The sequence below is a fragment of the Salvelinus sp. IW2-2015 genome, linkage group LG15, assembly GCF_002910315.2.
Source record: "Salvelinus sp. IW2-2015 linkage group LG15, ASM291031v2, whole genome shotgun sequence".
NCBI classification, from domain to species: Eukaryota; Metazoa; Chordata; class Actinopteri; order Salmoniformes; family Salmonidae; genus Salvelinus; species Salvelinus sp. IW2-2015.
The window spans coordinates 58,247,832-58,317,563 of record NC_036855.1 but is presented as its reverse complement, the minus strand read 5'-3'; the positions used below and the strand labels follow the sequence as shown (position 1 = coordinate 58,317,563).

At 43.9% G+C, this 69,732-nt stretch overlaps 4 protein-coding genes across 7 annotated transcripts; 1 reads left to right on the top strand and 3 right to left on the bottom strand.

Annotated features, from left to right (window-relative positions):
• Window positions 1-1,317: 1,317 nt before the first annotated feature.
• Window positions 1,318-19,128, bottom strand: LOC111974526 (protein mono-ADP-ribosyltransferase PARP6-like). Its single transcript, XM_024002275.2, is given in 27 exon segments — window positions 1,318-3,435; window positions 3,650-3,734; window positions 3,856-3,919; window positions 4,013-4,107; window positions 4,758-4,827; window positions 6,876-6,948; window positions 8,372-8,451; window positions 8,453-8,485; window positions 8,604-8,652; window positions 8,773-8,825; window positions 8,827-8,841; window positions 9,013-9,065; window positions 9,068-9,077; window positions 9,262-9,387; window positions 9,492-9,584; window positions 9,814-9,909; window positions 10,300-10,316; window positions 10,319-10,430; window positions 11,204-11,354; window positions 12,488-12,637; window positions 13,701-13,767; window positions 15,433-15,523; window positions 15,622-15,682; window positions 15,875-15,969; window positions 16,572-16,649; window positions 17,076-17,213; window positions 18,848-19,128. Coding segments are annotated over 26 exon segments (1,923 nt in total). The 5' UTR covers window positions 17,079-17,213; window positions 18,848-19,128; the 3' UTR covers window positions 1,318-3,332.
• A 5,543-nt stretch (window positions 19,129-24,671) lies between these two features.
• LOC111974719 (pyruvate kinase PKM) lies at window positions 24,672-44,685 on the top strand. 3 transcript variants are annotated; one of them, XM_024002680.2, is made up of 11 exons: window positions 24,672-24,761; window positions 30,081-30,259; window positions 30,862-30,953; window positions 37,361-37,492; window positions 38,001-38,187; window positions 38,378-38,648; window positions 38,785-38,935; window positions 39,090-39,242; window positions 40,371-40,537; window positions 41,961-42,142; window positions 44,059-44,685. In XM_024002680.2, exons 2-11 carry the CDS (start codon window positions 30,103-30,105, stop codon window positions 44,163-44,165), a joined length of 1,599 nt encoding a protein of 532 aa, XP_023858448.1. In that variant the 5' UTR covers window positions 24,672-24,761; window positions 30,081-30,102; the 3' UTR covers window positions 44,166-44,685. The 3 variants fall into 3 exon arrangements, with proteins under 3 accessions (XP_023858448.1, XP_023858447.1, XP_023858446.1); XM_024002679.2 differs by lacking the exons at window positions 24,672-24,761; window positions 40,371-40,537 and adding exons at window positions 26,950-27,287; window positions 40,879-41,045; XM_024002678.2 differs by lacking the exon at window positions 24,672-24,761 and adding an exon at window positions 26,950-27,287.
• A 756-nt stretch (window positions 44,686-45,441) lies between these two features.
• Window positions 45,442-53,126, bottom strand: dhdh.2 (dihydrodiol dehydrogenase, tandem duplicate 2). The gene is made up of 7 exons (XM_024002683.2): window positions 52,958-53,126; window positions 52,325-52,436; window positions 51,946-52,109; window positions 51,513-51,765; window positions 46,892-47,016; window positions 46,586-46,736; window positions 45,442-45,589 (listed from the first exon to the last, which is right to left on the bottom strand). The coding sequence occupies exons 1-7, from the start codon at window positions 53,045-53,047 to the stop codon at window positions 45,480-45,482; spliced, it is 1,005 nt and encodes a 334-aa protein (XP_023858451.1). The 5' UTR covers window positions 53,048-53,126; the 3' UTR covers window positions 45,442-45,479.
• Window positions 53,127-53,749: 623 nt separating this feature from the next.
• LOC111974720 (trans-1,2-dihydrobenzene-1,2-diol dehydrogenase) lies at window positions 53,750-56,718 on the bottom strand. Of its 2 annotated transcripts, none has more exons than XM_024002682.3 (7): window positions 56,498-56,718; window positions 56,227-56,338; window positions 56,003-56,115; window positions 55,084-55,336; window positions 54,686-54,810; window positions 54,321-54,471; window positions 53,750-54,062 (listed from the first exon to the last, which is right to left on the bottom strand). In XM_024002682.3, exons 1-7 carry the CDS (start codon window positions 56,585-56,587, stop codon window positions 53,953-53,955), a joined length of 954 nt encoding a protein of 317 aa, XP_023858450.1. In that variant the 5' UTR covers window positions 56,588-56,718; the 3' UTR covers window positions 53,750-53,952. The 2 variants fall into 2 exon arrangements, with proteins under 2 accessions (XP_023858450.1, XP_023858449.1); XM_024002681.3 differs by having other exon boundaries at window positions 55,952-56,115; window positions 56,498-56,672.
• Window positions 56,719-69,732: the final 13,014 nt, after the last annotated feature.

The window sequence follows — 69,732 nt, the reverse complement described above, 5'->3', positions numbered from 1 at the left end:
AGCTCAATAAAAATGTGGTGATTAAACACCTCCCCTTAATTGCTCCTTTTGTCCGGGAATCAAACGGTCACACTGATTACACAGGTATGGGAGAGAGAGGCAGAGAGCTGACCATGCCGACGACGCCTCCGAGAAGGCCAGACACCTCTGCTATCCCTCTGCCTGCCCTCACGGCTCACGTCACCGCCTTTTTATCCCACTAAACTAAACAACCAGCGTCTGTGTGATATGATGTGTGTGTGTGTGTGTGCATGTGTGTGTGCATGTGTGTGTGTGTATGTCTGTGTGAGTATGTGTGTCTCTGGCAGGTAGGGAGAGAGAGGTAGAGGGACAGAGGAAGAGAGAGGGTTCTGAGGTGAGCGACACCAGAGCTCCCCACAGTGGACGGTTGTTGTATTACAGCAGGCCAGCACAGTCCACACTCTGGGCTCTGAGCTAACAGCCAACTGGCCGTACTGCTGACGGTACAAGCCAAACCCAGGGCCTGTGTCCAACGTGACGCAGCATGTGTAAGATGACAGCAGCATGGGAACCATACACATCATCTGCCAGTCACAGAAATAAAGACATTTCACTCAAACACAAGGCCCAGAACACAGCGCCTGTCAAATGGGTCAATATGAAAGGGAGGGGCTCAATTACTGTGCACGCAAATACACACATTAAGTGCCTTTCAAGGGTCTGTAAGTACTTCACTGTAGTACTTCAATGCTCTCTCTCTCTCCACATTCACCACTTGTGAAACGCAGTAGCCATTTTGGTGCCAAAAACCCCCATCATATTAGAGTTGTGCAGTGGAGTGGCAGCGCTGGCCTCAGTCAGTTTCAGAGGAGTTTTCTACGGTCAGATTAGAGAGTCAGAGTGGGAATTTGGCTGGAGAACAGGTCTTAACAACCCCTCTCTACGAGGGAAAAGTGCTCCCTGCTGACACCATATGAGCACCTACCTACCAACACCACGCACAGCAAATAGGTCTCCTGTTAATGCATTCGTCAGACCAAACCCCACAATTATTGGCATCACCACGATGCACCTGTCCACCGGAGTGGCTTCAGCCTATAAATGTTATTTTTCATTGATGAAGTTAGATGTTTAATAAAACTGCCATTGATCCTCACAGTAGTGAGACACACTGCTACAACAGTTGGCATGGTGGACAGTAATCACGTCTGGGTAGTCACACGGAGCGAGGATGCCCCCTGCAGTCTACGAGACACCAGTGCATATTTCCATGTAACATCTTACGGTAACAACACCCTTTCCGTTCCACAACGTAATCAACGACTCTCTAAACATTACGAAAAGAAAAGGAGACTATTATTAAAATTGTGCAAAATCTTTATTCATTCCTTTCATCATATCTTTCCATCGTCGTCACCATCATGAACACACCACTGACAGAGAGGGACAAGAACAGATAGGGATCTGAATACAGTCACTCTTTATGGGGGGACAATATGTATCAGCTGTCAACGGGCCCTGCATACCGCAGCCAGAAGGAGCACTGGTTAGGCTGGGTAAGATGTTTTCCTCAGTCTTTCCAGCTCTACAAACAATACTTGACTTGTGCAGATAGTCATTTCTCTCCCAACAGTACATTTATCCTTCTCTGGTAACAATACACTCTTGTTGTTGTCGTTCAACACCAATGCCGTTCTGCATTTGTACCCGGCACCTATTGCCAAGTCATGTACGTCCTAGTGAAGACATGTTACCATAAGGGACATTTAGTAGTTTACTTTACTTTTACTCCAAATATAAATATTTCTGTGGCTCCCTATCTTTCTACACACTAGACAGGTAGACCTTGAGACAGTCTGAGAGAGAGAGATAGAGAGAGAGAGAGAGAGAGAGAGAGAGAGAGAGAGAGAGACAGAGAGACAGAGAGACAGAGAGACAGAGAGAGTACATACATTTTATCTGGGCTAGGCAAATGTTGAATAAGTGCAATGTCCAGTATAATGTACTATAGTACAGAAAATCTGAATAACCCACACATACATACAACTAATTGATAAACAGAGTAAATTATACACAGGGTTGCCGTTCCCCAAGGTGAACCATAAATATGTAAGTAAATCACAACAACATCCAGTGTCCTGTGGGTAGGGCCATAGCCCTATACTAACTCCATGTATTATATCTCTGAGTAGGGAGGGATAGTGGGCTGTAGAGACTGGATTCACCTGGGGTCACTGCCCTAGTCTCTCAGGGTGGGATGGACTGTACTTTATGGAGCAAGTCACAAAGATAAGTCTATGGCCATGGCAGAACAGCTCCTCTTGTCAGTGCGATTTCTCGAAGAAGAAGAGTGTTGCTATGGGTTTTGTATCATGCTCTCTCACATTCAGCAGTCTAGAGGGCACCGGTATTCTCTGTGTCATCATTTTGACTCTCCGGTCTAATTTCCCTAAATGAAACGTCAGGAGAAGACAAGAAAAGCCTTTAGTCTACAGAGGGAGCAGGCTGTGTCTGTGTCTGTCTGTGACTAGTCTCTCCTGACAGACTGGTAACAATATTAGCTAGTGACGGATTCTCCTGTGTAACATACGATCATGTTACTCAACCAGAGGGCTTCAGGTCCCTCTGTCTGTGCTATCTGAAGACAAACTGACCCACTACATGACGAGGCATGGTAGAACAGTGCTTTGACCCGGGAGATAGTTGCATCTTGGCCCGTTAATTTATGTCATTAGTCAAAGAATAGGAAATAAACGGATCACTGAGATAATGCCTACAACAAACACAATAAAATAACAAACTTCTATATGCATGTAGATCCATCATTCAACACCCACAGGGGGACGTAATAAACAAAACATGATTCTTTGTTCTTCTTCTAGGTATCCACAATGAGAACTGATGAATATAGATACATAGTCCAAAGGATTCTCACATTTGCAGCTGATAAAAGAGAGTGGATGAGACTTGACAGTGGGCTCAGGAGGAAATGAAACCAGGGGCTGAAAGGGAAGTGARTGTGTTCGTGCGCTTCAGCTCAGAGTGGGTGTGTGTGTGGCAAACCAGTCCAGCTAAGGTTTCCTTCATTCATCCCTGTGTTCTCCAGCTCTATCTAGCCCACGGGTGTGGCTCACTGGAGCACAGAGTAGGAACTGTTACACATGCTAGCCAGACACAGGGAGAATGGAAAGCAGAGGAATAAAAAGTGAGGGAAAAGGACTGTAGATATGAGGCGTAAAGATCATCAACCTCCCTCATCTGGTCTGAGTTTGTGTTTCCCGAATGTCTGTCTGTATTTATGTCTATAGTTCTGTCTGTCGGTCTATCTGCAGTACAGACCTGTTCCTCCAAGGGCCACCGGGGAGCCTCCATTAGCTGGAGTAGATCTGGGTGCCGATCACACGCATTATCTCCTTCTGCACCTTGGGCTCCTGGGTGTTGATGTTGGCATCTCCCACCTGGCCGTCCTCGTACCTGCAACACAGAGGTGGCCGTTCACATTCGATGAAACGATGTGACTGGTAGTTCGCTGTCTTGCTGTGCGTCACGTTTCTATTGTTCCTCATTTTGTTACATGGTTGTGGAACGTCTTACAGAAACGCAATAACAACTTTACAGGCAACAGACGGAACCAACGTGTCACACGGATTTCTAGGGGAACGATAAGAGTCAGGACGAGGTTACTCACACGAAGAAGAAGCGCGTGCAGACGTGGTCGGACACAGGACACACCCAGATGTTGCCGTGCTTCTGCAGGTCCTTGGACGTGATCACTGAGTCAGGCAGACAGCGAGACATGGGGTCATCGTTAACAAAACACACCACAACATGACCAAGAACAATGGCTCAAATTGACCAAGCTAGTCTATACATTTCAYGTGGTACAGTATTTACCTTCACAAAGGGCAATGCAGTTTAGATTCCGGCTCTGGAGAAACCTTGACTGGATAGGACGGCTCTGTGGAAGCAGTCAGTACAGAGCATGATGTAATGCTYSGACACGTATCAACAGGGCAAATGGTTGTAAGTCCTACGTGTATGAGTCTCTCACCATCAGACACTGCACCTGTGGAACGGTATTCATACGGTTGTAGCGCTGCACCAGCTCATCTTTGGTGGGCATGCGGTGCTGTCCTTTACCCATCCCTGAACACACACACGGATGTAAACAAACGCAAAGTTGGTCAGAGCTGTACTGGAGCTGAGATACTACCATATGCTGAACAGGTCAACAGCTGAACATACTTTTGAGTTCTGTTGATGGAACAACACAGAGGAGGTGAGGATGGCATAGGGTCAGGGTATTGCTCAATCTTATTTAAAGATGGCTGCTTGCTTACCCAGTTAGACTTGGACGCACATGCACACAAAACTAGATGACATCAGATGAGTGTGTGATATGCAATGCACAGAGCCAGACACATACAGACCAGACCAGCAGCCCCACAGTGGACACACAGGACAATGTAGTGCAGGGACAGCACTGGTAGGTGAACCCAACCCAAAGATGAAGATGGACTGTACCAGAGACAGAGACAAGTCAGCTGAACAAAGTGAGCAGACACAACTAACAGTCTGAAGGACGAGGGGTGAGAGAGAGAGACAGAGAGAGACATAGAGAGAGACAGACAGAAAAACAGAGTGAAACAGAGCGAGACAGAGAGAAAGACAGAGACAGAGAGAGAGAGACAGAGAGACAAAGACAGAGAGACAAAGACAGAGAGAGAGAGACAGAGAGACAAAGACAGAAAGAGAGAGAGCAGGCCATAGCCTGCAGGACAGAGGGTCATTCCTACCTGAGTATCCAAAGGAAATGCTGGAGATGGGGCTGAGATAGATACCCTTTCCATAGGCTGCACCATGCAGCTTGTGTTGAAAAGAGCAGGGGGAAGAATCACTGAGAGCCCACCAGCAGCGCACACACTCAAGAGACACACACACACACACACGCACGCGCACACACACACACACACACACACACACACACACACACACACACACACACACACACACACACTGAGGGTGTTTCTTAATATGCATAATACTGTGCTCCACAGTCTCATGCTCTGAGGACGTTCTCTTGGGTACGTTCTTGTAAGGACGAGTGTGGAAGACTCGTAAAACATTACATTCGCAAAGCACTCACACTCCCCCTACTGTATTACCACACGCTGCACCTCCCCATTCACTGAATCTTCTTCCAGTCAGGACAATGGCAATAGAGACAAAAACATATATACACATTTTACCYCATAATTATCAGCTAGCTATATGTGAATCACAATAATCTAGCTAGCCAGCAAGTTTAACAGGCAAAAATTACCTAAAACTAATGTTATGCAAGTTAGATTTCAGTTCTTCGTGGGTAGCTAGCTATCAATTCTTCGTGGCTATCTAGCTAGCTACAGTAGTATCTAGCCAGTTAGCTTTATTGATTTCCTATGGGCTTGCGATCTNACACACACACACACACTCAGAGACACACTGCCAGAGGAACATACACTCAAGAGACACACACTCTCATACACACACACATACAAGAGAGACACACACACACAGAGAGGTAGCAGTGCAGAGAGAAGGTAGAAGGTAGCCCACAGTGGGCTCTATGTTGAACCACGAGGTGAAGTGCAATAGAAAAAGAAACCTGCCTAAAGTGCAATACATTGACTATTGTAGGACCACATAGTCTCCTGTTCCACTACCCACTGAGACCTCATAAGGTGTTGAGGTGAGGTAACACACGTCCATGTTGAAGTCTTGTGTTGAACATTCATGTAAATCATCCATAATAACGTGGAACCACATCAGAACGGATGGCGACAGAACAAGGGGAGGATGAGGATGAAGACGGATGATGAAGACGGGGGAATGTTTGATGGACATCCATGGCAGAGCAGAGGGGGTTTCAGCTCCAGTGGAGAGGTGACACCCACGGAAATACTTTGTGAGAGTGGAGGAAGAAGAATCACTTCTGAGTTTAGGAGACAGAGATGACATGTATCTGAAGGACAGCGTGGCGAGAGAGAGAGAGAGAGACAGAGACACAATCAGATTTGCTGTGCGAGCTGAAGGCGTGACAGAATGAACAAACACGCGCTCAAGGTGAGGAGGAGGGAGAGAGCGAGGGACGCAGAACAAGGAGATGAACGACGAGTCTTCAAAGCTCTAACAACAAAGGTTCTAATGCTGTAATATGCTCATAATAAACCGCTCACTGACAACAAACACCCTGCTGACTTCTGCCATCCATACAGCATAATATAATAACAGGAAGAAGCGAGACGGCGTGTCTCAGAGGTGCATACAGCATGAACCTAAGAGTCTATAGACATAGAAATAGATTGTCATGCATGTGGTTTAATGTCTTGTACAGGGTCTTGAACTGCCAGGAAGATCAGCCATATACATATTAAACATCATTAGGTTCAGCATAGAGGTAAATAAGAGAGACAGTATAGGTGATGACCGTTACTGACCTTCCTTGGATCCCTCACCCACTCACCCACTCTGTGGATCCTCAWAGCGAAACAGACATGGGGCGGGGCAGCAGTCGTAACCTCTGACCTAGTCTACTCAGTGCTCTTAGTGGTTAACCCAGGCAGCCACGCCTTCAGCCAGGCCGACTGGTAACCCCCAGCCCCCCAGCAGACAACACAGCCCCTCCGCCTCTCTATCAGGGCAGGAAGAGGCGTGGCGTCCACTGCTGTCAGAGCAGGAAACAGGAAGTGCTCGACATATGCCAGGGGAAAATTACCGGTGGGCCTGGCAATACAATGAGAGAGAAACCTGGCATCCGTTACTGTCAAAATGGATCAGCTGGACAGCCAACCTGCACTGTGTGTGATGAGGACAGACAGGCTCTGTCCAAGGGAGGATGCGTCTTAGCTCAGCCAACTGCTGGATCTACATACCTGCAGTTTGGTATAAGAGGCATTGACTAGTCCATTTCTCAGAACGGAGTGCCAGTTCTCTATATGGGAACCACTAGAGCAGGTGCAGGGAGAGAGAGAGAGAAGGAGAGTTGTGAATACTGAACACTTCTTCCTCAAACAGGCCCAGTGCTTTCTAAAGGCTCCAACAACGCTGTGCAGAGAGCGTTCAAAACATAATTATTCACTTTTGCATGCCCACCATTTAGGACATATTGTTATACTGTACCTCGAGTAAAGCATTCATGCGTGAGCTATCTACATCTTCTATGGCAATGCAATAAGTCTGTTTACACTGTGTCGGCCTCACCTTCCGGAGACACCTGAAACCCCACCTCTTTAAGGAATACCTAGGATAGGATAAAGTAACTTCTCACCCCCCCCCCCCCTTAAAAGATTTAGTGCACTATTGTAAAGTGGCTGTTCCACTGGATGTCAAAGGTGAATGCACCAATTTGTAAGTCGCTCTGGATAAGAGCGTCTGCAAAATGACTTAAATGTGTTTTTGGCTGATTGTAATGCAGATAGTAATTCTATTTTCTCACATTTTCTAAAACTTGCATGTTTGTTTTGCTAAAGCAGCAGAATGACTGAGGACATACAGCACAGGAACAGCTCAGAAATCTCATGATATTACATCACCCCTCCTTCTCCTTTCAACAGCAGAGATGTTACGTAATAGAAGTCTCAGTGGGAATACATAAACTATACCTTTCTCTCATCTCTTATTGTCCTCAAATAAACCCCAGGGGTGAAACAGGGTAGCCATGCTGTTATTCTTAGCGCAGAGACAATGTTCAAGAGGAGTGGTTGTGAATTTAAATTCAGCTAGCTGCCTGAGGGACTGAGACCGTTCTGATTGCTTTCAGATAGTCCCATGCATGCTTCTGCTTCGTGCCTTTTGTACAGCAGGGGCATGGCTGTCTGTTGCTCACACTGATATTGCTACATCAGGGACCCAGTACTGCTGGGAAAACAGGGTGTGTGTCTGTTTCACTGTGCACGTCAGCTGTGTGATGCTGTAACTACCAGATATGTGGGACTCTATTATGTGTTGCCTCTGTCTATAAAACTGGGCGTCAGGTAGCCTAGAAGTTTCAATCCCGGATCTGACAGGAAAAATAAAAATCGGTGTGGAAGTGAGCTGGCAACCGGAGGAAACTGGTATCTAATCCCAAATGCCGTTGCCTGATATTGTGCCCTTGAGCAAGGCACTTAAACCCCCACAAACAACTGCTCCACTGGCGCCCAGTGTGGCAGCCCCCTGCTCCAACCTGGATGTGTCTTTGGAAGGATGGAATTAATTTCGGTTGGACTTTGTGCACAATTGACGAATCAAGTCATCTCAAACTTAATATAACATAGTCACCTATTCTGTATGTGGGAGTCTATGGTTAAGGGGAGGTTGGTGCTGCCATATACTGTATATGGGACCACTACAGGGGATGGCACCCTTAGGGGAGAGAGAGGGGACTCACTGGAAGGCAAAAGTGCTGCCGTAGAGCTTCTTGGCCGTGCGAAAGCGTGCCTCCTTGGCAGGCGGGCTGCTGAGCAACAAAGAACTGGTGGGATGTGTGCATGAACTTCAGTTGCTATAGGAGAGAGAGAGAGACGGAGGGAAGGAAGAAGAGAATAGAGAATCATGTAGCGGAGAACACACGGCAACAGTTACGAGGAAGAGCAGACACCAGAGATCTGTGTTATTCATACCCTACTCAGAGGCAGCTTGACGATATGGGATCGGTTAATGGATATGATCCTAGAGAGGAGAGAGAGAGGACGGGATAGGATTGGGGAGGAGAAAAACAGGTTCGTGAAAGAGGCAGAACAGGGTTGGAGGTTTAGATTGCAGGAGGTGTAAGCAGAGACCTTCTACTACCACTGCAGTAAGAGGTGAGCCAGAGGGTCCAGTTTGTCCATCTGTTTCTTAATCTTCCAGATATGAGCCCTGGAAAAGACAGCTTTCATATTTCACACCCCACTATCATTTCGTCACTAAACTACCAAATCTAAATATGACAGGAGACAATTCAATGCAACAACACAATATATAGTCTCTTTTCACAGCCCAAGTCCAGCACTGCCCTTCCTTCATCCCAGCCTCCCCCAGCCTCAGTACCTGGGTCATCTCGCGGATGGACATGACACTGTCCAGTGCTTTTTGCAATCTCCATAGTTCTTCTTCTGTGACCAGGGAGCAAGATGGAGCCACAGAGACAGGCGTCAGAAGGACAGGGAGAGAGAAAAACATTGGATTAATATCTACAACCCATTCAATGAGCCCAAAGTAATGTTTCAGAATGTTATCACATATTATGATAACCAGACATCCTGTAACGTGGTGTGTAACCACAGCAACAGTAGTAACCTTTGGGTTGAAGGCCAGAGTCTTGGGGTCGTTGGGGTCGACCACAGATAGGGTAGGGTTCAAAGATGATGCTTTTACGAGAGACTCCAGAGCAGCCCGACACATAGCCACCAGCAGATCCACCACCTAGGGATCAACATGGAAGTCGATCAGTTATCACCAGATAGACAGAGACAGACAGACAAGACGGGGGATAGAGAAAGTGTGTGTGTTGTTAGTCAGGCAGTCACCTCTGCTCCAGTGGCCACCTCCTCTGCTGCTCCTGACATCACACCCAGAGTGTAGAAGGAGAACACACACAGCTCTCTAGTGCACACAGCCGGCTGCGCACCCACACACACACACACAACACACACACACACACACAACCACACACACACACACCACACACACACACACACGCAGCACCACACCACACACAGGGCAAGCGGCACACACACGCACATGAACAAACATCAATCTGAGTGAAACAAAGAAACTTGCTCATAGCTGAATTGAAACATTTACATTTTAACGTTCACTTCACACTGTAGTTTTTTTTTATGTGGTCACCTTCAACATGGATCCGTTCTGAAAGACGTGCTGCTCGTCACAGACCACACAGTACTCATTGAGAGTGGGGATCCTCTGCTCCGAGTATTTCATTATCTGTCAGGAGACAAAACATGGTGTTCCTGCCAATCACCCCCTCCTCTCTTCCAGCCCCATATACCACTCTCCTATCATGACATCATCAGCTGACTGGGCCTCTTATCAACGCTTTAGTCTGTCACTTTACCCAGGGTGAAACAAACCCATTATACACACGCACATGAATCTAAATCATTTGATAGATAAAACATTTCCTCATTTCAACTTTCATGAATCAATTAAACAGAGCGGAACCTTCTTTAAGCACATACTATGTCCTCTAACTCTGTAAGGGTAATTTGACCCTTGATAGTCCTATCAGTGTTTGCGCTTTGGAGTTGTTTGGAAGGACGTTCAGAGTGAACTAAAAGCCTATTAGGGCCCTAGCTGTCCTTGAGGTCTTATCACCTGTACTAAGAAGCCAACTCCAAGGTAGGGATGTTCTTGCAGTGGCCGCCCGCCTGGGATGAGAAAAACAATTCAATCAGCTGCCTCGTGGTAATCTGCGCTGGGGCCCTGGCCGCCGGGACAGCCACAGTCTGATGGGTACAGTGAAGACAAAGCATTATGGGACACGGCGCCAGCCATCTCAGGTATGGGTAGGGAGAGGCTCAGGAAGGTAGGTACATACTGTAGTGTGGTTGGTTGGGGGAGGGGAACAGTCAAAGTTCTCAGGTAGTTCAAAGCGAAGAAAACAATATAGATAGTATTGCGTAAGAGAATGGGGAAATAGTTGCTTGTTACGAGTATTGCTCTGAATTCATGCACTTTCTGATATGGATGATGTATTGTGTTTGACTGTTCTAGCTAGCTGTAAGGTCACAGTGATTTTTTTAATGCAATAGAATACCCATCAAAACACACACACGTGAAATTTCATTAGGTGCAATAACTGGGCTCTGAGCAATATTTAGACATGTGCTTTTGGGTTTCACAACTCAAATACCATCAGGTCCAACAGCAATACGTGGAATGACGTTCATATGTATTGTCTTGACCTCTGTTTTGAAACGTGTCTGCATGTCTTGACTGCTGTTTTGAACATGCCTGATGTATGTATGTTGACCTTTTGTATACAATGTTTTCATGTTTATATGTTCACCTGCCAAGGGCCTGCAGATGTAAGTTAGCTGTTAGCTAAATCTGGTGCAATGCATCTCTTCTCACTTCTGAGATGTTTTTGTTGTCCAAATAAACTTAACAAATAAAAAATAAAAAATATTGTGTTGTCTGTGCTGATGTGTATAGGGGTAAGAGGGCCAGTCAGGAGAGGGGTGTGTGATGGTGGTGGTGAGGCGAGGTGGCCTCCGACCTGGCTGTTGGGGGGGTAGCTGAACAGCTCCCCCTTGGGGTTCTTCATGGTGCAGGAGATGGAACGATTCATGAGCCGGGTCACCCTCAGCTCTGGAACACTCAGCTTCCCCTTCAGAACCGTGTCCTGGATCAGAGGGTAGCTGGGGGACCTGGGAACACAGACACACACACACAACCCAGAGACCATTAATGGATAGACCTGGAAGTATACAGTACATACACATACAGACAGACATTCAGACACCTACGCAAGAAAATTATAGGAACACAAAAGTTCAGAGCAACCAATTAGTGAGTATGTTTACATGCACACTAATAATTCAATGTTAAGCTGATTATGGCAATACTCCGGGTTTGGCACTAGTCATGTAAACACCTTACTCTGATTATCTTAATCTGCGTAAGATCAAGCAAAGTAAGCATAACCCGGTTAAACAACCTTTATTGGAGTTCCTGTGTTGTTATTGATCTGGGCGTGTGCTATCACGATCAATCAGAGCCTCCCTCGAGTGAAGTGAGTTCGGGAAAAAGTCTTTAAAATTGTTTACACATACAAATGTTATACGTCCAAACTCAAATAGGCTTCCCAAAAATAACATGTTCGCTGTGATAGAATGTTTATTTTGATTGGCAATTTTCTACATTTTTCCATCAGGGAGCCTGATGATGCACTGTACATGTATAGCGGATTGTGAGCGAAATCGTTCTTCTTGCAAACCATGTAAACGTTTTAATCTAAATATTATATTAATCTAAATATTATATTAATCAAGAGTATTCACAATAACTGTATTATTGAATGGATGTAAAATGTACCCATTGACTACTGAGATGACAGTGATGATGAAATCTGACCAGGATAATGAATGTGAAGATATAATAGTAGCCGGGATAGTACTAGAAGCTGTAATAGTAGCCGGGATAATACTAGAAGCTGTAATAGCAGCCGGGATAGTACTAGAAGCTGTAATAGTAGCCGGGATAATACTAGAAGCTGTAATAGGAGCCGGGATAATACTAGAAGCTGTAATAGGAGCCGGGATAGTACTAGAAGCTGTAATAGGAGCCGTGATAGTACTAGAAGCTGTAATAGTAGCCGGGATAGTACTAGAAGCTGTAATAGTAGCCGTGATAGTACTAGAAGCTGTAATAGGAGCCGTGATAGTACTAGAAGCTGTAATAGGAGCCGGGATAGTACTAGAAGCTGTAATAGGAGCCGTGATAGTACTAGAAGCTGTAATAGGAGCCGGGATAGTACTAGAAGCTGTAATAGGAGCCATACTTGGGGATGGGAGAGAAGATGCTGAGTCCTGCGCGGAACTTCTTGATGGTTCCCCCRGCCTTGAACCAGCTGTGTCTCTTCTCCTGYTGGGCCTTCAGGAACTCATTACTGAGATGCTTCCACTGCTGGGACGTGAACGTACTCAGGATCCTATAGGGCACACAGCACAACCAGTCACAATCAATTAGCAATTAGCAGATGTCATTGACTCTACTGTACATTTAAGTCCATAATATACATTAAATGACCAAAAGTAGGTGGACACCTACTCGTCGAACATCTCATTCCAAAATCATGTGCAATAATATGGAGTTGGTGTGCAGGCCAGTCAAGTTCTTCCACACAGATCTAAACAAATCATTTCTGTATTGACCTCGCTTTGTGCCCTTGGGCATTGCCATGCTGAAACAGGAAAGGGCCTTCCCCAAACTGTCGCCACAAAGTTGGAAGCACAGAATCGTCTAGAACGTCATTGGATGTTAAGATTTCCCTGCAATGGAACTAAGGGGCCAAGCCCGAACCATGAAAAACAGCCCCAGACCATTATTCCTCCTCCACCAAACTTTACAGTTGGCACTGTGCATTCGGGCAGGTAGCGCTCTCCTGGCCTCCGCCAAACACAGATTTGTCCGTCGGACTGCCAGATGGTGAAGCGTAATTCATTACTCCAGAGAAGGCGTTTCCACTGCTCCAGAGTCCAATGGCGGTGAGCTTTACACCACTCCAGCTGACGCTTGGCATTGGGCATGGTGATCTTAGGCTTGTGCACTCGACCCAACGGTCCTGTTCTGTGAGCTTGTGTGGCCTACCACTTCGCGGCTGAGCGGTTGTTGCTCCTAGACATTTCCACTGCACAATAACAGCACTTACAGTTGACCAGGGCAGCTCTAGCAGGGCAAAAATTTGACGAACTGACTTGTTGGAAAGGTGGCATCCTATGACAGTGCCACATTGAATGTTCAAGAGCACTTCAGTAAGGCCATTCTACTGCCAATGTTTGTCTATGGAGATTGCATGGCTGTGTGCTTGATTTTATACACCTGTCAGCAATGAGTGTGGTTGAAGGGGTGTCCACATACTTTTGAATATAAGTTGTATAGGTGTCATTGAAAATGGTGGAAATCTTGTGAAATTTGTGTAGGACCCATGGATAGCCTCTCTGAACCAGAATGAGTAATCGTGCTGAGTGGCATATGACTTGGGTAGGACTCACTTCTTGAGCTGCAGGCCCAGGCTGAAGCCCTCTTTATTGGAGGGCTGGAACACCTCCACTGACGGTTCTGAGAATAGATTACTCATTATTTCGCAACCCATAGGAGTGAAGAGCTCAGCTCTGATTAAACACACACAGGCACACATACAGTTGAAGTTGTAAGTTCACATACACCTTAGTCAAATACATTAAACTCAGTTTTTCACATTTCCTGACATTTAATCCTAGTAAAAATGCCCTGTATTAGGTGAGTTAGGATCACCACTTTATTTTAAGAATGTGAAATATCAGAATAATAGTAGAGAGAATMATTTATTTCAGCTTTAATATCTTTCATCACATTCCCAGTGGGTCAGAAGTTTACATACACTCAATCAGTATTTGGTAGCATTGCCTTTAAATTGTTTAACTTGGGTCAAACGCATCAGGTAGCCTTCCACAAGCTTCCCACAATAAGTTGGGTGAATTTTGGCCCATTCCTCCTGACAGAGCGTAACTGAGTCAGGTTTGCCGGCCTCCTTGCTCGCACAAGCTTTTTCAGTTCTGCCCAAAAATGTGGGAGTATGCTTGGGGTCATTGTCCATTTGGAAGACCCTTTTGCGACCAAGCTTTAACTTCCTGACTGATGTCTGGAGATGTTGCTTCAATATATCCACATAATTTTCCTCCCTCATGATGCCATCTATATTGTGAAGTGCACCAGTCCCTCCTGCAGCAAAGCACCCCCACAACAKGATGCTGCCACCCCCGTGCTTCACGGTTGGGATGGTGTTCCTCGGCTTGCAAGCCTCCCCCTTTTTCCTCCAAACATAACGATGGTCATTATGGCCAAACAGTTCTATTTTTGTTTCATCAGACCAGAGGACATTTCTCCAAAAAGTACGATCTTTGTCCCCACTCGCAGTTGCAAACTGTAGTCTGGCTGTTTTTATGGCGGTTTTGGAGCAGTGCCTTCCTCCTGCTGAGCGGCCTTTCAGGTTATGTAGGATTCATTTTACTGTGGATATAGATACTTTTGTACCTGTTTCCTCCAGCATCTTCACAAGGTCCTTTGCTGTTGTTCTGGGATTGATTTGCACTTTTTCAAAAGTATATTCATCTCTAGGAGACAGAACGCGTCTCCTTCCTGAGCGGTATGGCGGCTGAGTGGTCCCATGGTGTTTATACTTGCGTACTATTGTTTGTACAGATGAACTTGGTACCTTCAGGCATTTGGAAATTGCTCCCAAGGATGAACCAGACTTGTGGAGGTCTACAATGTTTTTCTGAGGTCTTGGCTGATTTCTTTTGATTTTCCCATGATGTCAAGCAAAGAGGCACTGCGTTTGAAGGTATGCCTTGAAATACATCCACAGGTACACCTCCAATTGACTCAAATGATGTCAATTAGCCTATCAGAAGCTTCTAAAGCCATGACATCATTTTCTGGAATTTTCCAAGCTGTTTAAAGGCACAGTCAACTTAGTGTATGTAAACTTCTGACACACTGGAATTGTGATACAGTGAATTATAAGTGAACTAATCTGTCTGTAAACAATTGGTGGAAAGAATGTCTTGTGTCATGCACAAAGTAGATGTCCTAACCGACTTGCCAATGCTATAATTTGTGGAGTGGTTGAAAAACAAGTTTTAATGACTCCAACCTAAGTGTATGTAAACTTCCGACTTCAACTGTACACAGGCAGGCGAACGCATGGACACACACACGCACAGCCACTGGGGCTCTGCTCACCCGGTCCATCTAGGTACTGGGAGAGAGAGAACCGTAGTCTCAGAATGATGGGCTCTGTTCGGATGACCTTCCAGGCTGTTGCCACCTCCTCCTGGAACAAACACACACACATATGATATACACATACACTTTCTACTATGCTGAATTGTAATACTGGAATGCCCAAAGATAATAAAAACGAAAACTCACATCCAAGAAACTGATATTAATCTGAAGGTCAATGTCCACATCATCAATGGTTCCATACTCTCTGAAAGAGGAAGAATAGCAAACATTCAGATGTAATAATCACATAAACTGAAAAGCTTTTCCACACCAAGAAACTTGACATCTCAGTGGGTCTGATGTTCTCTGTAGCAAAGTATTTACTGATAATGACAATAACAGTTTGTGGTCTTGGTTTAGAGACTTGGCTGTGGAGACTGTGTGTGTACTGTAGTACCTGACAGAGACAGCACTGTCGGTATAGATGTCCTTCACTGCCTCGATGTCTGCATCCAGTTGGGGGTGTCGGTACAGGTCAGCAGCACAGCTCCCCTGCAGGCCGGGAGGGGCACAAGTCAGACCACTGAACTATCCATGGAGATGCTGCTGTAGCATCCATGTACAGTAATATGAGCTAGCACTGATACTCATGTATACAATGACTGTAGTATTAGAAAATGTACAGGGGCAGTCTCCTGTTCTGCTGTCTCACAGGACTGTATCGGCATGTCTCTATCTCTAGTTCCGTCTTCTATCTGTCTCGTTCTCACACACATATATTAGTGCCTACAAACAGGCTCTCATGTCTCAGTAGATGGTCTGAATCCACTGGAGAATAGGCTTTTAAAACCGGACTGAATTTACAGTACTTTCACCTCAATCCTTTAGAGATAACTTTATGTAGAAAGCTGATTGAAAGATTAAGACATTGTGTATGTCACATAGAATTTGATGTAACAAGATTGCAGTTACTGTAGACCCCTAGGGGAGTTCTGTAGACCCCATGTGTTGATTCTGTTTGTATTAGACCAAAGAGCCTAGCGGGCAAAACTGGTTGAAATGACGTCATTAAGACATCCTTTCTACCAGTTTTGTCCGGTTTGCCCTCTGGGAGGGATAGGAGGCCTGGGAGGATGTCATGACGGCCTGGGTACCTGGATCCCATAGAGGAACTGCTCCGACTCATTCTCCCCATCTGATTCCTCATCAGTCCAGGACTGGCCTTTGATGTCCTGCAGGCATACAGACAGATGTGAAACGCCATTCTAGTTATTATCGCTCCATCTCCCATCCTTTCTCTCTCTCTGTCCATTTAGCTGCCAGTTCTTCAAAGACTTCAAAATAAAGCTTTTTATGTCACGTCAAAGGGATGGACGGAGATCCATTTGGATAAACAAAGTACAACTAGACATGAAATAAGCCAAAGATATTCAATACATTATTTGTAAAACATGTATGACGATTCACTATTATGTTTTCGTTTGGCTTAGTAGTTATCGACAGCAAGGCATCACGCCTTATATATCTATTAGATATCTACACACATCAGCCATTCTGACTGTATCTATTATGATAACTGCAGTCTGATGATAAACAGAGACTACAGTATTACGACTATGACACTCCCATTGGATATGGTGTTATAAGAGTCGTCTCACCATTGGGTCTGTTGTTCATAGGGGTTTCTCAGACAGGGTTAGGCTTCTCCCATCCATAACAGCTGAGCTCCATGTAGGTGGAGGGACTGAGGTTGAAGTCTGGCCTGGTCACTCGGACTTCCTCTCAAACTGTGGTAACTAATCATTTGGCATGACAGGAAGGAGAAACAAGAACAATAAGCTTACAGTATGTCTCTTATTTCAGCATTTTCACAAAGCATCTACCTTAAATAAACACAGTTCACTAAACAATGATGCAATGACGTTTTCCGCATTGCCACTTCCTAATGGTGGCCTCCTTTTCCCTTTTTCTTTCAATCATCTGCACTCCACCTTGCCATGTATCCTAGCAACAGCCACTTCTGCCATCTGTCACCGTCCCATTAATCACAGTGAAGACGGAGAGTGTGTGGGAGAGAGAGGCTTTATGTGTTGTGCTTTGTGCACAATTTTATGTTTAGGTAATCTGAATATCCAACAGAATCTTCATCTAATCTTTTCAATCTGTGTACAAAAGGTAAGGAAAGGGTAGTCCATTTGGTAAAAATCACTTCATTATATTACCTGCACTGTCAAGTTTAGGAATAGTCTTTGTTAGGAATAATCATTGAAAGTGTGCAAAATATTTATCTGGCTGAATCAGGAGTTAAAGCCAGGGATGGACATATTTCTCTCTGGGCAATTTTTACATTTTCTCAACATCCTAAAATTGTGATATTTCATCATCATCAGCCATTAAGCTCTCAGACCTCACAATGACCTCAGAGGATGAGATCACTGTGCTAGATGGTACCAGGTGTGTACTTTTATAAAATGAATCTATGATATATCCCTAACAGCTCCCAACAAAAGCATAATAGCGTTACAGATGATAGCGTACTTCCCTCCACATATTTCAGCTGCCATATCTTTACATTCAGGTGTAAACACATCATTGTGTCCCCTAAGCTAAACACAACATGCACTGAAGGCAATACCTTTTCAACATTGGACAAAATCACAACATAGACGACAAAAGATCTAGAGTGACACATCCAACACAAAAATAAGATTATATCAGTTAAACTGCATAATGGTAATGGACTCCTGTCAGCTGTACGATGCTCATAGTTGAATACAGGTTGTTATCACAGAACACACTAATAAACACACACTCACAACACATACACAGCCTGTGGCTGTTAGAGTCAACAACAAATCCAACGATGCCTCCTCTACCAGATACGTGTGAGTCCATACAAATGAAGAAACACTGTCTCTCTTTTCCTCTGCCTCTCTCTCCTTTCTTCTTCTGTGCTTACTCAGTTCAGCGACCTCATCTCTCCCCAAACCTGAGCCATTTTGTTTCACCAGAACCTGCCTCTAGCGAGACCACATTCCATTTCAACTATAGTGTATTTATCATGCGTTCTTTTGCTATTAATGGTTTTCCACATCTCCTGGATGTTCAGCAATCCTCTTTTGGAAAGCCCCCCCCCCCCCCCCCCCCCCCCCCCCCACCCACACACACAACCCCCCCCAACCGCCCCACCCACCCCCCCCCACCACCCCCCCCCCCCCCCCCCCCCCCCCCCAAATCCACTCACCAACCGTATTCCCCCACCTGCATTGCCATGTCCCCGAACCCCCCACCCCCCTCGCCTCTCTCTGTCGTCTCACATACCGATAGAGCAAACTGACCCTCTCCCCTCATCCCTTCAATGAGAATTAAACACACGCAGAGGCATGCAACTTTACCCATCCCCCACCTCTCCTCCGTCCGGCACGCTTACCTATACAGGAGCTGGAGATGGAGGATGGAGATGGAGGATGCTGTCCTTGGTCCTGATCCTTTCCCTCTTAAAGGGAACACCTGATTTTATATCCCTGCTATGTCCCCCCTGAATGAAAAATTTAAATAAAATTACTTAAAAACAACAGTGAGAATTGTAAATGCCAAAATGTCTGCCTCCCTCTCGCTCCCTGTCCGTATCAGCCTCTCTGCTTCCCGGTGGCTGCTCTATGTCTGTGTTTATCTATTGCAGATCTCTGCTCATACTGCCGTCTTAKTTTTTGCCTGACAACACTGAGGGGCCTGAGCATGCTCAGTTGGAGCTAGCAGCTGGTCATGTGACTTGCAGCTGACTGTGTTTCTGCTAAGGGGGAGAAGGGCGAGAGAAAAATGGAGGAACATGGCAGTCCTGTTAGTGCTGTGATGACTGTGTGTTTCTGAGTCTGTGTCTCTACCAGAGCAATCACTTTTTGAGAAAGAAGTGCATGTCTGTTGTCTGATACYATTTTAGGACCRTTCTGTCTGTTACGCTCACAAATCGCCTTTTCTAAAAGATGAAACAAAAAAAACATATACAGTGAAAACTTAGGAACGAAACCACAAAACATGAAACATATTACATTCTAATTAACTCATGAAATGTAGAAGCATTGGTACAGTATTTAATGTATTGCAGTGTGTATAGCAATTATATAGCAGCATATTGTTTAGGATATTGTACAGTGGCTGAGTCAGTGTCTGAGCCAATGGCAATTAGCCTCTGTGCAACAGTCTTAATCAGTGTTTATCCTGGTTAGCTCCCTGCATCGTGGTAAGTACTGACCAATATCACAGACAGATTAGGCTCTGAACGAACTGTCCGTTTGGCTCTGCTGTGTGTCCACTCTTAGTAAGGAGTGCTGTCTCACTCTTTGCTGATGTGTTATGGCAGGAATTCCAAAGTGCAGTGACCCTTATAAAGATTTTCTGCCTGAAGACAAAGATAGAACATACAGTGCATTCAGAAAGTATTCAGACCCCTTGACTTTTTCCCAATTTATTTTTATTTTTTTATATCTCACCAATCTACACACAATACCCCATAATGACAATGCAAAAACAGGTTTTTAGACATTTTTGCAAATTTAAGTATTCAACATACACTACTGTTCAAAAGTTTTAGAACACCTACTCCTTCAAGGGTTTTTCTTTCATTTTTACTATTTTCTACATTGCAGAATAATAGTGAAGACATCAAAACTATGAAATAACACATATRGAATCATRTAGTAACAAAAAASTGTTAAACAAATCAAAATATATTTTAAATTTTAAATTCTTCAAATAGCCACCATTTGCCTTGATGACAGCTTTGCATACTTGGCATTCTCTCAACCAGCTTCATGAGGTAGTCACCTGGAATGCATTTAAATTAACAGGTGTGCCTTCTTAAAAGTTCATTTGTGGAATTTCTTTCCGTCTTAATGCGTTTGAGCCAATCAGTTGTGTTGTGACAAGGTAGGGGGGTACACAGAAGATAGCACTATTTGGTAAAAGACCAAGTCCATATTACGGCAAGAACAGCTCAAATAAGCAAAGAAAAACAACTATCCATCATTACTTTAAGACATGAAGGTCAGTCAATGTGGAAAATTTCAAGAACTTTGAAAGTTTCTTCAAGTGCAAGTCGCAAAAACCTTCAAGCGCTATGATGAAACTGGCTCTCATGAGAACCGCCACAGGAATAGAAGACCCAGAGTTACCCCTGCTACAGAGGATAAGTTCATTAGAGTTACCAGCCTCAGAAATTGCAGCCCAAATAAATGCTTCACAGAGTTCAAGTAACAGCCACATCTCAGCATCAACTGTTCAGAGGAGACTGTGTGAATCAGGCCTTCATGGTCGAATTTCTGCAAAGAAACCACTACTAAAGGACACCAATAATAAGAAGAGACTTGCTTGTGCCAAGAAACATGAGCAATGGACATTAGACTGGTGGAAATGTGTCCTTTGGTCTGGAGTCCAAATTGGAGAATTTTGGTTCTAACCGCTGTGTCTTTGTGAGACGCAGTGTGGGTGAATGGATGATCTCCACATGCGTATTTCCCACCTTAAAGCATGGAGGAGAAGGTGTTATGATGTGGGGGTGCTTTGCTGGTGACACTGTTTGTGATGTATTTACAATTTTAGGCACACTTAACCATAATACCTACTACAGCATTCTGCAGCGATACGCCATCCCATCTGGTTTGGGCTTAGTGGGACTATCAAACTTTTGACCGGTAGTGTAAGTATTCAGACCCTTTMATTTTTATAGATTTATTTTTATTAAACCTTTATTTAACTAGGCAAGTCACTCAGTTACTCAAGTACTTTGTCGAAGCACCTTTGGCAGCGATTACAGCATCGAGTCTTCTTGGGTATGACGCTATAAGCTTGGCACACCTGTATTTGGGGAGTTTTTCCCATTCTTCTCTGCAGATCCTCTCAAGCTCTGTCAGGTTGGATGGGGAGCATCGCTGCACAGCTATTTTCAGGTCTCTCCAGAGATTTTCAATTGGGTTCAAGTCCGGGCTCTGGCTGGGCCACTAAAGGACATTCAGAGACTTGTTCCGAAGCCACTCCTCCGTTGTCTTGGCTGTGTGCTTAGTGTCGTTGTCCTGTTGGAAGGTGAACTTCTGAAAAACATCCCCACAGCATGATGTTGCCACCACCATGCTTCACCATAGGGATGGTGTCTGGTTTCCTCCAGACATGACGCTTGGCATTCAGGCCAAAGAGTTCAATCTTGGTTTCACCAGACCAGAGAATCTTGTTTCCCATGGTCTGAGATTCCTTTAGGTGCCTTTTGACAAACTCCAAGTGGCCTGTCATGTGCCTTTTACTGAGGAGTGGCTTCCATCTGGCCACTCTACCATAAAGGCCTGATTGGTGGTGTGCTGCAGAGATGGTTGTCCTTCTGGAAGGTTTCTCCCATTTCCACAGAGGAACTCTGGAGCTCTGTCAGAGTGACCATCGGGTTCTTGGTCACCTCCCTGACCAAGGCCCTTCTCCTCCAATTGCTCAGTTTGGCCGGGTGGCCAGCTCTAGTAAGGGTCTTGGTGGTTCCAAACTTCTTTAATTTAAGAATGATGGAGGCCATTGTGTTCTTTGGGAACTTCAATGCTGCAGACATTTTTGGGTACCCTTCCCCAGATCTGTACCTCAACAATCCTGTCTCGGAGCTCTATGGACAATTCCTTCAACCTCATGGCTTGGTTTGCTCTGACATGCACTGTCAACTGTGGGACTTTATATACACAGGTGTGTGCCTTTCAGAATCATGTCCAATCAATTGAATTTACCACAGGTGGACTCAAATCAAGTTGTAGAAACATCTCAAGGATGATCAATGGAAACAAGATGCACATGAGCTCAATTTTGAACCTCATAGCAAAGAGTCTGAATACTTATGTAAATAAAGTATTTTTGTTTTGTTTTTTTAATACATTTGCAAACATTTCTAAAAACCTGTTTTTGCTTTGTCATCATGCGGTATTGTGTGTAGATTGATGAGGAACATTGTAATTTAATCCAAGGCTGTAACGTAACAAAATATGGAATATGGGATGAGTCAGACCGCAGAGTGAAGGAAAAGCAGCCAACAAGTGCTCAGCATATGTTGGAACTCCTTCAAGACTGTTGAAAAAGCATTCCAGGCGAAGCTGGTTGAAAGAATGCCAAGAGTGTGCAAAGCTGTCATCAAGGCAAAGGGAGGTTATTTGAAGAATCTCAAATGTAAAATATATTTTGATTTGTTTAACACTTTTTTTCAATACAATTTGCAAACATTTCTAAAAACTTGTTTTCGCTTTGTCATCATGGGGTATTGTGTGATGGTTTTTGAGGTGAAGTTGTATTTAATCCAAGGCTGTAAAGTAACAAAATATGGAAAAAGGGAAGGGGTCTAAATACTTTCTGAATGCACTATACTTCAAGAGCCTATGGTGGGGGAGTATGCACAGTGCATGACCCTTTCAATAGACATAATTATACAGGACAAATGTACACACCTTCTCAAAGGATGGCTCTAGCTGTATGCGTACAGGGGAGACTTGCCATAGACATAGAATAGATAGTTCTGCAGTGAATATTGCTTTTCTAGGTCTTTATCAAAAATGGAATCACTTCAATAAAATATTATAAAAACCTGATGAAGATTTTACATGATATGAAAATAAACTATCATCTTAGTCAGAAAACATATAATCTAACAAATCAAAATTTGAATATATCATCACAGCCGCTTATCTAATATCTATATATCTATAGGATTTGACTGAKGATTTCACCAGGGTGAGGGTTATCTTACTGTACCTCATGGCTGTGGTGTGTGAGATGATAATGCCCTGTGACTGGTGGGGGCTTGGCCAGCGGGGCCAGGTGATTGGGTTGGAGGGAATGTCCCTCACCTGGGCAGGTGTCCATTGGTCTGAGGGAGCAGAGCCTATGAGTGCAGAGTGCAGGACACAGCCAGAGTCTGGCCAGGGCCAGGGAGAAGCCAACAGTGGCAGCAGCTGCAGCCATGTTACCTTTGAGTTCAGGTGAGGACTACCGTAGGAGCGGACAGAGAGGGAGGGGTTACATTCCATGACTGAATGGTGTACATGATGACATGTAGACAATCCCTACACAGTTAGAACACTTCGCCAGTGACAACAGGTAGGAATTTTCCTCTAATTTGGCTTGATGAGGGTTAGGCAGAATTTGTAGTCTCACTCCCATCTGTGATGAGAGCTTGAGTTGAGTAGGAATACAACAAGTCAGATTGAGTGAAAGGGTTTTTGTTTATATAACTCCTTTACCCAAAATATATTGCATGATATAAAAGTAAGAGAAAAGGTTAGAGGGAAACTATCAAAGGTTTGTGCTGGGGGAAGGAATATTCAATTGTAGTTTAGCCACAGCAAGCTAAACCTCAGCTAATCTCTTCTTCATAATGAACACTAGAGGGAGCTGCTGATTATAAATCATCTCATCCTCAACTGTTACAGTATACCAAAGGTACTGTCTCCTATCTGTGGTTATACTTGTGCTGATGACAGACCCTCTGAATTCTCTAAATTAAAAAGTGAACTCTTAAAGTGGCATGTTGTGGAACTGCCTTGCATGATTAGTAGTATCGTGATGGTAACTACAATTATGTAAAATATCGTCATCATCATCAGATACTATGTGTCTGGGTGAGATGAGTGGAGATTGGAAAGGATTGAACTACTGATTTGTTTGAGAGCGTGAGACACGATCATTTTCTGACACATTTGTTACTTACACAATAATATAACCTTTCAGTCATGGGCATCCCATGAGACACTGCGGCTTCGAGGATGTACGTGCAATTTTAGGTGTGTCTTTCGTGGGATTTTCACATCTCCAACCACCATGATGGGTATACATTTATGCAACTATTGACTATACAGTGAGATTGACCATAGTGTCACTGAAATGCAGGTAATTGAATATAAGACCCTATGGTACCCATTCCGATGAGATGTTCAAGAAATTATACCGCATCCCTGAGTCACATGTCGGCCCCATGCTTCAGAGATGCTTCTCGTTCCTGATTGGACATCAGCGGTATCGCATCACCGCACTTTCATTATGTTCCTTTATGTAAACTTCCCCATGGTTTATAGTTCCAAGCCCTAGTTAACCGGGGTTTTTTTTCTCCAAAGAATACATCAGAAATCATACATAAATACATTCTAAATATTTATGAATTATTGAAACCATATCTTTCGATTGAATTCATTATATACTTGTAATAGCGACTTATTTCTCGCGGATGGATACGTGATGCATCGAACAAAAATAGTTCCGCTTCAGTTTAGGAGATCACCTTGAGCTTCTGGGTGTAAGAGAAATACGTCAGTCTAGCAGTTGTTCATCGACAGAAGGTGAGTATCATCACAAGAGTTGTAGCTAGCTAATGACATGATGTACGTTAGTTTTGCTGTACTGCTGTCACAAAATTACAATTTTATTCAATTGACGTTATCATATTCTGTTGCCAGCTGGTTTCTTTAGTGGCATAGTCCAGGCAAGGGATGGATCCTAAAAGATGACTGTCTAGCTACCTAGTAAGAGGTAACAGTAGTGGTCACTTTGAACCATCTTACACCGTTTAAACTAACAAACCATGTGGTGTTGTAGTCATACAAAGAATGGTGTCGTTTGTTGTAGTCATACAAAGAATGGTGTCGTTTGTCAGTGACTAACTCAGCGTGATGCAGTTTTCTCCAGTTAACCATTCATACGGGTGAACTTACTAGTTAACTACTATTTTTATGAGTGGAGTTATTTGTCATGAACKAACATGGTATCAGTCTAAAACATGTATTTTAAAGCGGGGAGAAAAGTAAAATACGAGCGCGTTTGTCTTGTCTCGCGTGGTGGGTGTGGTTGCCCGATGAACTTGAAATTCCATTGGCCAGTTTCTCTTCGCGATATCTTAAATTCGTGAAAATGTGACGCAGAATGGAGACGTGCCCTGTGGCGCATCAGTGGATGCGTTGTACTGCAAACTGATGACTGACCATTCTCATGTTACCAATTTAATGAATCGGTTGTTTTTAATAATAATGATCAGATATGTGCGGTCCTCCTGGCCCCCTGAACAAAACTGTTATTCACACTGACATTCAGTGGTCTAGGGTCCTTTTGTTGGGAATAAGTCTACAACAAGCACCTTTACTATAGTAGTGTGGCCTCACTGACCTGTCAAACTCTAGGGCCCTATAAAATCCGTGAAGCAGACAGCAAAAAACACAATTTTATATGGCCCTAACTATGTCTGAATGGACTGGCTTTGTTGACACGGGGGGAGTCGGTGCAACCTTCTAGAATCCCTCTTCTGCAGTGCCTGTTTATTGACTAGTCATACATCAATACTGTAGCTCTATCAGCTAGCCTGCATCAAACCCTGACCTCCATGGTCAGTTCTTCCATCTCCTACCTCCCAAATCAAATGGTCATGTAGGCCCTCATTTTTATTTTTATTTTTTTGATGAAGCCTGTCTAGACTAACTTGAACAATTTGAAAATTTCATATCAGAAATGTGTGTGGTTAGTCAGTCTCAGAACTAATTTAGGCTTCAAACTAAGGTTTAGTGCTCCTCCTACGTCTAGTTAGGACTATTCCTGAGATGCTCAGCCATTGTTATGTAACAGATTCTTCTGGCTCAGAGCCCTGTGTTAGTGTAGGAGGAAATACAAGCCACCCTGACCCTATACTTTACACAGCATCAGCCAGGTCACTTGAGGGAGCCGACTTCTATTTTGGGATGCTAGGGCATAGGAGCACTTCTCAGTAGGTTAGGAATCATGTCTTGTCAGTGGGGACAGGAGTGGCTATACTATGGTATGTCCCAACGTAGTGCTTCTCGTAGGGGTGTGAGGCCTAGATTATAATGTATATGTCAGTGCCCTATCTGGCAATCTGCATACCCGGAGTACTGGGCTGGGAGCACGTATGCATGCTAAATGTCTAAAATACTCCAACTTTGGTGTCACCTTTTAGTCATTTCCTGCTGTAACTTTCCAGAGTTTCAAATATCATGCAATAGCCCCTAACGGTGCACAGGGAGAATGACTAGGCACCTCTTCCTCTGAAGTTTGTTCTCAATGAGGTGAAATAAAAACTCAGAATGCCCAGGTTGAAAACCCAACCTATGAACTGTCCTTAACCTGCTGCAGTGTTGAGGGGTGTAGGCCTACACTGACTGCATTTGTTTTGCTGCAGTAGTCCTGCTGCAGCTGGTGTCACTTTCATGCAGTCTGCCATGCATCGCGGTAGCCTTGCCTCCTGCTCTTGGCTATGTCTGGTGATGTGAGACTAGCATAGTGGCTACAGGTGCTGAGTAACGCTAGGCTGCAGTGCAGCAGAACATGGATACTATCTGCTGTGTAATGCAATGCAGCACAGAATGCAAATGTGTCACCCACCCAGTGATGTATGACTACTGCCACCCAATGGCAGCATGCAATGCACTAATCCCAGGCTAGCATTTTGTCTTCTACACAGGCTTACCATGTGTTATTATTAGAATACACAGCCACCATTTTTAGAGCCCTAGGGGTAATATGACCTAGTGCTGCCAGCATAACATGGTTGCGGTAAACGGCAGGTTTGAAGGTCTCATGTATAGTCGCAGTATCAGGGCACGCAGCCTGCTCCATGGATGCAGCAGCCTGGACTGTGTGTACTGCAGCACGTTATCCTCACTGAAGAGAAGAGGATTTATTCCTGAGCCATGCGTAGGCAGGCGAGTCACTCTACCGGGAGTTCCTGCTTGTCCGGTTAGCTCTGCTGCYGTTCCTGCTGCGCTCTGTGGGGACCGGGGGTCACACAGACTGGGGATCCTCTGGAGGGCTGTAGCAGCTACGTTTTTGTACGTCCCCAGGAGGAACAGAAAGGTCTACTGGTACGTAAAGCCACATAGCTGGATGATGAGACTGAATCAATGTAGCGCAGGGGAAGAGTGCTGGGCTTCTCTGAGGTCACCAGTGTAGGATTATTGGCTACGTCGGGGTCGTCATGGCTGCGCCTAGGATGCCATGTGATGTCACTCCTGTAAGGCAAACTCTGGCTATGCTGCCAATGCGCAGTGGAGACATTGCACAGTGTGTGCATGRCATGGATGTGTGAAAGTGAGGAAAGGGGGAGGGAAGGGGGAGGGGGCAGTACGTAGGCAGAGGAAGTACATGGAGAGCGGGGAAGTATATTCTGTTCCAGTGAGAGGTGGGATTGGAAGGGATTGGGGAGGATTGATAGCAACAGGGCAGCTCTAAAGTTAGATATGCATCTGGGTCACTTAGGTTTATTACTGGTGTGTGTCACTGGCCCCAGGTCAGCCCTAACATTCTTTACATCTTTGTCACAGGCTGTATGGTTATGTATTATGTATGGTGTCTCTCAGTGAAAGGGTGGATCAGACTGGCATGGCCTTGGACTGTAGAGCATCTTTTGGTGAGCCATCAGCCTAGCTGTGTTATGTTAGTCACAGGGTAGGAAGGGTTTCCTGCGGAAGCATAGCAGGCTGGGTCATGTCAGGACTCCCCTCAGGCTGTAGGATAATTCAGAACATGTCCCTGTTCATTTGAAGGAAGGAGTAAAGCCATAGTGACCATATGAACAGAAATTGCATTATACAATTTACACTGTATTTTATGTAGCCTATGGCACTGATTTATGTGCATTGATCTTGAGACGTCAACCTCTTGAGATTGTCAGTTGTTGTTGGTTACCTTACCAGCCTTTGTGTGGACGTAAGAGCCCATCCCATGTCTCACCCCCTCAAATAAAATGACCCTGTTGGGTGTTCTGCAGTTTGCTGTATACAGTGTGTTCCAGGGATAAGAATCTAGGCCTCATTTGAGACAAGGCATTGTATGATTTTTGTTCCTCTCTCTGCAGTCTACACTGTGCTCTACTCTGTCTGGGGGCTACACCTTGCCCCTGCTGTCTCATGCTGTGTACGCAGTTGAGAGTCTGGAGAGAGCAGGATGTGACCGTGCTCACGTACAACACTGGGCTGCTGCCTTTGAGGCTCTGATGTCACTGAGCTGCTGCCTATTGGGTTTTACTGCTGCTGTTTGGCAGGGCCCTGTCCYGATTCATTTACACACTGAAAGAGATGAGCTGAGTGTAGGCCTGGTTCTAGAGGGTTGCCTGCCCTAAATAATAGTGAATGCGGGGGGACGGGGTTGATTACAGTTACATATCGGGATATTATTTTTGACAATATCACATTATTTTTGCAGACTGTACCTGCACCAAAACTCCAGTATTTTTCCTTCAGAGCTTTTATCTCCATGACTGATCACTTGTTTTCTCATGGTTTTGGCAACATTGGCTAACATTAGCCAAACAAATTTAGCCTCGGCTAATTCAAACTAGCCTGGTAATTTTGAGGGGAGTTATGTGATACGATTGTGCTGTGGGCTTTGCAGTAAGCGGGGCTACTGAGGAAGATGACATGCTCTCTCTGTCCCTATGCATTCTGCAGATTCTCATCTGTTTTAAGTAGTGTCTTAGAGTTCTGCCAGAATAGTGGAACTGTTCACCGCAACAAGGTAGACTAACAGATGTAGCCTATTAGAAAGCTTAGTATTTCCTAGAAGCTCCACCTTGAAGAAGCAATCAGTGAGTTTGTTCTCTGTTCATGTGAGTGTCACTGTATAATTTAGACTGGGTTAAATTAAACTCCACTGGTTAGTATTTATGCTAGTCCAGTTTGGTAACCCTGACTTGTCTAGGGCAGCCCTCCAGTGATCCCCCTCAGCCTACATACCACAGATGGAAGGTATGACATCTATTGCCACATTCCTTGGTTATGTAACCATGGCAACAGCCCCTGAAGCAGAGTTGACTCGGACGCCACACTCTCAAAGAGATGCTCCACCTTACACAGATCTACCACATTGACTTTTTTTCTGCCCTAAAGCCACTGAGAATTTGGCCTGACATACAGTACCTGTACAAAGAGCCTGTTGTGTAATACTGTCAAGAATGACACTAGAAAAGGGAAGAGTCTTGAGCAAGATAACTTTATGGTGCTACGAAGTAACCTATTGGGTTTGATGCAGTCCTTCTCGAAATGTCCCCTTGTTTTCAACAGCTCTGTATTGAGCCATGTTGAAAGTGATCTGTCCTGGGCTAGGAGGAAATAATGAAAGCACTGTGCCAGTCAGGGCTGCGGTTGCCATGGGGGACCTCAGACGAGGGGAGGGGGAGAACACAATGTGCAAACAGCTCAATGTGCTCCTCAATGAAAGAATATTACTGGCTAGGAATAACCTCGACATGTTTCTGTAGCCCAGGCTATGTTATAGATCAATCGTATCTAGGCCCATGTCTTTGTCTATGGTACAGCATGAGAACCAGCAGGCAAGGGCTTCAATCACACTTCCTGTTTTTTCAGATGTAGTCTTCTTTTGAATAGGTTCCTCATTCCACAAACAAACAGTTATTTGCACAGATGTCAATTGATTCAAAGCCACACACTGTGCCTCCAATAAGCTGTTGTGTGCTAATTCCTAGACTGGTGGCTCTAAAGTTGGTTTCATGAACCAGTGTGGTCATGTGTGTTTAATGTGGCAGTCCAGTCCATGACCTGATAATGCCTGAGATTGGAGACACTGAATTGAGTGAACCATTAGCACCTTACTGTCTTAGTACGCCCTTCATATCACCTCATCTCTCTCTCCTCCTCCAGGACTTCTTCAAATTTTGCCATCATGCCCGGTTCAAAGTCTCAAGACATGGGCTCTGCCTTCGTCCAGACGCAGCAGCTCGGCGCTGCCATGGCCGACACCTTCCTGGAGCACATGTGCCTGCTGGACATAGACTCTGAGCCCACCACCGCCCGCAACACTGGCATCATCTGCACTATTGGTCAGTGGCCACGCACTCCGCCCAACTAGGCTTGGGCGGTATCTAGATTGTCATACCGACCTTGTGCCATCCTGGGATATTCGGTAATACTGGCACTGAACACAAGGGCTGCTATTTTCAAACTTCACTGAGCCTCTGTAATCCGATGGTTAGCAATGCTAACAGGAACATGTAAAATCCCATAGAAAATGCTAACGAACGTATTGTCAAAATGTCTCTGACCTAAACTATTTTCAGCTTCAGCTAGATGGCTAACTAGCTACAAAATTAGTAAACCAAATGCACAACTTGAGAGCATTTAGGACATTTTTAGACAATTAACTTAATAGTTATAAGATATCTAGATGGCAAACATTTAGTTGTGAATTCCATACTGTAACTAGATCACCTGGCACGTGCTGCACAACAGTGAGTGACTCAAGGTATCTCGCCTAACACACTCACACACAATGGATGCTAGCATTCAAATGTCTGTAGGCCTATAACATTTTTACATCAGTATTTTAAAGGCCCTCTACTATAGGATGATGCTGTGAAATACCCACTGTATGCCATCACACGTGTGTGTGTGTGTGCTGATGTTTAAACCTCTGTCGTAACAGGGCCAGCCTCCCGCTCTGTGGACATGCTGAAGGAGATGATCAAGTCTGGGATGAACATCGCTCGCATGAACTTCTCCCATGGATCTCACGAGGTGGGTTCCCTAGCATGTCTAGACACCTAGACTTTTGCAGTGGAGGATGATCACACACTTCTACACAGACTGGATCCAGACCTAAACCGTATATCTGTGGGGGCGGGGTCGATAGTTACATATTAGGATATTTTCACGGTGTATCGTTTTGGCAATCTCTATTTTTGCGCTAGTTGGCTGAACCTGCACCAACACGTCTATTTTCCATTCATAGCTTTGAAATTGGGAGCAAATTTCTTTTCAGCACTTATTTCCATGACTGATCAAAACATGTTTCTCGTTGCTCCCTCTTGTCCCTCTGCAGCAGAYATATGGTGAGCAATATGTTTGAAACATTGAATTGCAATAAAATTTGCAGTATCGAATCGCGATACATATCGTATCGGCACCAAAGTATTGTGATATCGTGTCGCGATGTCCCTGGCAATTCCAAGTTCTACTGAATAGCACAAACCCACACAGGCTGTTTTGATGATCTTTAGGTCAAGGACATTTTTTTTTCAACAAACATCAATACAAAAGTACATGGGGGAACACAAGTGTGTGTGTGTCATATACACATACAAAGGACAATTGGGCTAGGGGGTACAATATCACGTTACACAAGGACCTTAAGGGACATAAACACTTATTCTAACAGCTTTTTTGTTGGTAGTGTATTTAATTGTCTTACAAAAATAAATGTAACTATATTTTAAGAAAATGTGTTTGTAAATTTACATTTTGAATATGAAATTTGGCCCCAAAATTTGTGAAATTAATTACTTAATTGTTTCAACTTATTTCTATCGTAGTTAAAGAATCCAAGCCGTACATCTCTCCATAATAGTGTAAAATCCTCATAAATRGGTTCAATTATAAATCTACTGATTCCATCAATACAATGCCAAAAAAATGCAACACCGTTTCTGGGTGGTCATTACAAAAGGTACAATGGTGAATTTGTGTTTTTCTTAAACTTCTTTGTATGGTGGTTGGCAGGATAATAATTATGAAGAATTCAGAAAGGAACTTCCTTAATTTAGTTAATAAGTAGGTATGTGTGTGGCAACATCCAAGACCATTATCAATAAAACCATTTCCAATAAGGCATGACATAAGGTATAGATACAACATCCTGCTGAAACGAGGCTCATATAGCTCTGTTGTTGAAGGGACCAAAAGAGAAGAAAAATCTTTGCTACTGATGAGTCAACAGGGTTAATAGTAAGTATGTTCTGAGGGTCAGGTCTTGACACGTTCCTGAATAATAAAGCAACACCTGAGGGAATGGCATCTAAAAGAATTGCAAAATCATGAGGTGTTACAGGGATCTTGTAAAGTGATAAGAATTACCCTTTGCATTTACAAGTTGGCTCACCAATAGGATATTATTTCAGAAACCAATATTCTAAAAACAGTATAAGTAATTTTATACTATGTCCTAATTTATTCCATATATAATGTGTGGAGAAATTGACGAGAACCTGCCGATGAAAAGCAGAGTTTCACTGGAACTTTTTCAATATTATAATTACAAACCAACATGAAGTGAAGGCCACCAAAAGTAGAGAAGAYATGATGAGGAATGAAGTTCTTCTTAGGAATTGATTTATCCAATTGATCTTAAGTATTATTTAAATTAGTAAAGTCCAGTAAAWTCAGCCCACCATACTCGTAAGTGTTCATTATATTTTCCTAATGTAATGGGTACGGGTTCTCCACAGAAATGAGAAAAGCATCTGGTGTCTGCTTATTTTACTGTAAAGGTATCTCTAGACTAACATATGCCGCTCTAAGAGTGAGCAAAGCTGTCATCAAGGCAAAGAGTGGCTACTTTGAAGAATCTCAAATATAAAATATATATTTTGATTTGTTCAACGCTTTTCTTTTGGTTACTACATGATTACTTGTGTGTTATTTCATAGTTTTGATGTCCTCACTATTATTCTATAATGTAGAAAATTAGTACAAATAAAGAACCCTTGAATGAGGTGTCAAATTTTGACTGGTAGTGTGTGTACATTCTTAAGACCATTCTCACTTAGAAATAAGTATTAATAACTACATAGAACAATAACAGTAATGTAAGTCATAACAGATCTGTATGCCTCAGTTACTGTATGCAGGTTTCTTATTTTTATACAACTTTCAGTCTTCGTGAGTTTGTAAACAAAATAGGCCGCCATCTGGTCATACAAGGGAAAAAAACGAATAAATGATTGAGGTACCTGAGTCGTGCTGAGAAATTGTCACCCGAGGCTTGTTAGGTATTCGGTGCAACGACAATGAGAATACCATGGGTGACACCATCAATTTGTTCCTGCTGGTGAGGTTCTAGGGAGGAATATGGATTTCCAAACTGTTGATGAAGCCTCGTCCTCYGTAGTAGGCAGCATTTCATGCATTCTTGATCGTTGGCCACAACTTGTTCCTATGTCCTCCGGGTTGAGATGCTTGTCAACACGCAGACCGTGGCTCTGAAGGAACACGTTCTTTCTAACCACTTTCCAGACCGCATCACTGTAGAATCTGGCAGTGAAGAGAATTGATACCCCTTAGTCTTGAATCGTTTTGCTTTTTCTTCTTGGTGACGCACAACATCGGCGGTATCACAGATTTTTTTTGTTCTTTTTTTTTTGTTCTTTACAGGCGTAACTTCTTGGCAGATGTGCGTCGCACATCCTCATTCTCCACCTCGGGCATGCCGTAGAGTCTCAGGATCCATCTTGTGTATTGCTCCAGATTAGTGAGATGTCTATGGTAGATTGTTATTCTGTTCCACCTTTTTCCACACGCTTTTCAACTTTAGCGACTCATTTTCACATCCTTGATTTCACCACATGCAAACTCTTTTTCCAGCCTTTGATTACCGTGGTGTTTGCCCCTACCATTTTCTMAATGGCATCAGACCTGGAGTTGATGAGTAAGGAGACAGAAGCCAAGATGTCAGTCCCTTGTTATTTAAAAAAAACAACTAATTATTAGGAGGGTGGAGGTTTGCATGGCGTAACCGGTAAAGAGGGGAACTCGTCATCTTCAACAGACTTCGAATGCGTGAGATCATCCATAGGGCAAGTGCAGTTGTCTATAAGAAAGTTCCTCTCGTTGTTTAGCAATAGAACGGCTAGCTTCTTCCTTCCTTCTTTTTGTCACGGCTTCGCATGGACATGCCATAATAAATGATCCACTTATCATTCCAGTCACTGGAAAGCTCTTATATCTTGAGCAAATAAAAACAATAATAGGAATGTCTGGAAACGTTTTATTTTTTCTCCACAATCTTTCTGAAGTTTGGTGCGCAACTCGCTAAAGCGTCTGTTCAAGCCGCCATTTTGACCGCCTCCCTGCTCCAATGTCGCCATAGTGCCACTCGTCATTGTCTGTCAGGCATGCTTCTTTGCAAAGCATCAGCTACCTTCAGAAGATGTCATTTGAATATGAGATGTACTCTGTGCCAACCAGGGTGTGCAGTTCAAGGGTAGCGTCAGTGTGGAGTTGTCTGCTCAGGATCAAAGGTAGGCCCTAAACTGTGAAATGGAGCAGGCAGACAGCAGTGGAAACCTTACCTGAGGTTGCTTGTGCCACTAAAAATATTTAATCTGTGCCTTCATCTTGTAGTTTTATCACCCCGCCCAGGGTGCAGGCCTGGAGCAACAGGTTGAGTCCCTCCCACTCCGTCACAGTCAACTGCTTCAATTCCCTGTTCAGTAGAGGTCACTCAGCAGGCAAAAGATGCTTCCTCTTCCTCTGTCTTAACCTGCTACTCTCAGGCAGGGGGCCTGAGCCACTCACCTTGTCATCCTGTCTGTCTCCTGGCCCTCTACTGTATCATGGCTTATCAAAGGCTTATCAAAATGTTAGGAAGTGCACTTCCACATCTTCATGAAATGACATATCCACTCGCTGAAACTATACCCAGTTCTCAGATGACCTTGCTTTGTCTGACTAGCTGCTCTAAGGCATATGCTGAGAATGTAGTTATCTTGGCTGTTTGTGGTGATGCAGAATAACTGGGAAGGAGGGAATGAAAATTAAGCCCTATGTGATTACCTGCCAATTAAGTGCTTAGCTAAAGCTCAGGTTACTTTTTACCCAGATGGGGAGAAGCAGCATGAGCCATCTGGGGCAGCTGTCTCCAAGGGCAACGCTAGCACTGCCACTCAAGACCATTAGTATAGTTGTAATGTACATGTGGACAGGCAGGTTGTAGTAGTGTATTTAGCTATTTGTAAACATCCAGGTCATGCTGTCTGAATAAAGTAAGTTTTGTGTTAACCACAAGTTTACAACTGATAAAGGGTATTGCACTGAGTGTGTAGTCTAATCTGAAATGGGGACTAGCCATAAATCAGGGGTTGACATTAAGCTTTCATGGCCACTTGTTCATCTGGCAAATTCATGAAGCTGTAATCCCACTTCCTAGCTAGCGCACTGGGCAGCTAAATCAAATGAATATTCTGTCTAAACTGAAACATTTTCCTTGGTGATTTYCTAAATGAAGGACTGCAAGTGCCACTTGATCTGCGACTCACGCTACTGAAATAGGTGCATCTCTCACTGTTTACTCTAGTTTAACAGGGTGTTTTTCCCTTAGTATTGGGAGTTGAGACATGCAGTTAACAGCATTATAAAGAGCTTAAATTCATCAGATTTGGTGGTAATTGGTTTTCCTTGTTTGATTTGAGCTTAAACTTGGTGGGCAGGCTTTTATATAACAAAATAGACTAATGATTCTCAAAACAATACACTCTGACCAATTCCTTTCATATTTCAGTCTGAAACCTGCCTAGGTTTAGGGGGGTTGTAACCAATTGCTTAATGGCACACTAGCAGTTTGCAAAATAGCACCGGAAAATAGACACACCAGTTATTTTATTTTTTTAAATGCAGCTCGTGGTTGGGACACTGGCCTACTTCAATCCACCAGACCATTTATTTGTGATAAAGCGTTCATGATTTAGCAAGGAATGTAGTTTGTGTATCCCATCATATGTTTTAWATGCAGTATTTCTGCAGGCATAATGGGAGCTTGTATATGTGTGTGATCTAGAGGGAGCGGTCAGAGTTGGGTGAGACATGCAGAGGAAAGGAATGTAGCTTGTCTACAGTTTTGTGTATCCCATCAGTTATGTTTTATAGGCAGTATTTCTGCAGGCCTAATGGGAGCGCGTGTCTAGAGCTAGCGGTCGGCATTGTAGGGGAAATAACTAATGCCCTGGCCTTSGTTTAATTTTTTGTTGCGAGTCGCTAAGGCACATTAACAAATGGAACAGTAGAATAAATTTTACCTGTCCAATCGGGTAGCCACAGATTTTCCCCCTGCTCTACTGTTCAGTTTACCTGCCCAGGGCAATCGGTTAACAGTTAAAGTCAACCTCTGCCAAATGCATTTGGCTTCTTGACTCGCACTGTTTACATAAAATAATTACTCTGTACTGTATGTTGTAGCCTAAAATATGACCAGTTTTAAGTGACCTCTTCCTAGAAATCCGGGGAGAATGTTTTCTATTGCGCTTCAGAACAKCTTAGCCTTCTTTGAAAACCATTTGAACTTTTTCAGTGGTACCTATACAGATGGGATGTTTGCGCTACTGGTAACAGTTGTCAAGACTCTAGACCACATCCTGGATTGCGTCATGTTTATGACCCTGTTTGTAGTAGTTATAAGCAGTGGTGGGGGAAAAAGTACTAAATTGTCATACTTGAGTAAAAGTAAAGATAACTTGATTAAAAAATGACTCAAGTCACCCAGTAAAATACTACTTGAGTAAAAGGATTTGGTTTTAAAAATAAGTATCAAAAGTAAATGGAATTGCTGAAATGTAATTATCTATTTCTAATTCCTTATATTAAGCAAACCAGGCAGCACTTATTATTTTTGACGGATAGCCAGGGGCGCACTCCAACACTCAGAAATAATTTACAAATGAAGCATTTGTTTAGCGAGTCTGCCAGATCAGATCTGGGAGGAATGACCAGGGATGTTCTCTTGATAAGTGTGTGTGTGAATAGGACAATTTTACTGTCAAACTGTAACGTTCTTTTGGGTGTCAGGGAAAATGTATGGAGTAAAAAGTACATTTTTGGAATGTAGTAAAGTAAAAGTTGCCAAATTACTTAAGTAGTATTTTTACTTACTTTTACACCACTGGTTATAATGCATAATCTTATCTTCTTATTGCCCTGCCCTGATATGTTGTCAGCTGATTGTGTTCAGTTGCGTGACTCATTACACCTACACTAGGTTTCTACCCTCCGACATGAGTTTTCCCATGCCTGGGCCATCTCTCACATTGTCACTGAAATAAAATGTCAATATCTGGCTGACGTGTTGTTGCTTTAGTGTTAAATGTGCAGGCCTGTTCAAAAATGATTTCCTTCTTATAGAATGTTTATCTTTGTTCTTATTATTCTCTGTTCCACAGTACCACTGTGAGACTATTAAGAATGTGCGTGAGGCCTGTGAGAGCTTTGAGCCTGGCAGCATCCACTACCGCCCCGTGGCCATTGCTCTGGACACCAAGGGACCTGAGATCAGGACTGGACTTATCAAGGGAGTGAGTAGAACCAACCAACAACACTTAACTACCATGTTCCCATCACACCAACTGATTGGAGGCCCTATCAAATGTTTACTACTCATTTTGTTGTACTAAATATTGAGTACAGATGTGGGATCTTAATTTGAGCCAGTTTGCTACAGCAGGAAAATAATCCTGCAGCAACGGGAAATGTGGATTATAGTTAATCCTTTTTTCTTAAGGCAAAATCAAGCCTGAAATTTTAAAGTGGAATTACAAATTTCATACACCTTTTAAACCTCAATTATACAACAAGTTTTACATTTCCTGCATTGCAGGAAAGTTCTCCTGCAACTGGGTGATCAAATTAAGAACCTACATCTGTATGAAATATTGAACGGCTTGTGGTAAAGATATATTGGACTACTACAAGCTTGAGAGATTTCAAACTCTTCAATGAGCCACTTACTTCATTGAGTGGTTGAACCCCCCCATAGTCATGGTGACCAATTGAGACTCATCCATGGTCCTTTGTGTGTGTCAGAGTGGTACATCTGAGGTGGAGCTGAAGAAGGGCAACATGATCAAGTTGACCCTGGATGATGCCTACCAGGAGAACTGTGATGAGGACAATCTGTGGCTGGACTACAAGAACATCACCAGGGTGGTGGAGCTGGGCAGCAAGATCTACATCGACGATGGACTCGTGTCCCTCCAGGTCAAGGAAATCGGTGAGTCCATGTCTGGCTCCCACTTAAGAGCTGAATAGACTAGAGAATATTCCTTTGAGGATCTATGAGCCCTAGAATCTCCTCACTTACTGAACCTTTGGGTGGTTAGAGGATGGACAGAAAGTCCTTTACTATTCTTTATTGCCTGGAGATAACGGTTAAGTGTCTCCTCTCCAATGTGTGTCCCCAGGTGGTGACTACCTGATGTGTGAGATTGAGAATGGAGGGACCCTGGGCAGTAAGAAGGGTGTGAACCTGCCTGGTGCTGCTGTGGACCTGCCTGCTGTCTCTGAGAAGGACATCTCTGACCTGACCTTCGGCGTGGAGCAAGGAGTGGACATGGTGTTTGCCTCTTTCATCCGTAAAGCAGCCGACGTGCACGCTGTCAGGAAGGTGCTGGGAGAGAAGGGCAAGAATATCAAGATCATCAGCAAGCTGGAGAACCACGAGGGAGTGCGCAGGTCTGTGTGATRGCATTAAATGCAAGCTGATTTTGGACCCTTGGCTAGTAGAAATTGTGCTCGACTGGCCAGTGCCCAAAATCTTTACGTTCCAGCACTAAATTCACATTCACAAACGTTCCCGTCCCCTGTGCAGGTTTGATGAAATCATGGAAGCCAGTGATGGCATCATGGTTGCCCGTGGAGACCTGGGAATTGAGATCCCCACAGAGAAGGTGTTCCTGGCCCAGAAGATGATGATTGGCCGCTGCAACAGAGCCGGCAAGCCAATCACCTGCGCCACACAGGTCAGTTTACTTGTGACGACAGCTTTTTTTAAATATAAATGAACGAGAGACATTTCTATTTCCACAGGGATGCTACAGTTTGTTGTGATGTGAAAGGTTGTGTGTTATTACRCTGTTGGTAGCCTGACATTGTGAACCCCTGTCCTTCCCACAGATGTTAGAGAGCATGATCAAGAAGCCCAGGCCCACCCGTGCCGAGGGCAGTGACGTGGCCAACGCCGTGCTGGATGGAGCTGACTGCATCATGCTGAGTGGAGAGACCGCCAAGGGAGACTACCCCCTGGAGGCTGTCCGCACACAGCACATGGTGAGACAGTGGCCCCTACAGTTAGCCTCCAGTACTGTCCTTAAGTCTGGCTCATCATTCCTCGACTTGCACTAGTCCTGACCTACACTGTGTAGACCTATCAACAGCAGGGTCAGAGCTACTGGAAGTCATGTTGCTGATGGAAGTCAAAACACTCATTTCCACTTTTTTATTTGTTCATGTTTTATGTCATGTGATGTTTGTCAGGGTCAGCAAAAGCATTCTGGATTCAGCTGGTATTATATTGCCTCATAATGATCCATAGAATGGTTGCTCACTAGGTTTTAATAGTGCAGAGTGTAGGACATGGGTGGAGAATGTGACTGACGCTGCCCTCATTTTCTTCTACTCAGGCCTTTAACAGCTGACTCTAGTTCCGCTGCTGCACTCCTCTCTGGATGCAGGCAGGAGTGACTCAGCAGTCCTTGAGCAGCTGCCTATGAGTTCACTGCAGCACCAAGTCCTTCACGCTTTAACATGTTTTCACCTTTTAAGAATGCATTGTGAGTTAACTGAAGGCACTGTCCTACACAAGGGCTGATGTTACGCTCAGACTAACTCTGCCTCTTAACAGCTTCTATTTTATGGTCTTTGAATGTTTTCCCTCTGTTTAGTTTTTTTTATTGGACTTCTTATTCCTCTCATTTCCTGTTTGACTATCTCTTCATGTGTGACTGTGCAAGGCGTGCATGTTATAACACCAGTTGGCTATAGTCACCTGCCCATCTCATAAAACCTCTTCACAGCTAACTAGTTTGAATGAGCAAAGTCAGTTTGGGTGGTATGTAGAATTATTTTCCGATACTAACTATAGAATTACCATAGGATCATAAAAGTAGTTTAGTGTTTTTATAATGCTGTGATGTGTTAGACGCCATAGCTAAATGGACTGGCTGCGGTGGCCCATTGGATGTGTTTTAACATGAATGTTTTGTTCTTGTCTCACTAAACTGCACTCTGACTAAACCTACATTTCTGCCCTTTCCCTCTGCATACCTCCATCTCCTCATCCTATTCCTTTCACCTTAACTTCCTACCCTCCCTCTATCTCGTCTCCTCCTATCACTCTTTCCTTATCTGTCTGGTGTTCTTCCTGTGTCTGCTACATCTTGCCCTCGCCTGTGTCAGATCGCTCGCGAGGCAGAGGCAGCCATGTTTCATCGGCAGGTGTTCGAGGACCTGCGGCGTGCCGCACCACACTCCACCGACCCGGCCGAGGCTATCGCCATCGGCGCCGTGGAGGCGTCCTTTAAGATCTTGTCCTCTGCGTTCATTGTGCTCACTAACTCTGGAAGGTAGGCAGGTGGCTGTAGCACGGCTGTTTTGGGGGGCGACTCAGGAGGTTTGTGAGAAGCCAGAGTAGGGAGAGACAGGTACTGAATGAAAGGGCATGGCAAACGTTTACAGGTCTTTACGGTCACAACAAACTGGAGACCACTAAAAGTTGAATCTATTATAAGAATAGGCTATATATCTGGTAGTGCCTCTGATTGACAGCCGTTACATCCACCTAACTCCGTAAATGAACTGGACCAGGACTGGATAAGCGTTTGCCATGCCTCTCAGGTGCGAGGCATGCCTCGTGGTGGTGTGACTGAGTGTAACCCCCATGCCTCGGGCACACCCTCACACTCAGATTGCTCGGGAAGCTGAGGCAGCCACCTTTCACAGACAGCTGTTTGAGGAGCTGCGACGCACCACCCACCTGACCCGGGACCCCTCTGAGGCCGTGGCCTGTGGCGCAGTGGAGTCCTCATTCAAGTGCTGTGCTAGCGCTCTCGTCGTACTCACAAAGACCGGCAGGTAAGAGGGAGGAGAGGGACAGGCAGCGGCAGGTAAGAGGAAGGCAGGGAGGAGAGGGACAGGCAGCAGCAGGTAAGAGGAAGGCAGGGAGGAGAGGGACAGGCAGCAGCAGGTAAGAGGAAGGCAGGGAGGAGAGGGACTCACAGAACATGCAACTCTGACCCTTAACATCCTATTCCCMTACTTTTGATTGGTGGGGAACGGTTGCATGGTCCCAGATGTCACCCCTCTGTGTGGGTGGAGACAGTAATGTGAGCTGTAGAAGGGTGGTTGGGGAGTATTATGGGTTGCACAGACAGAGGCCACTCTGTAGAGACAGATCTGTAGATAATAAATACAATAAGAAAATTTGTATTTGTTTTAAGAGTCCTCAACATTATTGGGAACACCTACATTGGTAGAGCCATACAGTTTCAGGGTATAGATTTCTGCGGCTGGATTGACAACACTGCAGGAGTCATTCAATTGTGTTCACCCTCACATCAACCGACCCTTGACTGCTCAACCTCGACATTTTCCTAATATTTTTAACTCTCATTGTGCTGACTTTGACCAATCTAGAGTGACTGTCTTTGTAACCCCAACAGAACCAACAGGATGAAATGTTGACTGGCTTGTTTAATGTTCACAATGAGACACATCCTTAGACTTGGCATGTCAATGGGAGCTCATTTGAATTACATCAATGCACACTATAGGTTTACGCTAACATTTATTTTACTATAGTAGGTCCTCTACTAATCAAATCATTAGTTTCCTAATATTTCAGAAATACATTTTAATTAGAAGTTTCAGAAATCTACCCCCTTTTTATAGATTTGTGTAGGCTTTGTTCAAGCCATATTGCCAGTATCTGAAATGGGAATGGCAGCAGGCCTTGGCTGACAGAATCTGAGCTGTGTTGTCTGTGTGCAGGTCAGCCCACCTGATCTCCAGGTACAGGCCCCGCGCCCCCATCATTGCTGTGACCCGTAACGGCCAGACCGCCCGCCAGGCCCACCTGTATCGCGGGATCTTCCCCGTCCTCTACAACAAGCCTGCCCACGACGTCTGGGCCGAGGACGTCGACCTCAGGGTCAACTTCGCCATGGAAATGGGTGAGAGTCCACAGCCATTACAAAGATCTTTTCATGACCTGTAAGATGATCTCCTGGATATTTATGGTATTTTAGTGTTCACCAGAATAAAAGCTCACTCCAAATGGTCTAAACCAGGGGTCTACAACCTCTTTGTATCATGAGCTACTTAAAAAAACAATAAAAAAATCCTAGGTTTCAAATAGGCACACTTCTTCTCTCCCCTGTAACTCTTCCATGTCATTAGTGTACAAGAGAAAATATTACACTGTTCTGTCAATATACCTGGTAAAATAGTTAAGCAATAAGGCCCGAGGAGATGAGGTAATGGCCAATATACCACAGGGCTGTTCTTACGCACGACGCAGCGCGGAGTGGACACAGCCCTTAGCTGTGGTATATTGACCATTTATCACAAACCCCTGAGGTGCCTTATTGCTATTATAAACTGGTTTCCAATATAATTAGAGCACCCTTTGTTCGGTCATACATGTGGTTATACGGCTGTCAGCCAATCAGCATTCAGGGCTCGAACCACCTAGTTTATAATGGTTAATAAACCGCTCAAAGGGAGGGGGGGGCCCTATAAAACTTCTCCCAAATTCAGTTTTTTGTTTAATTTCTTGGTTTCAGATTTTGTTTTTCACTGCATGCATTTGAGTCAACTCTGACAGGTTCAGCTCATGAGCTCCATTAGCAGCAGATTTTAATTTAGAATGGAAAATGAATGTGTTTACGCAACAAATGCTAGTGTCGTATCACACCGCATCGATTCGTTCCTCGAATCAAACCGAATCGCACAGAATAGTTTCAAACTACAATGTATCGGAGCMTATGTATCGAATTTTTTTATTTCACCTTTGTTTAACCAGGTAGGCTAGTTGAGAACTTGTTCTCATTTGCAACTGCGACCTGGCCAAGATAAAGCATAGCAGTGTGAACAGACAACAACACAGAGTTACACATGGAGTAAACAATAAACAAGTCAATAACATGGTAGAAAAAAGAGAATCTATATACAATGTGTGCAAAAGGCATGAGGTAGGCAATAAATCAAATAATTACAATTTAGCAGATTAACACTGGAGTGATAAATCATCAGATGATCATGTGCAAGTAGAGATACTGGTGTGCAGAAAAGTAAAWAAATAAAAGCAGTATGGGGGGTGAGGTAGGTAAATTGGGTGGGCTATATACCGATGGACTATGTACAGCTGCAGCGATCGGTTAGCTGCTCGGATAGCAGATGTTTAAAGTTGTCTTGAAAGGGAATGCACTCCGATACTAACTTTCCATGCTAGTTTACAGCTTAAGTTAAAATCAATTCACTACCCTAGAACTTTTGTTTGTGATCATATGCATTTAAAAAAAATCTCATCTGATTGTCACCAAAAACATTCACTGGGTTAATCGTCTCTCCCTCGCCGAACTGACTGCAGGTGCCTTATGAATGACTGTCTTAGAAACAGCTTGCACCTTTTTAAAAGATTACTACTTCTATGCAAATGTTGTTCAGTAAAATAAGTCCCACAGGGAAGCGGATTGTAGCCCCAGGTGACAAACTGAAATCGGCCAGAAGCTCAACTCAAAGCATCCAGTGAGCAGGCCGAGTTGTTTTAAGTAGTTGGATAGTTTTCACCAAAGTCAAATTGATTGTATAATTGATTCATACATGACTGTCAAATAAATTGACATAAATGTTTAAACATTCCAAATGTAATCTTGAACTCGAGATGCCCAGAGATTTGCCAGATCAGTGTAGACTAGTTTCTGTCTGGATCAAGTGCTGTTCTTTGACTTTGGATCAACTTTATAGATTTCTTCTTCTTTTTTGCCATTGTATCGCAATACTAAACCTGGTATCGAAGTCAAAATCCTGTTATGGTGACAACACTAGTAGGAGTATGCTGTTGACAACTGTGCTCTTTGTTTTCCAGGCAAGGAGCGAGGGTTCTTCAAGGAGGGAGATGTGGTGATCGTCCTGACCGGTTGGCGCCCAGGCTCTGGCTACACCAACACCATGCGTGTGGTCGTGGTTCCTTGAATTATGACTACCCTCCTTTCCCCTTCTCAACCCTCCGCTGTCTTGCCCTCCTTGTCCCTCTGCTCACCGCTCCCTGTCCCAACACCAGGGCTCAGACAGACTTATACAGCCCACAACAAACACCTGGCCTTTTCTTCCTCTCCAAGAACAGGCCAGTGGTGGTGACTCGACCAATAGGAAATCTCCCCACTACAATCCACTCCAGGGTTCCCYCCACGTAGGTGTGCTCTGTTCGTCTCCAGGGTATCTGTACGCGCACACCAGAAACAGCTGTATTTATTCACACAAACAAAACCATGTATGACTCTTACATTCAAACCAGACTGAAAGAGCTACAACCTGTCGGTCTGTGTGTCCCGGGCACCTCTGTTTTGAGAGGCAGGTTGGGCACACGTTAAGAGATGCCTGCTATACTGTAACTCGTAACAAAAAACACACACTCCAATTCCTATAACGTGAACAAAATGGTGGCAACCCGACGTGAACAACTCTAAGGCCCTGTCACAGTTAAACTCTTCCCCCAAACATAGCCCCTTGTTGTGCTGTMTTTACATTGTGTTCTGTATACTTTCTCTGCACTCCCAATCTACTGTAGACAATGTTATTCTGTATTATACTTGACTTTAGATTCTGGGCATCCAATACTATGTATAACCATAGAGAAATCCTATAATAGTTTGACAAGTTACTTTTTTTTGTGTTGAAGTATTCTTAGAAAGCCCTTACATTTTGGTCATAACTAAGTTGGCACTTAAGAACCACTGTATGTATGTAAGCTGCTACATGGTTCTCTCAAATGAATGATGTATGAATTCAGTACTTTGAGGGCACTGTGGGGGGATAAAGGAATGAGTTGGACCCCCCTCAACCTCTTCTTTCCTCTTGATCCTCCTGTCTGTCGGTGACCTAGTGTGTGTCTAAATGTCCATCTGCTTCTTTGATTGTGAGGGTAGGGTGTAACATGTTAAGGGTAATACAATGTTAACTGGTGTAATGAGTTGTCCTTCACGATGATTTTAATCATTAAAAGAGATGAGCACCTGTCTTGTTCCTGTCATGTTTGTATAACAGTAGTCTTAACTGGGTTCATAAGGTCAGACAGACTGGATTGTGTACGTGCCATCTCGGACTGGCTTGGAGCTACTCACCACTGACCAACTGTTAACATTACATTTACACCCCAAATGTGCCTCAGTTCATTTTCTTAATGTGGTCTTATTACTTCAAGGACTCCATGATATTAGGGAAAGTCAATTAAGTGTTCTGATGACAAAGACAATTTTAAGTGGATCATTTTATTAAACAAAGGTCTGGTCACTGGCAGTCCTGGCTGTAAACCACCCCCACCTGCCTGCGTGCCTCATCCATCACGTCAGCCAGGAGTAGAGAGTCTGCCTGGGACATCCTGGGGCTCTCCTTTAGGCCTACAGGACACAAGAGAATCACCGGAGATTTAGGCCTACAGGACACGAGAATCACCGGAGATTGCATTGTCTGACAGAATTACGTAGTCCATCACGTTGCCAGGAACCATTAGGCAGAGCTTACATCAGAAGACATCTGCACTGAAGGTACAACTTTTCTGAGGAACACATCAAATAAAATGTTACTGGTCACATGCACTGYCGTGTTTGGACCATAATAGGTCCTTAGCGATTTGGACAATGGGGAACTTGAAGCTCTCATCCCGCTCCACTTGAGCTCCATTGATGGGGATGTCCCAGGCAGTTTGTTGTCCTGGCACCACACTGCTCATCGGTGATCAGGTCTACCAACGTCGCGTCGACGGCAAATTTAATGGAGTTGTGCGCGGCCACGCTGTCATGGGTGAACAGGGAATACAGGATGCCTACCCTTACCACCCGGGGTCAGGAAGTCCTGGATCCAGTTGCAGAGGGAGGTGTATAGTCCCAAGCTCCTTAGCTTAGTGATGAACTTGAATGGCACTATGGTGTTGAACTCTGAACTGTAGTYATTGAACAGCATTCTCATAAGTGTTTATTTTGTCCAGGTAGGAAAGGGTAGTGTGGMGTGCAATAGAGATTGCGCCATCTCTGGATCTGTTGGGGCAGTATGCAAATCATCTCACAAATATTGTTTCTCCACACATATTTGTATTATTTCATGAAAAGGCCCATTGTTGAATTTGCCAGTGGTTTGTTTTGTCTGTGGAGTAGTCTCAGAAAACATTACAGAAGTCTTGAGCTAGCTGAATGTCAGTTACATGTCGAGGGCATTTCAGATGGTTTGCTGCCATCTTGTTGTGAATTCATACTGAGTAAACAAGACTTGGGTCTGTAACTGCTTCAACATTTAGGGGAGGCGGGGAGCTAGTTGAAAGGCAATCCATGTCGCACACATACATGGGGAATAGTTGCTAAAGACAAAACAATGTTATATCTATGGTCTCATCAGTGTACCTTTGAGCAGGCACTGGCGCACCTCCTCTGCCTCATAGCGCATCCCAGTGCTGTTGATGAAGTTGAGGGGCAGGTAGGGCTCAGGCAGAGGGTATTGAATCTCCTTCCCATTCACCACCAGGGAGGTAGGACACCACATGTGCTCAGGAACCTAGGTGAATTAACACATACAGTGTACACCACCATTAGAATACATACTGTATAATTAGACTTATGATTAGTAGGCGGTTTGAATTAGCTATGATGCGACATTGATTCAACGTATCAAATGTGTTTTTGGAGGAGTGTGCCCCTCGTAGAACCTACCCTGATGGTTCCCTTAGTGCCAACGATAACAGCGTCGTTGGAAAGCTCCACAGCAATAGAGCAGGTGAACACTGCCAATCTATTCCTGGAGAACTTCAGGGTGACCACCATGCCTTCATCCACACCTAGCACAAACACAATGACATGGCTGATAAAGAAATACACCTGTTAACATGTTCAACACATATTGATACACTTTCCCTCCCTCTAACATTTCAGTTGTCCTTCCATCATGTCATTTCCACAGACCATATTGTCCATTCAAACTAGAGTGAACACTGGTCTACAGCACTGCATTGTATGGAACATGCACTTGCTTAGTAGCACTGTCGTTGCAGGGAATAATTAACATTCCACGTTTGGACTACCTGAATAGCACTACGAAATATTTTCCTACAGTAAAAGTGATAAGAGGTGAGAGTGAAGCCTAATCTAAGAAAAACTAGAAAGACTGGCATACGCCCTCTCCCTGGTTAAAAATTACAGAATTTACAGATTCAGTAGGTAATACTAAAACAGCTGTTGCACAACTTTTACAAGCTAACCATTGTAAACCTCAAGCTAAACGGTTGTAAAGAAGACCGTTGTAATTTAAACCTCAGTGGCAATGGAATGACCTCTGAGTGAACCCAAAGAGGGCAACAGAACAGACCACAGAGTGTAGACCGTCATTGTAAATAAGAATTTCATTTTAACTGACTTGACTAGTTAAATAAAAGGTACATTTTTTTATGTTTAAAAACAACAGGGAAGAGACTAATACTGATACCACAGGAATATATATCAGAAGCAGGGAGTTGACACAAAAATTAAAATAAAAAAAGTGGAGGAATATAAAGATATGACCTTAGTGTTCTCTACAATTTCTAGCTGCGGTACTAGGCTATCCCAATAGGTAAAGCACTAGTAATATATCCCAATAGGTAAAGCACTGTAATATATCCCCAATAGGTAAAAGACTAGTAGGATATCCCCAATAGGTAAAGCACTAGTAATATATCCCCAATAGGTAAAGGACTAGTAGGATATCCCCAATAGGTAAAGCACTAGTAATATATCCCCAATAGGTAAAGGACTAGTATAGCTATCCCAATAGGTAAAGCACTAGTAATATATCCCCAATAGGTAAAGCACTAGTAATATATCCCCAATAGGTAAAAGACTAGTAGGATATCCCCAATAGGTAAAGCACTAGTAATATATCCCCAATAGGTAAAGGACTAGTAGGATATCCCCAATAGGTAAAGCACTAGTAATTATCCCCAATAGGTAAAGCACTAGTATATATCCCCAATAGGTGAAGCACTAGTAATATATCCCCAAAGGTAAAAGACTAGTAGGATATCCCCAATAGTAAAGGACTAGTAGGCTATCCCAATAGGTAAAGCACTAGTAATATATCCCCAATAGGTAAAGACTAGAATATATCCCCAATAGGTAAAAGACTGTATGGATATCCCCAATAGGTAAAGCACTAGTAATATATCCCCAATAGGTAAAGGACTAGTAGGATATCCCCAATAGTAAAGCACTAGTAATATATCCCCAATAGGTAAAGCACTAGTAATATATCACCAATAGGTAAAGCACTAGTAATATATCCCCAATAGGTAAAAGACTAGTAGGATATCCCAATAGGTAAAGCACTAGTAATATCCCCAATAGGTAAAGCACTATAATATATCCCAATAGGTAAAGCACTAGTAATATATCCCCAATAGTAAAGCACTAGTAATATATCCCCAATAGGTAAAGCACTAGTAATATATCCCCAATAGGTAAAGCACTAGTAATATATCCCCAATAGGTAAAAGACTAGTAGGATATCCCCAATAGGTAAAGCACTAGTAATATATCCCCAATAGGTAAAGGACTAGTAGGATATCCCCAATAGGTAAAGCACTAGTATATATATCCCCAATAGGTAAGCACTAGTAATATATCCCCAATAGGTAAAGCACTAGTAATATATCCCAATAGGTAAAGCACTAGTAATATATCCCAATAGGTAAAGGACTAGTAGGCTATCCCAATAGGTAAAGCACTAGTAATATATCCCCAATAGGTAAAGCACTAGTAATATATCCCCAATAGGAAAGACTAGTAGGATATCCCCAATAGGTAAAGCACTAGTAGGATATCCCCAATAGGTAAAGCACTAGTAGGATATCCCCAATAGGTAAAGCACTAGTAATATATCCCCAATAGGTTAAAGACTAGTAGGGTTCCCAATAGGTAAAGCACTAGTAGGATATCCCCAATAGGTAAAGCACTAGTAATATATCCCCAATAGGTAAAGCACTATAATATATCCCCAATAGGTAAAGCACTAGTAATATATCCCAATAGGTAAAGGACTAGTAGGATATCCCCAATAGGTAAAGACTAGTAGGATATCCCCAATAGGTAAAGGACTAGTAGGATATCCCCAATAGGTAAAGCACAGTAGGATATCCCAATAGGTAAAGCATTAGTAATATATCCCCAATAGGTAAAAGACTAGTAGGATATCCCCAATAGGTAAAGACTAGTGGATACCCAATGGTAAAGGACTAGTAATATCCCCATAAAGTAAAGGACTAGTAGGATATCCCCAATAGGTAAAAGACTAGTAATATATCCCCAATAGGTAAAGGACTAGTAGGATATCCCCAATAGGTAAAGACTAGTAGATATCCCCAATAGGTAAAGCATAGTAAATATCCCCAATAGGAAAGCACTAGTAATATATCCCCAATAGGTAAAGCACTAGTAAATATCCCCAATAGGTAAAGCACTAGTAATATATCCCCATAGGTAAAGCACTAGTAATATATCCCCAATAGGTAAAGGACTAGTAGGCTATCCCCATAGGTAAAGCACTAGTAATATATCCCCAATAGTAAGCACTAGTAATATCCCAATGTAAAAGACTAGTAGATATCCCCAATAGGTAAAACACTAGTAGGATATCCCCAATAGGTAAAGCACTAGTATGGATATCCCCAATAGGTAAAGCACTAGTAATATATCCCCAATAGTAAAGACTAGTAGATCCCCAATAGGTAAAGCACTAGTAGGATATCCCCAATAGGTAAAGCACTAGTAATATATCCCCAATAGGTAAAGCACTAGTAATATATCCCCAATAGGTAAAGCACTAGTAATATATCCCCAATAGGTAAAAGACTAGTAGGATATCCCCAATAGGTAAAGCACTAGTAGGATATCCCCAATAGGTAAAGCACTAGTAATATATCCCCATAGGTAAAGCACTAGTAATATATCCCCAATAGGTAAAAGACTAGTAGATATCCCCAATAGGTAAAGGACTAGTAGGATATCCCCAATAGGTAAAGGGACTAGTAGGATATCCCCAATAGGTAAAGCACTTAGATATATCCCCAATAGGTAAAAGACTAGTAGGATATCCCCAATAGGTAAAGACTAGTAGGATATCCCAATAGTAAAGGACTATAATATATCCCAATAAGTAAGACTAGTAGGATATCCCCAATAGGTAAAAGACTATAATATATCCCAATAGGTAAAGGACTAGTAGGATATCCCCATAGGTAAAGGACTAGTAGGATATCCCAATAGTAAAGCACTAGTAATATATTCCCCAATAGGTAAAGCACTAGTAATATATCCCCAATAGTAAAGCACTAGTAATATATCCCCAATAGGTAAAAGACTAGTAGGATATCCCCAATAGGAAGCACTAGAATATATCCCCAATAGGTAAAAGGACAGTAGGATATCCCCAATAGGTAAAGCACAGTAATATTCCCCAATAGGTAAAAGACTAGTAGGATATCCCCAATAGGTAAAGCACTAGTATATATCCCAATAGGTAAAAGACTAGTAGGATATCCCCAATAGGTAAAGCACTAGTAATATATCCCCAATAGGTAAAGGACTAGTAGATATCCCCAATAGGTAAAAGCCCTAGTAATATATCCCCAATAGGTAAAGGACTAGTAGGATATCCCCAATAGGTAAAGCACTAGTAATATATCCCCAATAGGTAAAGCACTAGTAATATATCCCCAATAGGTAAAGGACTAGTAGATATCCCCAATAGTAAAGCACTAGTAATAATCCCCAATAGGTAAAGCACTAGTAAATATCCCCAATCGGTAAAGCACTAGTAGGATATCCCCAATAGGTAAAGCACTAGTATATATCCCCAATAGTAAAAGACTAGTAGGATTCCCCATAAGGTAAAGGACTAGTAGGATTCCCCAATAGGTAAAGGACTAGTAGGCTATCCCCAATAGGTAAAGCACTAGTAATATATCCCAATAGGTAAAGCACTAGTAGGATATCCCCAATAGGTAAAGGACTAGTAGGCTATTCCCCAATAGGTAAAAGCACTAGTAATATATCCCCAATAGGTAAAGGACTAGTAGGATATCCCCAATAGGTAAAGGACTAGTAGGCTATCCCCAAAGTTAAAGCACTAGTAATAATCCCCAATAGGTAAAGCACTAGTAATATATCCCCAATAGGTAAAGCACTAGTAATATATCCCCAATAGGTAAAAGACTAGTAGGATATCCCCAATAGGTAGACCACTAGTACCCCCAATATCTACAACTAGTATTCCTTCCTAAATGTCCCATCGCTGTATCGCTACCTGTGTCCAGACAGACACCGGTGGCTTGGATGCACTCAGGCTTCTCTCCATTGTACACCATGCATATAAACTGCAGGCAGTAGATGCCGATGTCAAGCAGCGCCCCTCCTCCCAGCTCCTTCTCCACCGCTCTGGGCACGTGCATGAGGGGCACCCCAAAGTCTGCCTTTACCATCTTCACCTCACCCACCTCCCCCCGAGACAGCAGGCGCTCGATCTCCAGAGAGGCTGGGAAGAAGCGGGTCCACACTGCCTGGAGCATCAAGGGAGGAGGAGGGAGAGCACTATGGTTAAACACATATACATGAGCAAAGATGAATAAAGTATTATTTTTAACACAGTCACACGGGGCTGCCTTCACCTGCGTGTTGTTGAAACACTGGCTGGGTATGTGACGTGGTCATAATGACACAGGTGTAACAGTCCGTATTACCTCCATGAGAAACACGTTGTTCATCTTAGCAGAGGCCACCAGCTCTTGCACCTCTCTGAGGTTCATGGCTATAGGCTTCTCACACAGCACATTCTTCTGGGCCTTCATGAAGAGCATGCCAACTGGCAGGTGGTATGGGTGGATGGTGCCCACATATACCACCTCTACCCACACACAGTGACAATGAGGAGACAGGATTAAGGATACATTTGAAAGAATTAGAAGAGGAATACATTTTATTACTGGACATGGGGCCGTTTAGAACAATGCCATAATAAAATGCACTAATAAACACTGTTCTGGCGCATATTACACACGCCGAGAGGGACATTAAGCACCTGTGGTGACGGCTAGATTATGTTTGAGACAAGACACTGACCAATCTCTGGATCTCTGGCCAGTTCCTCGTAGCTGCCATAGGCTTGAGGGATGCTGTGCTTCTTTGCAAACTCCTGAGCGTCCTGTAGTTTCCGCGCTGCCACAGCAACAATCTAGGGAAGACCAAAAGGTGGGCTTTTTCATTCATTCATCACTTTACATTTGCAACATGTTTGTAGCCCGTGGCACTTTTAAATAAGCCACTTTCACATTTCTATATTACATTTCCCCTACATGCTCATTTAGTTCGAGTTTTACGGTAAATCATTCATTTGTGCAGAGAATACCGTGTGGCATTAAACGAGAATGTAATGTCAGCAACTCGAAAAATTCCTTACAATAGGCCACATTGTAACTGTTACAATCTACTTAAAGTTAACTACATGGGTGCGGTACAACCTTCTGATTTCTGATCATAAAACGGGTGGGTATAATTTGTTGAACGTTCCAACAGGAATCTGTTCCAAAAACTTCGTAAAGTACAAGGTTGCCAACAAACAACGCATACAACAGTTCAGATTATTCACGTCCATTTGAAACTCCACGCCGACGATAGCAAACTGAGGCTTGAACACGACCACAATAAAGTCTGTGGTGGTGGGTGTCACTGTCTACTGTAAACGGGTACAAGTACCTGATGGTCTCCGGGAGGGAGGGTTTTCAGTGCCACTGTAAAATCATGGCTGATTTTCCCGGCGCTACAGATTCCCCACCTGGTTGCCATATTGGCGTAGAAAACATGTAACTATTAGCCAGCAGGTGGAGACAGACACTGTCTCGAGGCAGCGTCATTGACGCGAGTAACCAACCAGTCGTGTTCGGAATATTACAAATACATCCGGGTATATCAAGCACACACGTTATAAAACACTGGTGCTGCAGTAACGTACATTTACCAACAGATGGCATCAACGTGCCATTTTACACCCATAACAGACCGAGGTTTGGTGCTGATTTTTATTGTGTTTAAGGAATAAATGATGTTCATATTTTGCATTAGGCCTACAACACTTCAAATCTTTAATATAAAATATTTGAATTACTTTTAGATTACATTATTTCCCCATGTGCTGCTTGGTGTACTGAAACCTAAAATCTGGCCATGGTAGCTGATGTTGTCAAATGTGCCATATCTAAACTTGCTGACTCATCAGGCCTTTTTTCCACCCATGACCTTGGGTAGCAAAGTCATTGGTCATTGTTTATTCAGACAGAAGTTTTCAATTTGGGGGTCCGACAATGTGTCTATGACAATTCGTTTTTTCTCCAATTTCGAATGTATTCTGACTGATGGTCACCTCATGAAATAAACCTCACCATTACAATCAGTGTCCTTTATTGAACCCATCAATCATACACTTCACTGTGACAGACTTTGGTACTCTTAATTTAACCTGTCAGTCTTAGCAGCTCACAGTAGCCTACTAATCAACTCAGGCTTCCTTGTCTTTATCGTCATCGTGTTCAAATGTGTCTCTCATCAGGTGCAAGCTGTTTAGGGCTAAGTCATGAGGGGATCATATACACTCAGGGATTAATCCCTCCCTCCTGCCTCAAACAGCTCTGTCCATGTCCAGGCCCTGTGGCACAGGTCAGATGGACCATGGTCGAGTGGCGAGTGAGGGGTGATTATTGGCGGTCCTGGTTGAAGACCACTCCCACTTGTTTCCTGCACTCATCCATAACCTCAGTGAGCAGGGCCGACTCAGACAGGGGCATTCTGGGGCTCTCCTTCAGTCCTGCGGAAGAGAAGGAGAAATTGACTGACTCTATTGTAAGCAGAAATTGACTGACTGTATTGTAAGTAAAGGTTCAGGTTGGAAGCAGCATGTATAACAACTAGGTTATTGTTTATTTGACTGTTTTGACTGTTTATTTTCTAGGATCTACCAACAGCATTGCAATTGAATTGTTGTTGTATATCTGTTCAAACAAACACTCATCTTAGAACAGAGAAATCGTGTTTTTCTCTGGTAAGACCTTGCGAGCCACCATACCTTTGAGCAGGCACTGCCTGACTTCCTCAGCCTCGTAGCGCAGCCCAGTGCTGTTAGTGAAGTTCAGAGGTAAGGAGGGCTCAGGCAGGGGGTACTGTGTCGTCTTTCCATTCACCTCCAGTGTGGTGGGACAATGCATGGGACCTAGAACCTGAGAGGACATGAAACAGCCATTATGTTTTATGTGTATACTTATCAGTATATGCATTAATAAATAATACATCTCAATGAAGTCTCAATCAGGGACATACTGTAGATCAGACATTGTTTAGCATTTGTTGGCTCTTTCATCGCTATATTACATTTCCCCTAAATGAAGATAAAACAGACTGGGCAGTTTAAAGGTTGATTCAGTAGCAACATACCCTGATGGTGCCCTTTGTTCCGCTGATGGTGGCGTCGTTAGGCAGTGTAACAGCGATGGAGAAGAAACAGCAAGCCAGCCTGTTCCTGGGAAACTTCATCACCACCACCATGGACTCATCCACTCCTGTCAAACATCAACAAGTCAAACAGAAAGTTAGCCCTTTACACTTCAATAAGTAATGAATTATTGTCGTAGGCCTAGTTAATACTGACCCCAATGCTAATCTGATCCTTGGGTTGTGCCCAATTCCAAACTCATTGTCCCCGTCCCACCCTCTCTGGTTTATTTGACCGGTACTTGGCTTACATGACCAGTGAGTAGTATCTTGTGATAGATTGTTAGCGGGCCAGCACGGACAGGATATTTGGTACTACATGTAGGTGCCAAGATTAATACCTGAGTTGAGAAGAACTCCAGTGGCATGGATGGACTCTGGCCTCTCCCCGTTGAACACCATCAGCACAAACTGCAAGGTGTAGACCCCAATGTCCAGCAGAGCGCCTCCTCCCAGCTCCTTCTCCACCGAGCGGGGGATGTGAAGCTGAGGGGAGCCAAAAGAGGCCTTCACCAGCTTTATGTCGCCGATGGCGTCCTCAGCCAGCAGCCGGCGAACCTCCCTGTGCAGTGGGAAACAACGGGACCAGATGGCCTGGGAGAGGACAGAGAGAGACCATCACCTCACAGAGTGGACAGACAGTTCCTTTCTATACCTCAACTTGGTCATTTCTACAACAGCCCTCATATTATCAACAAAATCCAGCCATATATTTGCCAGACCTTGGTTCAAATATATGTGTATTTGAGGATATGGTATTTAAAATACTTTTTTCTGTGTATTTGAGTATTTTCTAATCCACAGCCCAAAACAAGTACTTTTATTTGAATATTTCAGTGGTTATTTGTTAACACCAAATAGTCTACCAAATTGTATTTGATAGTATTTTCAAATACCCTTTTCAAATAATATATTCAAATACCTGGGTTAAATGTATAGGAGTGTATTTGAGTATTTTCAAAAACTTTGCAAGTGTATTTCCAAATACTTAGCTACTTGTCTTTTCAAATAAAAGATATCTGAATACTTACTTTGCATGTACAGTATGTGAAAGTAATTTAGATATTTTAAATAGTATTTGAGCCCAGGTCTGATATTTGCTACAACAATGTGACAACAGTACAAATGGTGAGAATCAAGCAATAAATCATGTTAACAGACAGAGACACATTTATGGAAACCCCAACTCTCATTGAGCCTTCCCCACACCTCCATGAGAAAAACGTTGAACTTCTTGGAGGCAGCAATGAGGTCCCCCACCTCCCTGGAGTTCATGGCGAAGGGCTTCTCACACAGCATGTTCTTCCCTGCGTGGAGTACCAGCAGGCCCAGGCGCCAGTGCTCCGTGTGCAGCACGCCCAGGTACACCATGTCTGCAGGGACAGTCACACAGTACACAGACTGGAGGCTGATTTTCAAACAGTTACGTCATTAAGCCATTATCTGTGGCTGCACAGACAGACCCTCTGAGGCTGTTAACCCACCAATCTCTGGGTCGTTGGCCAGCTCTTCATAGCTCCCATAGGCCTTGGGGATGCTGTGCTTCTTGGCAAACTCCCGGGCACGCTCCAGACTCCTCGCAGCCACTGCCACTATCTGGAACGAAAGGGGAAAACACACAGACATTCATCACTTCTAGGCAAGCTGTCAGTGTCGACGGAGAGAGAGAGAGAGAGAGATAGGCAGGAGGAAGAGAGACATCCAGCATGTGAATCACAATAGAATGTGTTTGTTTGTTTGGGTGGAGTGGGGTACCTGGTGGTCTCCAGGAGGGAGGGTTTTCATGGCCACACTGAAATCGTGGCTGATCTTCCCCGCACCGCAGAGTCCCCACCGGGTCGCCATGTTGAACAGATGGTAGTTGGCAGGTAAGAGGGACTGGGCCTTGGGTCAGAGCTGGGGAGAGCAGTTGTGACCTTGTGGAGTGCTGGGTAGTCAGATGTAGTGGAGCTCCACAGCGTGTCCACAGAGCTGGTAGCTTCACCCTGGAGAGCTGCTGCATTTATATGCTGGAGAGGCTGGGAATGTCAGCTCTCCACTCCGCTGCCCCTCGAGAGGCGGGTGTATCACACACACACACACACACACACACATACATAAGCGTAAGCATACACACACAGCCCTCGGAGCACCACCACGGGTTAATACAGTCATGTAATGCTGCTGCTGATACAAGTCTCTTACAACCAGGCCAAAGCGGTTTGTACCGGTTGTCTCTGACAATCTGTAACAGAACAGTTCAATGGAATGCTCCAGCAACATTAGCATTATGGGGAACTAGATGGTTTAATGTGTACAGACATAACTCACCTTGCCCTCACATAATCACTTGTCACAGAACGCTGCAGGTCAACCCGGGGAAGCTGGAACTATTAGGAAGGAGGTAGGGGGCTGTGATTAGGTATTGATTCGCCTGCAAGGGCTTGACAGCAGCACACAGGCCAATGGTTAAACTGGAGCCACACAGGGACCACTGGGGTGAACAAGTAGACTCCCGGATGGCGCAGTGGTCTAGGGCACTGCATCGCAGTGCTAGCTGCGCCACCAGAGTCTCTGGTTCGCGCCCAGGCTGGGCTGGGTTTGCGCCCAGGCTCTGTCGCAGCCGGCCGCAACCGGAAGATCCGTGGGGCGACGCACAATTGGCATAGCGTCGTCCGGGTTAGGGAGGGTTTGGCGGGTAGGGAGGGTTTGGCCGGTAGGGATATCCTTGTCTCAGTATGTAAAAAAAATGTAATAAAATGTATGCACTCTACTGTAAGTCGCTCTGGATAAGAGCGTCTGCTAAATGACTAAAATGTAAAATGTAAATGCAGTGTTCCTTAGCTCCCATAGGAAACACACAGTACAGCCAAGCACAGTTGTTTAGCTGCTGGTCCATATACTGAGCTAGGATGACTATGGAAATGAGAGAGCTCAGTTGCCTCTGGGCTAAACATTAAACAGTTATGACAGATTCATTACCATAACGGATAAACAGATGAATTACCAGAACGGACCACTAGATGGCAACATGTTATAAGTGTAGTTCAGGGATTCTGCAAAGCTCTGAGAATTTCAAATGGATTATTGTTGTGTGTTACATAACAAAAGCATCATCAGGTATCAAACAAGTGTCAACCCGAAAATACAATTGTTGACATTTTGGAAATGGCCATAGCATCTGATTAGAGAGAACATACATTTATTTTGTTTTCTAATTGTTGTGCAACTTATACCATTATTGTATTTCAGGCTGATGTATTTATGACTATTATCACTTTTTATATGGTAATATGATAATAATACGTCCCAATAAGCCAAAAAATAAATATATATCTATATATTTTTCCACATATTTATTACACAGTGTACTTTTCTCCTCTATCTTAATTCATTTCAAACAGATACCTAGAGATTTGATTCAAATGAGAACATTGTCGAAAACAATCTCATTGTGAAAAAAATACATTTTTATCAATGACTCTGACTCTGCTGGTCGGCTGCTTTGCCTTTGTGTCTCACTTCCAAAGGCATTCTGGGAGCTGTGTGCCGTTGTCATAACGACAAGGTACCAGCTGGGCATTTGTATGCAAATGGCGTCAGGCTTGGCCTAATCTCCCTGCCTATACCACAGGACCTGGTTGCCATGGGAATGCCCAACTCCGCCTTGGTGGAAATGTTACACTTTTTTGGTGTAAATTTTGTTGCAGCAGGAAAGGTGCACATAGTGATGTTACTGCCTGGTGGGTAGGGAGAGAAAGAGAGAAGGGAGAGAAGCAGGAGGAGTGAGTGTCAGTCAGGGCCGTACCTGAGAGGCCTGGTCCATCTGGGTGTTGGAGGTAGGGAGGGGAGGATTGGGCCTGGTGGCACTGTAGCAGTGGCAGATGATGGGGCAAGAGAAATAACCTAGAGCCTCAGGTGTTCTGCTATGGAAGTTCTGGACAGGGTGGCGCAGAGAAAAAGCCAGGTACAACTTTCTCCCTCCAAGCTGTGACACCGCCAGCCATAAGAGGGAATGAAAAGTCAAACTTTCTTTGCTGAGACTCGTCAAGACATCTTTCTCTGTTTCTAGCATGGCTCTCAAGGTCAAGAAGAGGGCATGCGTGCCTCTGAACTGAAGACTAATCAGGCAGGCTCACAGATTGACAGAGATGGGTTGAAGGACAGGAGGGTTGGCATGTGTGGGGTGGGACCAGGGGCCCTGTGGGGATTGTGCTTGAGATTGCAAGACGAGACGTCATACAGTAAAGATGGAGTTGGCTCCAGGAACAGAGACTGCTGATGAGATGAGCCGAGTCAGGACGTTGGCATGCAGGAAGCCAGGCGTGCTTCATTAATTCACAGCAGCCAGGACGATTGCCTCATTCCTATCACTTCTCACTGAGTGCTTATTTGATTAAATTCATGCATCATCTCTGTCTGACTGTGTCCCTGGCTTTGTCACTGCCAGGCTGGGGGAGTGTTGGGGCTGGGTGGCTATCAGAGATGTCACCGTGGTTGGTTTCCATGGCAGGAGCCATGTTGTTGTTGTGTGAAGGTGGCTGATCACAACAGACACTTTTGTCTTTGCACTCCGTCACATCACGTCATCTTAGCCTTCAGCTGTCAGTAGAAGTGCCCTTCTTTTGGAGCTGCAATAGCTGTGCAGCTATAGACTTCATCCCACAAACAACATTTCATCTCTGACTTGAGCTTAATGGGAAATAAAAATGTCCATGCATGGAGAGACTGTAAACCTTTGATTTAAAGGGTTTCTATTTCCTCTTAGACACAGCTGCCATAAGTGAAATATACTGTATATCTAGAGCTGGGTGAATTTGGGGGGACTACTATCACTGTATCAAGGAGCCACCATCTCTCCATCTGAACTCAAGGTCACTGCAGAGGGAGGAGGGGTGACGCCAGGCAAGGAGAGGGAGGCGAGCGCCGGGCTGGTGAGGAGAGGAGGTGCCGAGGGCAGGGGAGTTTGAGGTGGAGGGAGGCTGGGAGGAGAGCTTGATGAATGTGGGGGGAGGCAAAGTGTGCAGGGGACCAATAAGTCATTTTGTCAATGGAACGGGATGTACTGACATTTGGAGCTGCAGTTTTCCTTTCCATTAAAAGAGTGGGATAACGAGAAGGATAGAGCTGAGGAAGAGACGAGACGAGACGAGCTAGAAGGCTGTAATGGCAGTCTTTGAGCTTCTGCACTGTTTCAACCCTTTGGGAATCATATCTGTGTCTGCAGCACATACCCATTGGATGAGATTATACCTTAGCTCACTTAGCAGCCCTTCAGTCAGCAGGGAAAGAGAAAGTACAGCCAGCCATAGAGAGAGAGAAGAGAGAGAGAGGAGAGAGAGAGAGAGAGAGAGAGAGAGAGAGAGAGAGAGAGAGAGAGAGAGACAATGTATTCACCCTGCACACCATATTGACAAACAAAAACAAACAAATCAAATCAAATCAAATGTATTTATATAGCCTTCTTACATCGGCTGATATCTCAAAGTGCTGTACAGAAACCCAGCCTAAAACCCAACACAAGCACAATGCAGGTGTAGAAGCACGGTGGCTGGAAAAACTCCTAGAAAGGCCAAAACCTAGGAAGAAACCTAGAGAGGAACCAGGCTATGAGGGTTGGCCAGTTCTCTTCTGGCTGTGCCGGGTGGAGATTATAACAGAACATGGCAAGATGTTCAAATGTTCATAAATGACCAGCATGGTCAAATAATAATAATCACAGTAGTTGTCGAGGGTGCAGCAAGTCAGCACCTCAGGAGTAAATGTCAGTTGGCTTTTCATAGCCCGATCATTAAGAGTATCTCTACCGCTCTTGCTGTCTCTAGAGAGTTGAAAACAGCAGGTCTGGGACAGGTAGCACGTCCGGTGAACGGGTCAGGGTTCCATAGCCGCAGGCAGAACAGTTGAAACTGGAGCAGCAGCACGGCCAGGTGGACTGGGGACAGCAAGGAGTCATCATGCCAGGTAGTCCTGAGGCATGGTCCTAGGGCTAAGGTCAACCAAGAGAGAGAAAGAAAGAGAGAAAGAGAGAATTAGAGAGAGCATACTTAAATTCACACAGGACACCGGATAAGACAGGAGAAGTACTCCAGATATAACAAACTGACCCTAGCCCCTCCGACACATAAACTACTGCAGCATAAATACTGGAGGCTGAGACAGGAGGGGTCAGGAGACACTGTGGCCCCATCCGATGATACCCCCGGACAGGGCCAAACAGGAAGGATATATACCCCACCCACATTGCTAAAGTATAGCCCCCACACCCCTAGAGGGATATCTTCAACCACCAACTTACCATCCTGAGACAAGGCCGAGTATAGCCCACAAAGATTTCCGCCACGGCACAAACCAAGGGGGGGCACCAACCCGGACAGGAAGATCATGTCAGTGACTCAACCCACTCAAGTGACGCACTCAAGTGACGCACCCCTCCTAGGGGCAAAGACAAAGGCAAAGTGTTCTCATGCTTTGTTGATTTCAAAATAGCTTTTGACTCAATTTGGCATGAGGATCTGCTATAGAAATTGATGTTAAGCGGTGTTGGGGGAAAAATATACAACATTATAAAATCCATGTACACAAACAACAAGTATACAGTTAAAATTGGCAAAAAAACACATTTCGGCCTCCCGAGTGGCACAGCGGTCTAAGGCACTGCATTGCAGTACTTGAGGTGTCACTACAGACCCAGGTTCGATCCCTGGCTGTATCACAACCGGCCGTGATCGGGAGTCCCATAGGGCGGCGCACAATTGTCCCAGCGACGTCCGGGTTAGGGCTTTACTTGGCTCATCGTGCTCTAGCGAGTCCTTGTGGCGGGCCGGGCGTCAGTTGAATGGTGTTTCCTCAGACACATTGGTGCGGCTGGCTTCCGGGCGGGTGTTAAGAAGAGCTGTTTAGCGGGTCCTGTTTCGGAGGACGCATGACTTGACCTTCCATTCCTGAGCACGTTGGRGAGTTACAGCGATGAGACAAGATTGAAATTGAGGAGAAAAGAAAAAAAGAAAAAAACACACACATTGCTTTCCACAGGGCCGTGGGGTGAGACAGGGATGCTCACCCCAATCAGTTATAGAACCCATTGCCCTTCATGGTTGTGAGGTATGTGGTCCACTCATCAACCAAGAATTCACAAAATGGGACAAACACCAAATTGAGACTCTGCATGCAGAATTCTGCAAAAATATCCTCAGCTTACAACGTAAAACACCAAATAATGAATGCAGAGCAGAATTAGGCCTATACCCGCTAATTATCAAAATCCAGAAAAGAGACGTTAAATTCTGCAACCACCTAAGAGGAAGTGATTCCCAAACCTTCCATAACAAAGCCATCACCTAAAGAGAAATGAACCTCGAGAAGGGTCCCCTAAGCAAGCTGGTCATGAGGCTCGGTGCACAACAGACCCCACAGAGCCCCAAGAAAGCAACAGCAACACAATTAGATCCAAACAAATCACGAGAAAACTAAAAGATAATTACTTGACACATTGGAAAGAATTTACCAAAAAACAGAACAGACTGTTTTTCTCCTGAACAGAGAGTACACACAGTCAGTATACCTGACCACTGTGACTGACCCTAAATTATTAAGGAAAGCTTTGACTATGTACAGATTCAGTGAGCATGGCCTTGCTATTGAGAAAGGTCGCTATAGGCAGACCTTGCTCTCAAGAGAAAACAGGCTATGTGCACACTGCCCACAAAATGAGGTCGAAACAGCTGCACTTCCCAACCTCCTGCCAAATGTATTACCATATTAAATACATATATTTCCTTCAGATTACACAGACCCACAAAGAATTCCAAAACAAATAACATTTTTAATAACATAAACTCCCATTATCTATTGGGTAAAATACTACAGTGTGCCATCACAGCAGCAAGATTTGCGACATGTTGCCACAAGAAAAGGGCAACCAATGAAGAACAAACACCATTGTAAATACAACCCATATTTGTGTTGATTAATTTTCCCTTTTGTACTTGAACTATTTGCACATCATTATAACACTGTACATAACCATAATATGACATTTGAAATGTGTATATTCCTTTGAAACTTTGTAATGTTTGTAATGTTTACTGTTAATTTTTGATTGATTATTTCACTTGCTTTGGCAATGTAAACATATGTTTCCCATGCCAATAAAGCCCATTGAATTGAATTGAGAGAGAGAGAGAGAGGGTGTGTGGGTGGGTGGGTGGGGGATAGATGATGTGAGTGCGGTAACGTGCGGTTTCCATAGGTTTGATGTGTTTGATATCATTCCATTTCAGCCATTACAATGAGCCCGTCCTCCTATAGCTCCTCCCACCAGCCTCCTCTGCTACTATCTGTGGCCACTCACCTGTGCAGACACTCCTATATGGTTTTCACCCAAATGCACATTATCCACGGCAGGCCAGGAAGAGTCGTGTCAGGTGTCACTCTCCTGATGTGGTGTGATGTGGATGTCCTTCCACCAGCAGAGGCTGATAACAGCACTCACATCATAGCAGGAGACAGGAATAAATATTCCGGACTCCGCAGTAGTGATAGGTGCTAGAGGTTTCCTGAGTTGAGGTTAGAGGTGCTTCTCTTTTCTCATCTCCCTCAGAGACGTGGAAATGTGATACTGTGGTTTATTATCTATCGTGTTTTGTACCAGCCTGTAGTAAATGTTAACAAAGCACAGATGCATCTAGTACCTGTCCTGTATCATTAAATGGAGCCTGTCCTACTCAGAGAAACTGTTGTATGTATGACACTGAAGGTAGACACAATCTGAAACACACACAGTACACAATTTGAGCCCTTCCATAAAAACAGCTGTGTCACTACTATCCCAGTGTACAGTGGAGACACTAGTATCTGCAGACTGACTGAGTACAGAGTGTGTAAGGAGATACAGTTGAAGTCGGAAGTTTACATACACTTAATTTGGAGTCATTAAAACTTGTTTTTCAACCACTCCACAAATGTCTTGTTAACAAACTATAGTTATCCWACAATTGTTGACAGACAGATTATTTCACTTATAATTCACTGTATCACAATTCCAATGGGTCAAAAGTTTACATACACTAAGTTGACTGTGCCTTTAAACAGTTTGGAAAATTCCAGAAAATTATGTCTTGGCTTTAGAAGCTTCTGATAGGCCGATTGGCATCATTTGAGGCAATTGGAGGTGTACCTGTAGATGTATTTCAAGGCCTTCAAACTCAGTGCCCCTTTGCTTGACATCATGGGAAAATCAAAAGAAATCAGCAAAGACCTCAGAAAATAAATTGTAGACCTCCACAAGTCTGGTTCATCCTTGGGAGCAATTTCCAAATGCCTGAAGGTACCACATTAATCTGTACAACAATAGTATGTGAGTATAAACACCATGGGACAATGCAGGCGTCATAATGCTCAGGAAGGAGACATGTTCTGTCTACTAGAGATGAACGTACTTTGGTGCGAAAAGTGCAAATCAATCCCAGAACAACAGCAAAGGACCTTGTGAAGATGCTGGAGGAAACAGGTACAAAAGTATCTATATCCACAGTAAAACGAGTCCTATATCGACTTAACCTGAAATGCCGCTCAGCAAGGAAGAAGCCATTGTTCCAAAACCAGCATAAAAAAAGCCAGACTACGGTTTGCAACTGCACATAGGGACAAAGATCATACTTTTTGGAGAAATGTCCTCTGGTCGGATGAAACAAAAATAGAACTGTTTGGCCATAATGACCATCGTTATGTTTGGAGGAAAAAGGGGGAGGCTTGCAAGCCGAGGAACACCATCCCAACCGTGAAGCATGGGGTGGCAGCAGCATGTTGTGCGGGTGCTTTGCTGCAGTAGGGACTGGTGCACTTCACAAAATAGATGGCAACATGAGGCAGGAAAATTATGTGGATATATTGAAGCAACATCTCAAGATATCAGTCAGGAAGTTAATGCTTGGTCGCAAATGGGTCTTCCATATGGATATTGACCCCGAGCATACTTCCAAAGTTGTGACAAAATGGCTTAAGGACAACAAAGTCACGGTATTGGAGTGGCCATCACAAAGCCCTGACCTCAATCCCATAGAACATTTTTGGGCAGAACTGAAAAAGCTTGTGCGAGCAAGGAGGCCGGTAAACCTGACTCAGTTACACCAGCTCTGTCAGGAAGCTTGTGGAAGGCTACCCCAAACGTTTGACCCAAGTTAAACAATTTAAAGGAAATGCTACCAAATACTAATTGAGTGTATGTAAACTTCTGACCCACTGGGAATGTGATGAAAGAAATAAAAGCTGAAATAAATCATTCTCTCTACTATTATTCTGATATTTCACATTCTTAAAATAAAGTGGTGATCCTAACTGACCTAAGACAGGGAATTTTTACTAGGATTAAATGTCAGGAATTGTGAAAAACTGAGTTTAAATGTATTTGGCTAAGGTGTATGTAAACTTCTGACTTCAACTGTATATACAGAGTCCATCGCTAGGCTCCCACTGAGGAGGGAGTGTCAGACATGAGGAGAGCCAAGAAGACACAGAGCAAATACCAACTCCTATCAACCGGTTGATTACAATGTCCTCTTCAGCTTTAGGAGCTTCCATTATGTCGACCTATCAACCAGTTGATGTGAACATATCAAACAGTAATCTACCAACCAGTTGATAATGTGCCAAGAAACAAGGCTAATGTCAATCTCTATCAACCAGTTGATAGTAATGTCCTCCGGTGCTTGGGAAATGTCCATAACCCCTTGAAGGTCCAGAGTGGTGTATAGAGGTGTTGTATTGGGCATGTCAGTACTCTTCCGGCAGCCTTTCTGGAGCCCTCTTGCTCTGCCCACTCATCTGAACCCGTCCGTGGGAGTGAGAACCATTAAATAGTCCCCACACTTAGCTGTGTTTCAGTGTTTCATTTCCTGATATTTTTATCAGCCGTCCTGTGGCGCAGGGGTGCCATGGGACGAAGAGTGTGGCCCTGCATGTGTGTCATGCCTCGATACACCCCTGACAGCAAAGATGGAGCCGCCTGCCTCCCTACCTGCACTTCATGCACCTGTAAAGTAAAACACTGACCCAGCACCTCACAGAACATCCATACTCAAAATAAGCGTATGCTTTATAGAGCTCTATAATCATCATTTCAGAGCTCATTGTGGGTTATTTACTTGCACAGTTCTAATGATTGATTGTTGTGATGGAAAGATGTTTACTGTACATGTTCTATTGACATGGAAGAGACTGCATCTGCCTCAGGGTTTGGCACACACTCACACACACACATACTACACACATACTACACACCTTCCCGCTGGCTGGCAGTTTTATTAACTGTATGCTTGTCCACAGTCATAGTCGGTTAAGGCTTTGGAGGCCGGTGGAGGAAGAGGTGTCGCTGAGAGCACCAGCGATAGAAGAGAAAGAGAGAGAGAGAGAAGGGGAGGGATGGAGGGAGAGGGAGAGGACACAGAGGAGCCTGTAATGGAATGCCTGAGCCCACTAACTGTGGACCAAGATAAAAACAGGAAAAACCAATTCTATCCTTTTGCCAACTGAGCTGTGGCAGGGATTAGAAACTGGAGTCTGCTCCAGTGTATCTCCCCAGAAATGTGAGCTGTGTTTTATGTGGGAATTATTGAAATCGTTCGTCGTCTCACTCAGTGGCGGCCTGGGTAATTTGATGACGTTAGCTCCACACTCTGATTGGACATCGTAAGTTAGTCACGCTGTCTTACAAAGCTACCATCCCTCAACAAAGTGGGCCAAGCCAGAGAGATATCATGCAAAATGTGCCAAACAGAAAGAATAAAAGTCAATCAGTGGAATTCATGACTGAAGCTCATCTATGGAACAAATGCACCAAAACATATCCCCCATGTGTTATTATAACATCTTGGCTAGAAATGTGTGTTTGGGATCTTAACAAAAACTGAAGATCATATGCAAATCCAGGTACTTTCCTGTCTGTTTTCCATGTGTTTGGGATCTTAACCCATTACACTCAGTGGAAATTGGCCTATGTGGATCGGGCCATACGTAAATGTTTGTGGTTTTTGTTTGGAACACAGCCCATCACACAATTACTGTTGTTGTTTACGCAATCCAAAAATGTTTAATTATAAAATCGCCATCTGGGTTAGGTGGGCATCATTTGAAAGTTTATTCTATTGCCAACATGACTAGCTAAGTTATAAAATGCGATCTGACAGTATAAGGCTTTCAAAAGGCACTTCAGACAGATTGWAACTTTGGTGCATAGAATGGAGACATGACTGCATTCACGTGTGTGTTCTGTGGTTCATTTTCTTCACAATACCACAAACACAGGCTCATTCTGTTCAGGACAACCCAGGGTATAAGGCATGTGATCCCTGTGACTGTGGATCAAACATAGAGATCGTAAATGTTGATACTGTAAATTACATGAGTTTCCAAATATGGAAATGTGAAGCGCACATTTGGACTCATGGGTGTGTGGTTTGCTTGTGTGACATCAAATCTGTATTTATTGTAATTCTCAACGTCTCATCTTTTAGAACCTATCGATTCCTCTCGATTAACAGCATTTTCCACTCAGACAACAACAAATGTGCAAAAGTAGCCCAATTAGCTGGAGGGATAGGGGCATCTTGTTGTACGCGTTGCTCAAGTTTATAACGGCTGTCAGTCAAAACCCATTCGGCACTGTTAAATGGAGAACCTGAACTCTGACATCATGTGTAGCATGTTACTGTACAGTCACTGTGTTCCAATTTAGGCGCTTATTAATCACTAAATCTGCCATTTTCAACCAGTATACGGGATGACAGGGGCTATGAGTGGAAAGCTCTTCTCAACTTGTTTATTTAAGCATTAAGACATGTATGTTTCTTATACTGTATGAATATACAGTGTAAACTCTTTCAATCCAGTCACCAAAGTACCAGAGGTATATCACACTTCAAAAGAAATAGTTCCCTTGAATGTGTAAATCAAAAAAAGAAACAACCACATGAATGGGGCAAAAGGCATGGAACCGACATTCCTCAACAGACCCAGAAACATTGCATTCTCTTTCAAGAAAATGAAACAAATAGGATGTGCATTAATTATCTGAATCCCTGTGTGGTTGACTCATAACAATCATGAAATATTCAGAGTTTAACAGTCTCCCTTTTAATCCCAACGGCTGGGGCAGGATAATAACAACCAGAACTGGATGCTCAAAAACACAGCCTCTCTCCCTCTGTCTTTCTCTCTTCCACGTCTCTCTCTCTCTCTCTGTCTCCCTCTGTCTTTCTGTCTCCCTCTGTCTTTCTGTCTCCCTCTGTCTTTCTGTCTCTCTGTCTTTCTGTTCCCTCTGTCTTTCCTGTGTCTCTGTCTCCTTGTGTCTCTCTTCCACGTCTCTCTCTCTCTCTCTCTCTCTCTCTCTCTCTCTCTCTCTCTCTCTCTCTCTCTCTCTCTCTCTCTCTCTCTTCCTCTCCTCCTTCTCTCTCTTTCTCTCTCTCTCTCTCTCTCTCTCTCTCTCTCTCTCTCTCTTCCTCTCTCTCTGCTCCTCGTCTCTCTCTCTCTCTCTCTCTCTCTCTCTCTCTCCTCCCTCTGTCTTTCTTCTCTTCTCCGTCTCCTCTCCTCTCTTCTCTGTCTCCTCTGTCTTTCTCTCTGTCCCACGTCTCTCTCCTCGTCTCTCTCGTCTCCTCTCGTGCTCTCTGGCTTCTCTCTGTCTCTCTCTCTGTCTCTTCTCTCTCTCTCCACGTCTCTCTCTCTCTCTGTCTCTCTCTCTCTCTTCTCTCTCTTCTCTCTCTCTCTTCTTCTCTCTCTCTCTCTCTTCTTCTCTTCTCTGTCCTTCTCTCTCTCTCTCGATCTCTCTCCTCTCTCTCTCCTCTGTCTCTTCTCTCTCTTCCCACGGCGTTCTCTCGCATCCACTCTCTCTCCTCTCTTCCTCTCTCCTCCTGCTCTCTTTTCTCTCGTCCACCAATAAGTCTCGTCTCATCACTCTTCTCGAATTGTCAAATCCAGGAGCAATCTCCTCGCTCTCGTCACTGATCTACCGATTCGCGGCATCTTCCTCTCTGATCCTCTCATCTCGGATGGTGTTCCTCCACCAATTATCAATTGTCACGAGGTCTTTTTGAGACCTTAACATTTTATTCTCAATGTTTCCACGTTCTCTCCTGCTCTCTCTCTGCTCCACCTCGGACCTTAATGTCTTTCTCTCTTCCATGCGTCCGAGATCCAAACATATCTCTAGTACTTCTGTCTATCTCCTCTAACCTCCGTCCTCTCTCCCCGACGCCGAAAGCTACCCGTAGCCTCCATCAGGTACCTCATGGCAGGATCGGAGACACCCACGCTGCTCTTCCTTCTCTGTATCAAACCTGCCTCTCCCGTTGCCAACGTATATTCTTTCTCGATCTGTCCTCCTGTTTTGTTTTTCTCTCTTCCACGTTTCTTCTCTCTCTTCCCAATGTCCTCTACCTTGTCTTTTTTTTTTCTTTTCTCTTCTGCACCACCCCACTCCTCCAAGATCCCCAAGTTGTCTCCCTGTTACCTTCCCCTCTCCCTCGCTCACACGCCTTCGACCTCTCCCACGCTGCTTCTCTCTGTCTCACCCACTCCTTGTCTTTTCTTCTTTCCACGATAGACTTCTGCTGTCTCCTCTCTCTCTCTCTCTGTCTCCTCTGTCTTTCTCTCTTCCACGTCTCTCTCCATCTCAAATTTCCAATTCAAATTCAAGCTGCTTTATTGGCATGAAAACATTGTGTCAATCTTGCCAAAGGCAACAATGTATACATTATTGTAATAAAATTAGAAACAATGACAAATAATAATATATAAGAATGGATAATTAATATACAAAATTAAAATATAAAAATAGTAAAGCATAAAATGGTCAACAGGTCAATAATGAGTAATGTAATAAAAAAATGAAACTATAAACTAATTTATAATAAATTAACGGTCATTTCAGCATTACATCGGTACTACTACTATCATCATTACACTAACTACCACACACCATCATTAAACTCGTTCTATCATTACATACCACCCATACA

Coding starts and splice junctions, on each gene's coding strand:
- dhdh.2 (XM_024002683.2), bottom strand. CDS start 53,047: ATGGCAACCAGGTGGGGAATCTGTAGCGCCGGGAAAATCAGCCATGAT. Junction 52,110..52,324: donor GGCCAGAGATCCAGAGATTG/GTCAGTGTCTTG, acceptor GTGTGTGGGTAG/AGGTGGTATATGTGGGCACC. Junction 45,590..46,585: donor GCGCCAGTGCCTGCTCAAAG/GTACACTGATGA, acceptor TGTGTCCTGTAG/GCCTAAAGGAGAGCCCCAGG.
- LOC111974720 (XM_024002681.3), bottom strand. CDS start 56,587: ATGGCGACCCGGTGGGGACTCTGCGGTGCGGGGAAGATCAGCCACGAT. Junction 56,339..56,497: donor TCCCTCCTGGAGACCACCAG/GTACCCCACTCC, acceptor CTTTCGTTCCAG/ATAGTGGCAGTGGCTGCGAG. Junction 54,811..55,083: donor TGGAGTTCTTCTCAACTCAG/GTATTAATCTTG, acceptor GATGTTTGACAG/GAGTGGATGAGTCCATGGTG.